Below are 69,873 nucleotides of genomic sequence, written 5' to 3' on the forward strand. Positions count from 1 at the left end.
CATGTTCTGTATGTAGTTTACCATCTATGAAGTATTTTGAAACCCTCTCAGATAAGTGTAATATCAGCCTCTCCCCCTATTACCCTGAGGACAAGGTCAGGCACTTGAACAGATTTCAGTGAAGATACCAGTTCAGATTTCTTTGTAACACCTCCATTTAATAGAAAAAAAAAATCAAACTGCCTTTCAGACAGTAAAGTACAAATATGGCACCAGTCTTCAGCAGCATAAGCAGCACACTAGAGTGGAAACACTGGGGAAGCCAGAAAAGCCATTTTAAGCAAGTTGATTAAAAAAAAAAAAAAAAAAAAAAAAAAAAAGACATACAGTGCTATGTAATGAATGCTAAGCCTCAAGAAATATATTAGTTTTAACCCAGAAATTTTTTCAATACTCAAACTTTTGAAGTAGTTCTGAGGATGACTGAGTACAAGAGCCTGTTAACTTTATTTAAAGTTCTGTACAATAACTAAAAGAACCATCGTGAATGTAAAAAGATATATACAGAATGTACAAAAAAGCTCAACTCAAGTACAGGAAATGCACAGTCAGCAAGTACTAGACGCACAATAGAGTCATATTTGCTCATCTTCTGAGGATGCACCATCTTCTGTGGGGTCTGGAGTCAGAGGACGAGCTCTGCAGGGAAAGGAAAATTTTAAACTTTCAAAGCAAACCAAATGTAACTGACAAATATGCTGGTTAAGAGTGCACTTCAGGGAGCCTATATGCATAAGACTAATGTAGGCCACTAGAATTAGTGGCCCTTAACACCTCAGTTTCCTTTTGTACGCTAGTGAGACATAATAAGGAACCCTCAAAATCATCACATAGTAACCAACTTACTCTTTAGCAAATCATCAGTTGAAGGTAAAAGCAGTTTTAACTAACCCAGATAGAGTTCCAAAGAAATCTCTTCCCTTTGTGGTTGCTGCACCTAGTCAAGTTCCTCTGGATCTCCAACAGGAAATAAAAGAATCCCCCCTGAGAGTTAAGCTTCACATAACCTCTTATTTTAGCAAGCCTAAAAATAAAAATTCTGTAGTCAGCTGAAATATGAACTAGTTAGACTAGAGAAACCACAATTCAGGTTCTGAAATATAAAATATGCAGTATCCACAGCTTCTCCAGACTACACATCACAGTTACACCAAGTTAGAACAGCATAAGACACAACTATGAAGTATGTTCATAGTAAAGACTTTACTTGAGCACCTAATTGTTAGCTCACCTGTCTTCAGCTGCCTCTGGAACAGTCAGTAAGCTCAAAAGGGTCACATTTGATCACAAGGGACTATTTGCCTTTATAGATTAAGTCACAAAGATTTGGATGCACTCAAAAGGTACCATGGACTGCTGGACTTCACTTTCTGGAAGCTATGATCATATCCCTTCAGTGTCTATTTTCACCTTATGAAACGTGAATGTACTGTAGATAACAGAATATAGATAGTTGCCCTTCTTGTGCTCTACAGATGCACATCTCCCAAATGAGAGGGGAAATGGGTCAGTTGCCATTTACAGTAGAACTTCAGAAATGCAAACTGACCCACTTTGTTTGGAAGTGGAAGTACACAATTAGCAGCAGAAACAAATGCAATACAATACTGTGTTAAATGTATACTACTAAAAAAAATAAAGGGAAAGCAGCATTCTTCTTCCATAGTCAAGTTTCAAAGCTTAGTTAGTTTCCACTTGTACATTTTTCAGTCATAATGCTTTGTTCAAAGTTACAACCTCCATTCGCAAGGTGTGCGTAATGCAGAGTTTGTATTGTACTGCTGAAGAGAGCAGTATGAGCAAAAGCAGAGGCAGTGCACAATTCTGTAAGATAAGGTAAGTAATCATTTACACACAAGGGTGCTATGTCTAAAATACAGCGATCTGTCAACAGAAGTTACTGTCCAAACATAACTTCTGACAAAACGTCAGTCAACAGATCATGGCCACCCACACTCAGGAAAGCGGATCCCTCTGTCAATCCACTCTGTCGACAGAGCAGCCAGACTACCCAGCCATTCTCTCAATAGAATGGCCAACCAGAAGCACAGCAGAGAGAGCTGCCCACTGACCCGGATGTCCTGCCTGTCGATAGAGGGCCCCCCGCCCAGAGCGCCCACACAGCTTTTTTGTTCACCGATTCTGCAGTGAAAGTCGTTCTGCCTCATGCATGAGAGGCAGCAGGTTGTAGACAAAAGTGCTGAGTTCTGTCAACAGAATGCATTTTTAGCGTGGATGCTCCAGGAGTTGTCGTCAAAACTCTGTAGTGTAGGTGCAGCTAAGGAAAATGACTGGCTTCTCAAGAAGCATATGCTACTCCAAACCCTGCACTTTACTTGATGATAAGATTTTTTCCAATGAAAACACTTACTCCAAAGACTGCAGGAACATTTGTCAGACATCCACTCTCTAGAGAGGTTAAAGATACCAGTTCGGGTATTTTATCCAGCTACAATGTACCCAGCCACTAAGGTTCAAAGAGGACACAATATTGCCACTGAGGTTCAAACAGGGCAAAATATTGTTCATCAAAAAGAAATGCAATTCTAACGACTATGATACTCAAAGCTACCCCAACTTCCTTACCGTGGACCTAAATGATGCACAAGAGTTGCCCAACTATTTCAGGACTGTAATCTTCCAGCCAGTGAGCTACTTGCAAGAAGAAGAGTTCCTGTACACACCATACCTTTTCTTCCCAACTTACTTCCCTTCCATCCATTTGAGACCGTTGCTGCAATCTCCCATTAAGTTCTTCTTTGAGGCTATACTGCATTTTATGGAAGTTTCTTATCTAGGTGTTCTACTCTATCCCACCACTGAACCTACTCCAGTCATGTCTCATCCGCTTCTTTCACAGGCAACCTCAGACCACTTCCTGTTCTGTCCCCTATACTTTGACATATTTAATGCCTTTCCAGTCCCAGTGCAAGGCAACTAAGGAAGTCACTAAAGAAAGCTACTACAGTGAACTGTTTTATCCAGCATTCAAACTGGAATTCTCAATTAACCAGCATTCCATGCCACCCCAACGATCCTCATCTTACTTTGACAGCCTCCGAGTGTGCGTGCAGCCAGCAGCTCCTCCACTCCCCTGCTTAGTGCTCACAGCCCAGAGAGGTTCCCTGCCTTGTGCCTGCTTTGTTATCTGGTATATTTAGATATCTAGCATCTTTCCTGGTCTCAGGGCTGTCAAAAAATGGAGAAACAGTTGATACAGGAGAATTACCTGCTTACTTTCAAAACAAGCTAGCCTGCACACTGTCTTCATGTTTTGAGCCAAGGAGCAACAACTAAGATCCAAGTTCAGAGGCTTGTTTTGTTGTTTACTCTAAGCCTGTAACAGAATTAGACCCACTGGATCAATCTGTAGAATATTTCAATACATTAGGAATACAGGAGCAACAGAATGGCTAACTTCAGTGATCTTTGCCTGTGACAACAGATCATTGACAAGAGTACGTGGAACCTCCACCCTTCTCCATCAGAAGAGAGATTGTTTCAAGCTGGCAGAAGCATTGGGCCCAACAGAAAGAAGAGTACTTATGTATTTCTCTCAGCGAGATAAAGGTTTGTTGCTTCTGGAAGTTTTCAGATTTGCAAGTTCACACCACATACAGAGACGGGTTAGAGTATGGAGAAAAGTCATGCCCTTCATGCTGATCATTGACGCCTAAAGGCTCAGTTTAAGAACCAGAGATATGAGTTGATCTGTTCTTACTCCCCCCTAACGAACGTATCAGAAACAAATGCTTACTTCTTAGTAGCTCTTCCTATTCCACTGCTTCCTGCCTCTTCATCATCCGGCCTCTGGTTCTCTTTCTCCCCATGTCTGGATGACTGTGGGAAAAATTCGCCAATCCCTTTCTGCCAGGCCGGCGTTGGTCTCACGCACACGGGGTTTCCACCAGCATACTTGCTTTCAGCTGCAAAGGAAACCAGCTTACAGAGCGAGCCCTGGAGACAGAGTAGGCTCGGCTACCCGGGACACATCTACTAGTTCAATGAGAAAACAGGAAACCCACTGACAAATAAGGTCAGTAATTAGGATTTGTAGCTATGGGAACAGCAGCTCCACGACCCCCCCCCCGCCCACTGCAGCTCGGCAGCCGCCTGTTCGGAGCGGTGACCAGCGCTTGCAGGCAGGGCGCTCGGTGGCGGTGGCCGCCCCACGGGCGTCGGACAGCGGCTGCCCGTTCTCGGGCCCGGCAGGACAGGGGTAGGGGAGAGCCCCGCGGCGGGAGGGCGGGCACGCAGGCGCCCGGCACTCACCTTTCTTGGCGGGCGGCGAAGGGCCCGCGTTGGCGCTGCTGGAGCCCAGCGCTTTCCGGGGAGCCCGGGCGGCGACCACTGCAAGGGGAGGGAGCGGTTAGCGCGGCAGAGGAGCACGCCCCCCCCTTCCCAGGGGCTGGCTGACCCCCGCCCGCACCTGCCCCCCCGCACCTTTCCGGTAGGTCCCGCCGGCCCCGCAGTCCGCCTTGGTCCGCACCATGCTGAGGGGGAGCCCGGGCGCGCGCTGCCTGCCACCGAGAGCGCGGGAAAGAGCCCGCGCTTGTCCTCTCCTCAGACACCGCACAGCATTTCCCGCGCGCGCCCTGCGCCGCGCGCCAATTGGCCGGGGGCGGGGCCCGAGGCAGCCAATCAGCGGGTCTCTGCCGCCGGCGTGGGCGGTAACTCGCCCTAGCTCCGCCTCCTCGCCCGTCCTCGGGCGGGAGCCGCGCTCGCTGGGGTGTGTCGGTGGTCGCCCCGCCCTGGCAGAGAGTAAAAGCGATCAACGCCTGGCACGTGGCTGGCAGCGGGGTGCGGTCCCGCCGCAGCACGGCCCGCGGGCAGAGAGGAACGTGATCACAAGCAGTCCCCAGGGGTATGTCCCGTCCCGCCAGTCTGATTCGCTTCTGTGACGAGGTCACAGGCTCTGTGGACATGGGGGAGTCAGCGGGTGTGATATCCCTTCACTTCAGCAAAGCTTTTGATACGGTCTCCCACAGCGTTCCTGCCCATAAGTTAATATGGACCGGATCCCTGGACTGTAAGGTGGCTAGAAAGCTGGCTTGACGGGCAGGCCCGACGGGTAGTGATCATGGCTCAATACCTGGATGGGGGATCAGGTTCAAGCCAAGTGCTGCAAAGCTCGGTTCTGGGGCTGGTGTTGTTCAACTTCTTTATTAATGACCTGGATGAGGGACTGGGTTGCACCCTCAGCAAGTTTGCGGACGACACAAAACTAGGGGGAGAGGTAGAGACGTTGGAGGGTAGAGAGAGAATGCAGAATGACCTGGATAAATTGGAAGACTGGGCCAAAAGAAATCTGATGCGGTTCAACAAGGATATGTGTAGAGTCCTGCACCTGGGGCGGAAGAATCCCAAGCATTGTTATAGGCTGGGGATTGACTGGCTAAGCAGCCATATGATGGAAAGGGATCTGGTTATGGTGGATGAAAAGCTGGATATGAGTAAACAGTGTGCCTTTGTAGCCAAAAAGGCTAATGGCATGCGAGGGTGCATTAAGAGGACAATTTCAAGAAGATCTAGAAAACTGGTTGTTCCCCTTTATTCGGCATGGGTGAGGCCACATCTGGAATATTGTGTCCAGTTCTGGGCCCCCCAGTATAAAAAGGATGTGGATTTGCTGGAGCGGGTTCAGCGGAGGGCAACAAAAATGATGAAGGGGCTGGCGCACAAGACCTATGAGGACAGGCTGAGGGATTTGGGCTTGTTTAGTTTACAGAAGAGAAGGCTGAGGGGTGATTTAATAGCAGCCTTCAACTTCCTGCAGGGGAGCTCTAAAAAGGAGGGTGAGAAACTGTTCTCAGTGGTGTCAGATGGCAGAAGAAGGAGGAATGGTCTCAAGTTGAAGAGGGAGAGGTGTAGGTTAGATATTAGGAAAAACTACTTCACCAGGAGGGTGGTGAAACATTGGAACGCGTTGCCTAGAGAAGTGGTGGATTCTCCATCCCTTGAGGTTTTTAAATCCTGGCTTGACAAGGTCCTGGCTAGGATGACTTAGTGGGGGTTGATCCTGCTTGAAGCAGGGGGCTGGACTAGATGACCTCGTGAGGTCCCTTCCAGGCCTATGATTCTATGAGACAGAGCTGAGCTGCTCCTAGGGGTATGGAGGAGGGGCGGTGGTCTTTGCCCACGAAAGCGTATGCTCCAAAATATCTGTGAGTCTGTAAGGTGCCACAGGACTTCTCGTTGTTTTTTGAAGATACAGACTAACTCCTTTACTGTTTTGATAGCGTACAATAGTTCCCCCACCCCCACAGAGACTCTTCCAACATAATTTGTGCCAGTATAACTAGTACGCTTTTAACTGGAGTAATTATTCTCTAGGGGGGAAAAAATTGTATTGCCAAGCAGGAAGTCCGCAAAGGGAGGCATCTGGGAACAGCTGCTACCAAACGGCTCATTCTGCAATAACTATTCTGATTCATTTCCCCCAGACAGACAAACCCTAGCATATATGCAGACTGGGCAAAGGAAACCTGAATCTGAGCTGGAGATAAATCAATTGATTTACATCCTGCTGAATCTCATAAACTGCCTTGAATAATAGAGTTAAAGAGGTGTGGTGGATCTGCAGCTGCCCAGTAATAACTTGATATTGCACATTAGTCTAACTAGGAGGATGATTACTGTCATAGTACATTGAGTTAGCTCAATAGAGAGCTGGCTGAGGACTCTTGCTGTTAGGCCTACATGGGCTAGTTTTCACTGCGACGGACTAAGGCGCACCAGACAGAACTCAAATTGGGCTCAAAGTGGAGCACTCAGGAAGAGGGGAAAACGAGGGGAGAAGGGAATGTGCTTTATACAGTCCTTTGAATGATCTACACTCTATTACTGGTTCTGGTCCCTCACTTCCTGAATCACCAGGGAAACCCTACCAGTTTTCTCCATTGCATCCAAAGGGCCCTAGGCCTAGTGGGTATGGTTCACCGTCCCACGTAAGGGCATTTAGCCCACTTACGGAGAGGGAAAAAATGAGTTTCCTCTACAGCCTTAGCTGAGAGCCAGCCGGGTTTTAGCTCAAACTGTAGAGGCTCCTGCACTAAGCTCCAGAGGGAGAGTACCTGTTGGCAGCTACAGCGGTACTCATGTTTCTGGCCAGAGAGACCTGGATGGGCCTTTCTTTGATGGATCAAGCTGTTGCTCAGTGAGATTTTTTTTTTTCTCTCTCAAACACCGCCTGTCCCACCCAGCACTGCCAGAGCTTCACCTCCTCTTCGCCTCAGTTTTATGGCATGGGTAAGGTACAGAGTTCAGGGGAGTTATCTTGAGTTACACCTATGTGAGAAGAGAACTGGGCCCTTAGTCAATGATTAACAATGACTGTTAAGAGATAGGTCCTGAGCTCCAGAAGTGGATCCCTGGCACAGGACTGGTACCATTGCCTCTTGTTGCAAGGCTCAAAGAGGTGGCGGTTATGGGATTCGGAGACAAAGAGCCTGGTTTCTGTTTTACTGAAGAAAGCAGTAGCTTTTTCCTCAGCAGTCCTGGCATAATGGAGGAAGATGGAGGGCTGCATGCAATTCAAAAGCTATGACCAGACACACTGGTGCTGGCAGCACAACCAAGAAACTGGATCTGCTAACAGGCGATATGTGAGGCAGGCAGCCTAGAGCTAGGCCCTTCACTTAACTCGTCACACATATATTGTAAGTTGGGTGTCATCCCAGGCACCCAATCAGTTCCCTCTCTGCACCAACCATCCTGATTACCCTGGTGCACCTGCAGAACCATTGCCTGCCTTGTGGCCATTTCCCTGTTAGAGAAGGTTAGAAAGTAAGACCTCAGTCCTGATCTGTCATCCCTCCCACCATGGCCACCTGGATAAGAATTCTGGTCTTCCTGAAGATGCTGAACCAGCTCTCTGATTTCCTCCTCCTTCCCACCTAATTGATCTGTTACCAAAGTTAAAGCATTTCTACTTTACCTTCTTTGTACTATCTAGAACAGAGTTTCCCAACCTATGGGTTGAGACCCAAACATGGGTCATGATTACATTTCAGAAGGGTCACCAGCTGGGCTGGGCTGGGCAGTTCCATAGGTGGCTATTAAGAAGCCATTCACACTCCTGAAGTGGTTCTCAACTTCTTAATTGGATTAACAGCCATCAGGCAGTGAAACCAATCAATTAAACTGAGAATCATTTCAGCTGCAGGACAGAGAACTGCATTCCTGAGTCCCAGGTTGGGAAGGAGGGAGACTGGGCAGAGCTGATCAGCTGCCTGGCTTCTAGCCTCTGCTGGAGATGGGGTCCCTGCAACTGGTGCTGCCAGCAGGGCTCTGTGCCACAGCTGGCTTCAGCTGCAGGGGTCTCAGTGTTTTCTCTAGCTCCCTCCAGCCTATGAGTGACTCCTAGCCCCTCCTCAGCCCCTGAGTGTGACTCCTAGGTGAGTGTGACTCTCCTAGCCCGCTCTAGACCCCTCCATCCTCTGACTGTGACTCCCCTAGCTTCCTGCAGCCTGAGTGACTCCTAGCATGTGTGTCTCCCCTAGCTTCCTGCAGCCTGAGTGACTCCTAGCATGTGTGTCTCCCCTAGCCCCTTCTGCCCAAGTGACCCTTAGCCCCCTGCAGCCCCTGAGTGATTCCTAGCCCCTGAGTTTGACTACCCTAGCCCCCTTCTTCCCTGAGCGTGACTCTCCTGGCCCCTGCGTGTGATTCCTCTAGCCCCCTCCAGCCCCTGAGTGTGACTTCCCAAGCCCCTGATTGTGGGGTTTAAGTGGGGGGGAGCAGTTTGGGGATGAGTCTTTCCACTACCACAACTCTGACTAACCATAGTAAATATGGTGTTATTTTATTAATATATTCCCCTTTTCTATGAAATAACTTATGAATATATAAACATGAGGGAGCACAACTTTATATTCTTGCCTCAGGTGCAAAATTAGCTAGTTACAGCTCTGCTCTCTTCCTTCTCCTCCCCCCCTGCAGTTTTGAATTGCTGTGGGTCACCATGTCTTCCTAAATTGTCAAAATGGGTCTCCATCTGGAAAAGTTTGGGAACCACTGATCTAGAGCCCACATACAAAACTCAGTGCCCTGCCTGTTGTCTGGAGAAGACACTGTGCTCCCCTAGTCTTAGGTTTAGCTGCCGCTGGCAAGTTTTGTGTGTTGTTAAAATTCATTCTGACTGTAGATGGTTGTCTACAGAGAGAATGCTCAGAGCTAACACTGGTATTCAAATTTGACACGTTAACACATGGTTTGAGCAGGGGCAGTAATTACCTGACCCATTATAAGAACTCTTTTAGATACTTCCATGTTTTATCTAACTCATCTCCCCCCCCCGCTCATTACTTTTTTGCTAATAATTTCTTTCATGTTAGTATGTACATTATTGTCAAGAAATTATTTCAACTGATCAACAAAAAACACAGCAAATGAAACAAGGAGTCCTTTGGCACCCTAGGGACAAACAGATTTACCCTCCAAATAGATTTACATCAGGACTACTCAGGCATGAATAGTAACAGAGAGGGAGCCGTGCTAGTCTATATACTATCACAACAAAAAGCAGTCAAGTAGCATTTTAAAGTATTGAAAACCTACTGGCCTGTTCAGACAGCTGCCAGACAACTCTCCAACACCACATCTTATAGACCTCTCTCCGCTGATCCCACTTTGGAATTCCAAAGGAAATTAAAACAACTACTGAAGGAACTCCCTGTTGCTACTCAGGACCTCATTAACTCAGACGCACCATCTGAGCCGCAGCCTGGATTATTCTATTTACTTCCCAAAATCCACAAACCTGGAAACCCTGGACGCCCTATCATTTCAGGTATTGGCACCCTTACCACCGGACTATCCAGTTACGTGGACTCCCTCCTCAAACCCTATGCCACCAACACTCCCAGCTATATCCGAGATACCACCGACTTCCTGAGGAAATTACAAAACATTGGAAAAGTTCCTGATAACGCCATCCTTGCCACAATGGATGTAGAGGCTCTGTACGCTAATATTCCACATAAAGATGGATTACAAGCAATCAGGAATACCATCCCTGATGCCACCACAGCCAATCTGGTGTCTGACCTCTGTAACTTTGTTCTCACACACAATCATTTCCGTTTTGGGGACAATTTATACCTCCAGATTAGTGGAACTGCTATGGGCACCCGCATGGCCCCACAATATGCTAATATATTTATGGCTGACCTGGAACAATGATTCCTCAGCTCTCGTCCCCTATTACTACTCCTCTACTTAAGATACATTGATGACATCTTTATGATTTGGACCCATGGTACAGAGGCTCTAGAGGAATTCCACAGAGACTTCAACAATCTACACCCCACCATCAACTTATGCCTCGATTACAACATGCAAGAGATACATTTGCTGGATGCTACAGTACTAATCAAGGATGGCCTGATCAGTACCACACTGTACCGAAAACCTACTGATCGCTATACTTATCTACACTCTTCTAGTTTCCATCCTGCACACGTGACTGGGTCCATTGTTTGCAGTCAAGCTCTTAGGTACAATCGCATTTGCTCTGATCCAACTGACAGAGACCAAAAACGACAAGAACTTTACTAAATATTCATAAACCTGAATTACCCACCAGGAGAAGTAAAAAAACAAATCGACAGGGCCAGACAAATACCCAGAGACCAGCTACTCCAAGATCAACCCAAAAAAGCCAAGAACAGAACACCACTGGTCATCACCTACAGCCCCCAACTCAGACCACTGCAACGAATTATTAAAGACCTACAACCTATCCTTAATCAGGATGCCACACTCCAGAAGGCCCTGGGTGACATTCCTGTTCTCTCCTACAGACAACCTCCCAACCTCATGAGGATCCTCACTAACAGCCACAGTCTATACCCCAGGAATACCAGTCCTGGAACCTTTCCCTGCAACAAAGCCCGCTGCCAGTTTTGTCCACATATCATCTTCTCTGGAAATACCGTCACTGGACCTAACCAGGTTACTCACAGAATCACGGGCACTTTCTCATGCTCCTCTGCTAACATCATATATGCCATCATGTGCCAACAATGCCCAGATGCTCTGTATATTGGACAGACTTCTAACTCCTTTAGACAAAGGGTCAGTGGGCACAAAACAGACATCAAAACACTCCAAATCCACAAACCAGTTAGTCAACATTTTAATGGAATGGGGCATTCTGTCAATGACCTAAAGGTATGTGTGTTACTGAAGAGAAATGATCGCACATTTTTGGAAAGAGAAACAGCCGAGCTGGCTTTTATATTCAAATTCGGCACATTAACACATGGTTTAAATCGTGATGGGAACTTTCTGAGTCACTATAGGGGCTTGTCTGCATACTTGGCTCAGTCTAATTCTTGACCTCCTCCCACCCCTCCACTCTCTGATTTGCTCACCTTGATTATCTTTTTCTGATTTGTCCTCCTTCCCTACTATTTTTCGTACTCTGTGCCTTAAATATTGAGTCTGTTCTGGTCTGGCTATGGTCTGAAGAAGTGGGTCTGTCCCGTGAAAACTCACCTAATAAACCATTTTGCTAGTCTTTAAAGTGCTACTTGACTGCTTTTTGTTTTCATATATGCCATCATGTGCCAACAATGCCCAGATGCTTTGTATATTGGACAGACTTCTAACTCCCTTAGACAAAGGATTAATGGGCACAAAACAGACATCAAAACACTCCAGATCCACAAACCAGTTAGTCAACATTTTAATGGAATGGGCCATTCTGTTAATGACTTAAGAGTATGCATGTTACTGAAAAAAGAATTTCGTACCGCTATTCAAAGGGAAACAGCCGAGCTGTCTTTTATATTCAAATTTGGCACATTAACATGTGGTTTGAACCGTGATGGGAATTTTCTGAGTCACTGTAGGGGCTTGTCTGCATACTTGGCTTAATCCAATTCTTGATCTTCCCCCCCACCCCTCTGCTCTCTGAGTTGCTCACCTTGATCATTTTTTTTCCTGATTTGTCCTCCTTGATTACTGTTTTTGGTTCTCTGTGCCTTAAATATTGAGTCTGTTCTGGTATGGCTATGATCTGAAGAAGTGGGTCTGTCCCACGACTCACCTAATAAATTATTTTCCTTGTCTTTAAAGTGCTACTTGACTGCTGTTTGTTTTGATACTACTCAGGTATGTGTAGACGGCCCATTAAGGATATTTAATTCTCACAGTAGGGCACGGGAGGAACTTATCCCCTAAGTAAGCCTTTCCTTGGGAGGCAGGCCTGTCCTTGCCTTCAGACAGCCTGCCAACCATAAACATATTCTCACCAGCAACTATAGACCACAACACAGTAACTCAAAACCTGGAACCAATCCCTGCAACAAACCTTGCTGCCAACTGTGCTCACATATCTACACCAGCGATATCATCACAGGACCTAACATCAAGCATACCATCAGGGACTCTTTCACCTGCGCATCTACTAATGTAATATGTGCCAGCAATGCCCCACTGCAATTTAAAAGAATAAATGGACATAAATCAGACGTCAGGAATGGTAACATACAAAAACCTGTAGGAGAACACTTCAATCTCCCTGGACACTCAGTAACAGATTTAAAAGTAGCAGTCCTACAACAAAAAAAACTCAAAAATAAAATGGAGAGAGAAATCTCTGAGCTGCAATTCGTTTGCAAATTTGACTCCATCAACCAAGGATTAAACAGAGCCTGGGAGTGGCTGGACCATTAGAAATGCCGTTTCTCTGCTATTGATGTTCACATTTCCACATTCGAATCTGACAATGGGCCACATTCCCTCTGCCCCCAACTGATCTGACTTGTTTCCTCCATAGTGGGCCATTTCCACCCTGACAGAATAGACCTTGTCAGCTCTGGCCCTCCCTTTTACTGGGACTCCACTCTTCAAATCCTCCTTTGAACCCCGCCCCCCACATGCATCTGGCAAAGTGGGTCTTTGCCCACGAAAGCTTATGCTCCAAAATATCGGTTAGTCTATAAGGTACCACAGGACTTCTTCTTGTTTGCAAAGATATAGACTAACATGGCTACCCATCTGATAACTTTTTCGTTTTGCTTCTCATTTGCCGGTAACCCCCGACTGATATTTGTGAAAGTCACTAGCTACTGACCGCCCCCAACCCAAATGGTTCCCCGCTCCTACCACACAGGCACCTTTAATTTTCAGCTTCATTCCTTTCTACAGGTACAACCTGCTCTTCCCAGCCCAACTTCATCTTCTGGTGGCTTTACTGAGCCCTGTGTCTCCTCCAGCTGCCCCAGTGCAGGAACCCTCCAGTGCAAACCACCCCCACCAGTGCCACCTCCCTCTGCTAGAGCAACCCCCCCACCTGTCCCCACCCCCACCAGTGCCACCTCCCCCTGGCAGAGCAACCCCCCACCTGTCCCCACCCCTACCAGTGCCACCTCCCTCTGGCAGAGCAACCCCCCACCTGTCCTCACCCCCACCCGTGCCACCTCCCTCTGCTAGAGCAACCCCCCCACCTGTCCTCACCCCCACCAGTGCCACCTCCCTCTGCTAGAGCAACACCCCCACCTGTCCCCACCCCCACCAGTGCCACCTCCCTCTGCTAGAGCAACCCCCCCACCTGTCCTCACCTCCACCAGTGCCACCTCCCTCTGCTAGAGCAACGCCCCCAACTCTCCCCACCCCCACCAGTGCCACCTCCCCCTGCTAGAGCAACCCCCCCACCTGTCCTCACCCCCACCAGTGCCACCTCCCTCTGCTAGAGCAACCCCCCCACCTGTCCTCACCCCCACCAGTGCCACCTCCCTCTGCTAGAGCAACCCCCCACCTGTCCTCACCCCCACCAGTGCCACCTCCCCCTGCTAGAGCAACCCCCCCACCTGTCCTCACCCCCACCAGTGCCACCTCCCTCTGCTAGAGCAACCCCCCACCTGTCCCCACCCCCAACAGTGCCACCTCCCCCTGCTAGAGCAACGCCCCCACCTCTCCCCACCCCCACCAGTGCCACCTCCCTCTGCTAGAGCAACCCCCGACCTGTCCTCACCCCCACCAGTGCCACCTCCCTCTGCTAGAGCAACGCCCCCACCTCTCCCCACCCCCACCAGTGCCACCTCCCCCTGCTAGAGCAACCCCCCACCTGTCCTCACCCCCACCAGTGCCACCTCCCCCTGCTAGAGCAACGCCCCCACCTCTCCCCACCCCCACCAGTGCCACCTCCCTCTGCTAGAGCAACCCCCCACCTGTCCTCACCCCCACCAGTGCCACCTCCCTCTGCTAGAGCAACCCCCCACCTGCCCTCACCCCCACCAGTGCCACCTCCCTCTGCTAGAGCAACCCCCCCACCTGTCCTCACCCCCACCAGTGCCACCTCCCTCTGCTAGAGCAACCCCCCCACCTGTCCTCACCCCCACCAGTGCCACCTCCCTCTGCTAGAGCAACCCCCCACCTGTCCCCACGCCCAACAGTGCCACCTCCCTCTGCTAGAGCAACGCCCCCACCTCTCCCCACCCCCACCAGTGCCACCTCCCCCTGCTAGAGCAACCCCCCACCTGTCCTCACCCCCACCAGTGCCACCTCCCTCTGCTAGAGCAACGCCCCCACCTGTCCCCGCCCCCACCAGTGCCACCTCCCCCTGCTAGAGCAACGCCCCCACCTCTCCCCGCCCCCACCAGTGCCACCTCCCTCTGCTAGAGCAACGCCCCCACCTCTCCCCGCCCCCACCAGTGCCACCTCCCCCTGCTAGAGCAACGCCCCCACCTCTCCCCGCCCCCACCAGTGCCACCTCCCTCTGCTAGAGCAACCCCCCCACCTGTCCTCACCCCCACCAGTGCCACCTCCCTCTGCTAGAGCAACGCCGCCACCTCTCCCCACCCCCACCAGTGCCACCTCCCTCTGCTAGAGCAACGCCCCCACCTCTCCCCGCCCCCACCAGTGCCACCTCCCTCTGCTAGAGCAACGCCCCCACCTCTCCCCGCCCCCACCAGTGCCACCTCCCTCTGCTAGAGCAACGCCCCCACCTCTCCCCGCCCCCACCAGTGCCACCTCCCTCTGCTAGAGCAACCCCCCCACCTCTCCCCACCCCCACCAGTGCCACCTCCCCCTGCTAGAGCAACGCCCCCACCTCTCCCCACCCCCACCAGTGCCACCTCCCCCTGCTAGAGCAACCCCCCACCTGTCCTCACCCCCACCAGTGCCACCTCCCTCTGCTAGAGCAACGCCCCCACCTGTCCCCACCCCCACCAGTGCCACCTCCCCCTGCTAGAGCAACGCCCCCACCTCTCCCCGCCCCCACCAGTGCCACCTCCCTCTGCTAGAGCAACGCCCCCACCTCTCCCCGCCCCCACCAGTGCCACCTCCCCCTGCTAGAGCAACGCCCCCACCTCTCCCCGCCCCCACCAGTGCCACCTCCCTCTGCTAGAGCAACCCCCCCACCTGTCCTCACCCCCACCAGTGCCACCTCCCTCTGCTAGAGCAACGCCGCCACCTCTCCCCACCCCCACCAGTGCCACCTCCCTCTGCTAGAGCAACGCCCCCACCTCTCCCCGCCCCCACTAGTGCCACCTCCCTCTGCTAGAGCAACGCCCCCACCTCTCCCCGCCCCCACCAGTGCCACCTCCCTCTGCTAGAGCAACGCCCCCACCTCTCCCCGCCCCCACCAGTGCCACCTCCCTCTGCTAGAGCAACCCCCCCACCTCTCCCCACCCCCACCAGTGCCACCTCCCCCTGCTAGAGCAACGCCCCCACCTCTCCCCACCCCCACCAGTGCCACCTCCCTCTGCTAGAGCAACGCCCCCACCTCTCCCCACCCCCACCAGTGCCACCTCCCTCTGCTAGAGCAACCCCCCCACCTGTCCTCACCCCCACCAGTGCCACCTCCCTCTGCTAGAGCAACCCCCCACCTGCCCTCACCCCCACCAGTGCCACCTCCCTCTGCTAGAGCAACCCCCCCACCTGTCCTCACCCCCACCAGTGCCACCTCCCTCTGCTAGAGCAACCCCCCCACCTGTCCTCACCCCCACCAGTGCCACCTCCCCCTGGCAGAGCAACCCCCCCACCTCTCCCCACCCCCACCAGTGCCACCTCCCTCTGCTAGAGCAACCCCCGACCTGTCCTCACCCCCACCAGTGCCACCTCCCTCTGCTAGAGCAACCCCCCACCTGTCCTCACCCCCACCAGTGCCACCTCCCTCTGCTAGAGCAACCCCCCACCTGTCCTCACCCCCACCAGTGCCACCTCCCTCTGCTAGAGCAACCCCCCCACCTGTCCTCACCCCCACCAGTGCCACCTCCCTCTGCTAGAGCAACCCCCCACCTGTCCTCACCCCCACCAGTGCCACCTCCCCCTGCTAGAGCAACGCCCCCACCTCTCCCCACCCCCACCAGTGCCACCTCCCCCTGCTAGAGCAACCCCCCCACCTGTCCCCACCCCCACCAGTGCCACCTCCCCCTGCTAGAGCAACCCCCCCACCTGTCCCCACCCCTACCAGTGCCACCTCCCTCTGCTAGAGCAACCCCCCACCTGCCCTCACCCCCACCAGTGCCACCTCCCTCTGCTAGAGCAACCCCCCCACCTGTCCTCACCCCCACCAGTGCCACCTCCCTCTGCTAGAGCAACCCCCCCACCTGTCCTCACCCCCACCAGTGCCACCTCCCTCTGCTAGAGCAACCCCCCACCTGTCCCCACGCCCAACAGTGCCACCTCCCTCTGCTAGAGCAACGCCCCCACCTCTCCCCACCCCCACCAGTGCCACCTCCCCCTGCTAGAGCAACCCCCCACCTGTCCTCACCCCCACCAGTGCCACCTCCCTCTGCTAGAGCAACCCCCCCACCTGTCCTCACCCCCACCAGTGCCACCTCCCTCTGCTAGAGCAACCCCCCACCTGTCCCCACCCCCACCAGTGCCACCTCCCCCTGCTAGAGCAACCCCCCACCTGTCCTCACCTCCACCAGTGCCACCTCCCTCTGCTAGAGCAACCCCCCACCTGTCCCCACCCCCAACAGTGCCACCTCCCTCTGCTAGAGCAACCCCCCACCTCTCCCCACCCCCACCAGTGCCACCTCCCCCTGCTAGAGCAACGCCCCCACCTCTCCCCCCCCCACCAGTGCCACCTCCCCCTGCTAGAGCAACCCCCCCACCTGTCCCCACCCCCACCAGTGCCACCTCCCCCTGCTAGAGCAACCCCCCACCTGTCCTCACCCCCACCAGTGCCACCTCCCTCTGCTAGAGCAACGCCGCCACCTCTCCCCACCCCCACCAGTGCCACCTCCCTCTGCTAGAGCAACGCCCCCACCTCTGCCCGCCCCCACCAGTGCCACCTCCCTCTGCTAGAGCAACGCCCCCACCTCTGCCCGCCCCCACTAGTGCCACCTCCCCCTGCTAGAGCAACCCCCCACCTGTCCTCACCCCCACCAGTGCCACCTCCCTCTGCTAGAGCAACCCCCCCACCTGTCCTCACCCCCACCAGTGCCACCTCCCTCTGCTAGAGCAACCCCCCACCTGTCCTCACCCCCACCAGTGCCACCTCCCTCTGCTAGAGCAACCCCCCACCTGTCCTCACCCCCACCAGTGCCACCTCCCTCTGCTAGAGCAACGCCCCCACCTCTCCCCGCCCCCACCAGTGCCACCTCCCTCTGCTAGAGCAACGCCCCCACCTCTCCCCGCCCCCACCAGTGCCACCTCCCCCTGCTAGAGCAACCCCCCACCTGTCCTCACCCCCACCAGTGCCACCTCCCCCTGCTAGAGCAACCCCCCACCTGTCCTCACCCCCACCAGTGCCACCTCCCTCTGCTAGAGCAACCCCCCCACCTGTCCTCACCCCCACCAGTGCCACCTCCCCCTGCTAGAGCAACCCCCCCACATGTCCTCACCCCCACCAGTGCCACCTCCCCCTGCTAGAGCAACCCCCCACCTCTCCCCACCCCCACCAGTGCCACCTCCCCCTGCTAGAGCAACCCCCCACCTCTCCCCACCCCCACCAGTGCCACCTCCCTCTGCTAGAGCAACCCCCCCACCTGTCCTCACCCCCACCAGTGCCACCTCCCCCTGCTAGAGCAACCCCCCCACCTGTCCTCACCCCCACCAGTGCCACCTCCCCCTGCTAGAGCAACCCCCCACCTGTCCTCACCCCCACCAGTGCCACCTCCCTCTGCTAGAGCAACCCCCCCACCTGTCCCCACCCCCACCAGTGCCACCTCCCCCTGCTAGAGCAACCCCCCCACCTGTCCTCACCCCCACCAGTGCCACCTCCCCCTGCTAGAGCAACCCCCCCACCTGTCCTCACCCCCACCAGTGCCACCTCCCTCTGCTAGAGCAACCCCCCACCTGTCCTCACCCCCACCAGTGCCACCTCCCCCTGCTAGAGCAACGCCCCCACCTCTCCCCACCCCCACCAGTGCCACCTCCCCCTGCTAGAGCAACCCCCCCACCTGTCCCCACCCCCACCAGTGCCACCTCCCCCTGCTAGAGCAACCCCCCCACCTGTCCTCACCCCCACCAGTGCCACCTCCCCCTGCTAGAGCAACCCCCCCACCTGTCCTCACCCCCACCAGTGCCACCTCCCCCTGCTAGAGCAACCCCCCCACCTCTCCCCACCCCCACCAGTGCCACCTCCCCCTGCTAGAGCAACCCCCCCACCTGTCCCCACCCCCACCAGTGCCACCTCCCCCTGCTAGAGCAACCCCCCCACCTGTCCCCACCCCCACCAGTGCCACCTCCCTCTGCTAGAGCAACGCCCCCACCTGTCCCCACCCCCACCAGTGCCACCTCCCTCTGCTAGAGCAACCCCCCCACCTGTCCCCACCCCCACCAGTGCCACCTCCCCCTGCTAGAGCAACCCCCCCACCTGTCCCCACCCCCACCAGTGCCACCTCCCTCTGCTAGAGCAACGCCCCCACCTGTCCCCACCCCCACCAGTGCCACCTCCCCCTGCTAGAGCAACCCCCCCACCTGTCCCCACCTCCCCCAAGCCAGTACAAGGCCAGTGCAAACCCCCCACAGGCGGAGCGGCTGCCGGGCCCGGCTTCTGAAGCGCCGCCGGCCGGCGCCGACTCGGGGCCGGGCGGAACCCAGCGGCGCGGGCCGCGTGGCCCGGCGGGCCGGAAGTGCTGCACCGAGCCGGCGGTGCGCCGGGTCTCCCTTCCCCGGCACAGATGGCCGCCGCCGGGGCGCTCCTGGCGTGGTGTGTCCAGCGGCTGCGCGGCGACTTCGGGCTGGACGCCGGCGAGGAGATCGTGCGGTGCGCATGGGGAGGGGCCGGGGGCCGGCGGAGGGGGCCGGGGGTTGCAGGGCAGAGCGAGGCTCGGGTGTGTTTAATGGCGAGGCCTCGGGCCCTGTGCAGTTTGCTGTTCGCACGGGTTGGGATGAGTCCTGGAAGGGGGGGGGGCCTGTGCCCATCTCCCGGCTAAAGATCGCCTGAAAGTGCCCCCCCGCCCCGCACCCGCTCCAGCTGCTGCCGTCTGCGTTCACGTGGTTTGTGGTTGCCGGAGCAGGATGCGAGCGCTTTGAGAAGTGGTGGGCTTGTGGCGCCGCGGATGCCAAGCAGGTGCCCCTGGATTTGCCGGGGGCAGCTGATTCACGTTGTTGAATTTTCATTTTTTGTTGTCCAACGCCTGTTTAACCCAAACGCTGCAGTACGCACAGGTGAAAGAAAACCCGGGACCTTAAGGGCTGAGTAGCTCTCGGGGTTCCTTATTGGGTTCTCAGGGAATTCTCCAGTCTATGTAAGATGTTTTGGACCTTTGTTTTGGATCATAAGGAAACAAGCTTGGGCACAACCTTTCCCCCCCCGCATCAGTTTTGTCAGTCACTTTCAAAGTGAAAGCTCAGTCTTGCTCTATGTGCCTCTGTGTGTTCTGCTGCTTTGTTTCGTTGGAGTACGGACTAACACAGCTACCTCCCTGTTATTGTTCTAGGTGGGCATTCTGTGTGTGTGTGTGTGTGTGTGTGTACATGTACATGTTATGAAGTAAAAACAATGAGAAGTCCTGTGGCACCTTGTAGACTAGCAGTTATTTTGGAACATAACCATCTGATGAAGCGGGTCTTTGCCCACAAAAGCTATGCTCCAAAATATCTGTTAGTCTACAAGCTGCCACAGGACTTCTCATAGTCTGTATCCAATAAAACAAACACGGCTGCCCCTCAGATACCTGTTTATGAAGTAGTTTAGGTCAGGGCTGTGAGGTGTTAGTACTTTTTTTGTTTTTGTTATTTATTATAATTTATTCCTGGCTCTGACACAGATTTCCTGCATCCCCTTGAGCAAATCCTCTATCTTCTGTGCATGTGGTAAGGGGGTGTTGAAAATTGGTGTTTGTGAAGTGCATTGATAGTCTTCTAGTCCAAGGTGAAACAGAAGGACAAAGGATTTTGATACTTAAAGACAAGTAGAAGGAAGAAATATTTATTTCAGTAATATTAAATCCTGTAGGCTTATCTATGACTCCATTTGTGGTTATATATTAGGGAGTATGGAGTGAGCATGAATCCTAACCTGGTTTTAATTTTAATTTCTTTTCGTAGTAGAGCAAGTGCAGTGATCACTGTGTTGGTGGGGAGAGGGCAGGTTGGAAAGGTAGCTGACTCTCCCCCTTTTCTGCTAGTCCACAAACAGCAAGGGATTCTCATAGTATCTCTTCCTCAGATATGTGCCCTTCTCTAGGGCCTTTTTGCTAATCTGCTCTCTCTCGTGTTTGCAGTAACTTGATTCAAAGAATGTGCAGGGGAAATTAAGGTTAGCTTTGTGTTGCCCAGCTCTTGGGAAATACACTCATGTTATCTCTCTCCTTCTTTTTGTCCCCTTCTAGGTACATCTTGTCAATTGAAAATGAGGAGGAGATCCGAGAGTATGTAATTGACCTTCTCCAGGGGACTGATGGAAAAAAGAGTGGGTTCATAGAAGAGCTGGTAACACGATGGAGAAAGTCGTCTCAGATGGCCTCTGATCCTTTGCCAATGTATAAAAAAAAAGATGGTGAGTCAAAGTAGAGGGTAAGTGGTAAGATGAAAGTAACCAAAACTTGTTTGAATTACTTGATCAGCAGATGCTTTTAGGGCCACCAGGCGTCTCCTATAGCTGGTCCTGGATGTCACTTTGTGCCCATTTTGAAGGTTTAAAGCCAAGTGATTTCTCTTCCCAAAACTTAATCAATAGTCACTGCTGCTAGTTCACACACCTTCTTCCCTGTTTGTACAACCCTGTAGAGATTTCAGATATGCACCGGACTGGAGACCAAGGCAAGAGGGGGAGACGCAAAGGAAGGAACAAGCAAGAACCCTCTCAGTATGCTGAGCCCAACCTGCCTGCGGAGGAAGTAAAAACCCCTCTTGATCTGGCCAAGGTGAGTGTGCCTGGCAGTCAGGGCAGAGTGGCAACTGTGGAATGCAGAGCAAATGGATCTCACGGAGGAGCAGTAGGAAACAGATGGCTTTGTGCAAGCCACAGTGGACTTCCAGAAATAGGAGCTAACTGTGTGAACAGATGGGACTGTCCTGGGGACTCATTGGCACTGCTAGCAGGGGGCATTCTTTGCTAAACGGCGGCTTGTAATGTGGCCTGGAGCAATACTGCTTCGAGCTAGGGTAGCAGATCTCACAGACCTGCAGGGCTGATCACCAGGAAGTTTTAGAGTAAATGTGAATGATGAGCACTCCTGTAGCACCTAAAGACTGACACATGTATTGATTAGGTAGTGAGCATTTGTGGGTAAGACCCACTTCCTCAGATTGCTGAGGAAATCTCATTACCTAACAAAGGAGTGAGCAAACTTTTTAGGTTGGGCCTCACTCTTTGCCCCTGCAACTGGCAGGACCCCCCACCTTTCTAATGTAATCGAAACCGATGGACATGTCTCTCTGATGTTTGTGTTCCAGTGAGAATGCACATTGTAGTCATTGTTTGCTCTTTTTAAATTAGGCACAAGAGGTAGCCAGCGCTGGCAGCGTCTGCAGTTCCTCCAAGAAAAAGGCCAAATTTGTCAACCTGTATACCAAGGAGGGCCAGGACAAACTGGCAGTTCTGATCCCTGGGCGCCATGCCTGTGAGTGCTTGGGCCAGAAGCACAAACTCATCAATAACTGTTTGACCTGCGGCCGTATTGTCTGTGAACAGGAGGGCTCTGGTCCCTGCTTATTTTGTAATACCTTGGTATGTAGCACCTTGCTTTTTGCTATCCACCATACTTAAATGTTGTGTATAGTGCTTGGGTGACCCACAAGGTTGATGTAAATTCTAGTTTGAACAGCTGACATGGATGATTTTCCGTTCCTCTTCTCTGCCGCCTGGATTGTGGGTTCTCTTTCTCACAACACAACTGAGCTAAATAGGGTAATAAAAGCAAAGAAAATCAAGGCATTTTAAAGATCCCTTGGGAAAAATAGGGTTCTGACCTTTTCCCTCCCCACAGTGTTACAATAGATTTTGTTTTTAAAAAATAAATAAAAGCCCTTGCATGTTTTTTTTTTCTTCCTGGGACAGTGTAGTATCAGTGCAGTTGCCTCCATGAGAGAGTGACAGTTGAATAGGTGAAAGAAAAGAGAAGTTTTAAATATCTATTGAACTCCAGTCCCTGGTGACCATCCAAGAGAGAGGATGCCCTTTCTAAATGCCACCTACCTCTAATGAAATTGTCAGAGCACTATAGATCCCTGAAATCCTCCAGCAAAAACCTGGGGAGATCAGTCATGGTACTGCTGAGACATCTAAGGTGAAAAACAAGCAGAGAACAAGTGTTTGTCGTCTTTCTGCAGAAGAGACCGGCTCTGGTGGAGTCCTGTAGCCCCATTCTTCAGCATCCTTGTCAGCTCATTCTTACGTCTTTGATGTTGTCAGGTGCTAAGTGCTGCCCTTAGGTCCATCTTCCTATTGCCTCTTAGGTAAAGTAGCACTTTAAAGACTAGCAAAATAGTTTATTAGGTGAGCTTTCATGGGACAGACCAGAACAGACTCAATATTTAAGACACAGAGAACCAAAAACAGTAAGCAAGGAGGACAAATCAGAAAAAGATAATCAAGGTGAGCAAATCAGAGAGTGGAGGGGTGGGGGGGGGAGGTCAAGAATCAGACTGAGCCGAGTATGCAGACGAGCCCCTGTAGTGACTCAAAGTTCCCATCACGATTTAAACCATGTGTTAATGTGCCGAATTTGAATATAAAAGCCAGCTCGGCTGCTTCTCTTTCTAGAACTGTGCGATCATTTCTCTTCAGTAACACACATACCTTGAGGTCATTGACAGAATGCCCCGTTCCATTAAAATGTTGACTAACTGATTTGTGGATCTGGAGTGTTTTGATGTCTGTTTTGTGCCTGTTGACCCTTTGTCTAAGGGAGTTAGAAGTCTGTTCAATATACAAAGCATCTGGGAATTATTGCACCGTTCTGGAAAGAGAAGCAGCCGAGCTGGCTTTTATATTCAAATTCGACACATTAACACATGGTTTAAATCGTGATGAGAACTTTGTGAGTCACTATAGGGGCTCGTCTACATACTTGGCTCAATCTGATTCTTGACCTTCCCCCCCCACCCCTCCACTCTCTGATTTGCTCACCTTGATTATCTTTTTCTGATATGTCCTCCTTGCTTACTGTTTATGGTTCTCCGTGTCTTAAATTTTGAGTCTGGTCTGGTCTGGCTCTGGTCTGAAGAAGTGGGTCTGTCCCACGAAAGCTCACCTAATAAACTATTTTGCTAGTCTTTAAAGTGCTACTTGACTGCTGTTTGTTTTGATAGTGTATAGGCTAGCACGGCTCCCTCTCCGTTACTATTGCCTCCTAGGTGTGCACAAAGGAGGAGCAGGACATCCTGCAGCGTGACTCCAACAAGAGCCAGAAGCTGCTGAAGAAGCTCATGGCAGGTTGGTAGCAATCATCTGTCGTGCAGTTAATCCAGTAAATTATACAGCTGCTTCAGCCCTGCTGCACTATCACATTACTATTGCTATACTTCTGTTTTCACCAGAGTCATGTAGTGGGCAGGGCCTACGTCTTTTTGACCCTTAGCAGTGTAGATCTATTTCTTCTGGCTATAGGAACATACTGTCTTGTGGGGCAGAGTCAGGGATTCCCTGTAGACACTCTCTAGCGTTAAACTCCCTGAAAAAGATGACCAAAGCGCTTCAAAATCTTTCCAAGTCACCCTAGCCCAGTGGCAGCATTCTTTGGTCTTGAATTGCTGGATAAGAATCTGATTGGAGCTTACCAGTCCCATTTGTTTCCGCTTCTGCATGGTTCCCAGAAACTTAGTTGGAGGAGGCCAGGTCTGCATGTTTCTTGAGCATAGTCAGTATGTTATGTATCACCAAGGCTGACCAGTAGGCACCCTGGCATTATTTGTGGAAATGAGGAACTTGCAACAGGCCAGCTGCCCTTAATAATAAGAATAAAACTCTCACATAGAGTATCTGCTGCAGGGCTCTGGGTTTATTGCAGTGGGAATTGTTCTGGGAAGCAGTTGCTATTAACATTTCAGAATGACTCTTTGTGTCTGACACTTTTCTTCAGTGGTAAATGTAGGAGCAGGACCTAGAGGTGAAGCAACGTTAACACTTAACCCTCCCACTCCATGGTGAAATCCTACGGATTCTGGGTCTGTCTACGTTCATTTTGCTGAAACATGTGAATTACCAGTGCGCTGAGTTAGAGCTTGGAATCTAGTCTGCTCTGTTCTGAGTGTGAGCTTCTCTTCCTTGGGACTGAGGTGCAGGAGCACCTCACGGTGCATGCATGCGTGTCACCAAATGAGATTAACAGGTTGCAGATGTACAACAACCAAAAGGAAGTGTTTCTTCACACGACACATAGTCGGCCTGTGGAACTTCTTGCCAGAGGACATTGTGAAGACTGGGATTTTAACGGGATTCAAAAAGAACTAGAGAAACTCGTGGTTGTTAGGTCCATCAGTGGCCATTAGGATGAGTAGAAGTGGGGTCCCTAGCCGCTGTCTGTCAGAAGCTGGGGAGGGGTGATGGGGTGGGATCACTTGATGGTTCCCCATTCTGTTCACTCCATCTGAGACATCTGGCATTGGCCACTCTTGGAGGACAGTATTCTGGGGTAGGACCTTTGGTCTGACCCAGCATCGCTGTTGTTACAAGCTGGTTTTCTTGCTGCTGTGCTCTTTGACAATTACAACTGTGTAATCTACAGCAGGTAATGAAGCCAGGCTGCTGATAGTAGCTCTGCAGAGACCTTAATGTTTTAAGCGTGCAACTCACCAGCCTTCTTCATCTTGCCTTCTAAGAGGCACAAGTTCTTCTTTATCTCTTTTAGCTAGTGCTGGAACATGGTTAGCTGGCCTTCTCTGCGAGGAGGTCTTCTGGCTCAGTGGCAGTGGGGAAATACAGAACCTTTTACTTCTCTGAATCTCCAGCCCATGTCACTAGTATGCTGTTTCCTGTGTAAAAAAACCAATGAGCGGTCTCATTGGCGCTGTGATGTGAACAACTTTCCCATCAATTTTGGGTCCCGTTTTTTTTCTTGGCAAGAAGCCAGGGTTTGAACCAAATTCCCCTCCTTCCTCCAAAGCTGGTTCCCCTGTCACGGGGAGGTGGGTTGGTGGGGCAGTGTGCAAGGGAAGCTTGTGCAGCGGGCTGAAGTCCGACCTGCTGTGACTAAAAGGAGCCCTCAGATTATGGGAGCTGGACCCTGGGGGAGGGAACCATGGCCTTGTCGCTTTTTACTGGCCGTAAGGGTGAGCAATGGGGGAAGGAAGCAGAGAGGAGTGAGTGGGAGGGCAGAGCTTTGTCGTGGGGGTCAGGGGAAAGGAAGCACGTCATGGTAGGGGCTGGGAGAGAGGGGGTGTTGCAGGGGCAGGGCTTCCGGAAGAGGTGGCGTGGGAGCAGAATTATTTCCTGTAGGAATTAACCAACTAATTTCCTGGGGAAGTAGTGAGGGTAAAGACTCTCAGTCTAGATTTTTATCCCATGCCCATCACCGTGGTATCTCAGCACTTCATTACTTGCTGGAGAAAGGAGGATGGAGGTCTGGAGGGGGCAGGGGAAGCAGGACCAGGGAGGTGCGGGTTAGGACAATTTCAGAAGTGCTGGATTTTGGGACATGTGACCTCTTCCATTTCCTAGTATGTTGCATGTTCTTGGGGATATACCTATGGCCAGCTGCCTAATAGCTCAAGAATCAACTCGTGATTTGTGTCTGTCTCTCCCAGGTGCTGAGAGTGCTGGGCAGATGGACGCCCTCAGCAAGGACCTGCTGCCCTGTCAGGAAGCTCGGCTTAAGGCAGGGCTAGAGATGGCCGTGAAACACAAGGACAAGCTGCTGGAATTTGATAGAACAAGGTCCGGTGCTGTCTGAGATCGCATAGCTCTTCCTGCCAATTGGAGTCCCTGTTGGTTTAAGTAGCAGCAACATTCCAAACTGCCTTCTCTGCAAATCTGTTCCACCCGAACGTGTGGGTGGGTTCACAATCACAGATAAAATATCCCAAGAAGAGAGTGGTGCAGGCAGCGGTAAGGCAAGCTTGTGCCTCCTGCCCCTGTGCTGGATGGAGGCCCTTTAGTGGGGAGCGGGGTGTAATCTGAGACTCATCCAGGCCTAAGCACTCAGGTGAGGCTTCCAGCAAGTGTGCACGTTGTGGTGCAATTTCTACTGCCCAAAATGACTAAGTGCAGCCGTGCATGTCATATCAGCCCCTGGGCAGCTGGTAGGTGGTCACTCCAGGACTGTTACTGCGGAGAACGACATTTCTGCTGGAAAACCTGGTTGTTGTGCGGCTGTCGGACTCAGGTTTGATGGGAAAGTGGTAGATACGTCAGCTGCCTGGTTCAGTCATATGAAATATGCCTGGATTTCCTGGTTCTCACGGGAGTTTCTTTGGCCCACTGATGGCTCCTATGTCGCTCTGCAGTCTTTTCCGTAGTGCTGCGTTTTGTGCATATCCATCGTCCTCTTTGCCGGGTGGCGTTCTCCTCTGAAGAGTAGTCATGTGGGTCTGCAGCTTCACAACTAACGAGCAGTCCCATAGCACCTTTAAGACTAACGCATTCATTTATCAGGTTGGGAGCTTTTGTTGTAAGTGGAGAAAGTCATTTTAAGGACATTTTTCAAAATGACATGTCAGCAGAGGACACTTAAAATGAACTGGCAACTGGTGAAGAATGATGCAGCCCCCTTCCCGCCAGCCACGTGACCACTCAGGGGAGGGCCAGGACAAGGCCCTTTCTTCTCCCTACTATACCTCTGCCCCTTCTCTTTCCCCAAGCTCCCTCTGCCAGTGATGTGGCCTGTGGACTAGGAGGAGCCCAGCCCCCTGCACTTGCTGTCATTGGTGAGGGAAGTGGAGTGACACCGCTCCACTTCCTGGCTGCCAGCTGCATCGCTCCCCTTCCCTCTGGTGAGTGGAGGGGCAGTCTCTCCCCTCCCCTTTAGTGATGTGGCAGTAGCTGGGGAATGGAGTTACATGACTCCATTGCCCCACAGCCGCCAGTGAGTCCAGGGTGATCTAACCTCTGCTGTGGGCACCATGCTCCTCTGCCCCACTCCCCCACTAGTCCCTGGGGCTGCTCACAGGTTCTGTTTTTAAGTAGGTTTTTTCCCACTGCCTTGCAATGATCAGAAATGTCAAAGGTTGCTGCTTTCGTGAGGGCTGGGTGGGTTCGTTTTCTTTGCTTCTCTCTTTTATGTGACCCCACCCAGCTGACTTTTCAGAGGCCCCTAACCCAAAAAAGGTCCCCCACCTGAAATGGTACCACCACTGAATCCAGAAAGGAAAGGGGTTACAGTCAGGCAGTAGAGCTTCCAAAGTCTCACATGGTCAGCGAAACAGCTGGTGTCAGCGGTGCCTTTTACCAGTGATAGAGCCAGGCAAATAGATGAGGGGAGTTTTTGGTTCCCCGGCAGTTCTGAAAAACAAAAAAACAAACAAAAAAAATCAAGTTGGGTCGATTCAAATCTTAAAAAATTGCAGGTCGAATGAAACCTTCCGAGTGTTGTTGGTTGTCATGCGTAATGTGCAGCAATAGCCAGTGTGCTGTGGAAAGACTGTTTAGGCTAAGGGAGAGCCAGGTTCAAGTCCCTGTTCTAATGACTTTTTCATTATTTGTTGAGAAAGTGGAACAGCTTCAGCGGGAGAGACAAAGTTCTGCTCTCCAGCCCCCCTCAGCAGGTGCGAAATTCCCAGCTCATTTTGGGCTGACTGAAACTACGTTTGGCACCAAATGAACTTCGCTCTCGTTGCCCTTCCTGACATGTTGACAGCTGCCAGGTGGAAGCAGCCGCGCACTCTGTGAATTTTTGTGTTGAGGCCAAGGGCCAGCCTGGTAGTCTGTTAGCAGGGCTCTGCGGGGGCCTTGGGTTTAATTCCTGGTCTGGAGTCTCATCCCCTGCTAGGTTTGTGAGGTTTGGCAGTGCTATGGTCTCGCTGCTCTCTGTCATGGGGTGGGAGAGGGGCCGGGAGCACAGTTCAGTCTCCTTCAGCCAGAAGAATGGGGCTTAATAGGAGAGGGAGTCTTAATTTAGGAAAGGCAGGTATGGCAACAGACCCTGCGGATCTGTAAAGGGCATGGAGACACCCTCTGTCGGGAATCAATCGGACGCTGCTACGCCTGTACTGCAGCAATGTGCAGACCATGGGCTCAGGGCAGCCTGCGCCTAACCTGGTTGTTATAGAGCCTGCCGCGGCCTCAACACGATGGCCTGTCTCAAGCCATGTGTACCCCCTCCAGGGCCTGCTGTTGCATGTTCTGTCCACTGGCTTCTGCCCCACGTTTAAGAGGGGGCAGTATTTAGACAGTGTTCTCTTTCCCCTTTTCTGTTTTGTTCCCTCCACTTCCTGGCGGGTTGTCAGCAAGGCCTCCAAATGTCATGCCTCTGGCAGAATGCTATTGACAGTCCCGCAGGGGAGGCTTGGGAGCAGCTGGTGGTGTGGCTGCGTGACTGACATGAGGTTCCCAGTTACGTCGGGGGCGTTTGCTGCTGTGCCTGGTGCCAATCCGTTGTCTCTCTGTGGCTCTGTCCCCAGCGTGCGCCGTACCCAAGTCATCGACGACGAGTCAGATTACTTTGCCACAGACTCCAACCAGTGGCTGTCCCAACAGGAGCGCAAGGCGCTGCAGAAGAGAGAGGAGGAGCTGCGGGAGCTGCGGCACGCCTCTCGGCTCGCCAGAAAAATCACCATCGACTTCGCTGGCAGGCAGATCCTGGAGGAGCGGGACAGCCTGGCTGAATATCACAGCAAGTGAGTAGGTGGCACCAGGCGCCGAGCTGGCAGGGAGCAGAGAACACTCTGTAGAACAGGGAGAGGAGAAACACTCTCTGTGATTGTTAGTGCAGCAGCTGAGCTACTGTCAACATCAACAGATGACAAATTGTGCATCCTGTTCTCCTGAGAGGCGGCCCTCCCCCTCAGTTAGAACATTCTGTGCTGCTCCCTCTGTCTCCCTGTTCAGGACAAACAGGATCCTGAGCTCTTAGGAACCTATTTGCTCTTCTGCTTGTTTCCCCATTTGCAACCTCATCCCTCCATCTGTGGTGTTGCAGACATCGGCCCCTGGTTGTGAGAGCACAAGGCTGGATGTATACTTCAGGAGCCGATGACATGCTGAAGAGCAAAAATCTGTCTGCATGCAAATATGTCTAGTAACAAAGAGGCGGCAAAAAAGGAAGCAACAGTATACTCACTCGATGTTCTCTAGAGCTTTGCATCTTCCAGACTCTCTGTAATGGGATCACTTCCCCACAGATGAAATTCAGTGTCCTCTGGGGTGGAAATTGGCAGCCCTGGTCTACACTGGGCTGGTTGGTTTGTTTGTTTTTTAGTAGAAAAACTCCTTTCTCCCAGGGGAGGGGGTGAGGTGGGTGGGAAACCCTTGCGTCCACACTGCAAATCCTGTTGTTCTGGAATAATAGGGCATTTAACTCAAAACAGTAACTCCATCAAAACAAACGACTTTTCTATTTCAAAATTGACTCTGTGCATTAAGCAGAGGCAATGACAACTCCGTTGGCCTCCAGGGAAACCTCCCCTCATTTCTCTTATTTCAAAATTGGGCTCTAATGTGAAGGCTGTTTCGAAGTGCTCCTGCAGTGTGAACGCTCTTGTGAGAAATAACTTATTCCAGCGTTAGAACATCGAAACACGTTATTTCTGGGGTGGGGGGGGAACCTGCAGTGTAAACCTTGCCTCAGTGTGTGCACTACTGCCCCCCAGCTGTTAGGAGGGGGAGCAAAGAGTACCACATTGCTACTGGAGTTGCCCACCTTGGGGTTTGGTCAGGCTCCTGTGACTCTCAGAAAGCTGGTCTAGTGGCTCGGACACCATCCTGGAAGTAAGTCTGCTTAGCCACGGACTTCTAGTGGGACCGTGGGCAAGTCATTTAGCGTGTCCGTACCTCGGTTTTCTATCTGTAAAATGGGAGTGTGCCATCATTGCCATCTAACGGGGCTGTTGAGGACACTGAGGCTCAGATACTGGGGTGCCAGAGAAACACCTTAGATAGAGGCTTTTTTTTGTGACGAGTGTCCTGGGATCGTTACTGAACAGGATGATGTGGAGAATGGTTTTGCAGTGCTCCCCTGCTCTCTGCTGGACCGTGCTCTCAGTACTGACTGACCCTGCTGAGGGACATTGTCTATCACTTATGGGCAGAGCTGCCCTTAGCTGGCATGTTTGTCAGTGTTCTGGATCAGTAGCTCCCAGATTCCTACAATAGTCGTGCATTGAGTGTCTGCAGGAGCCCGAGTGAGGGAGGTAGCTGGGGAGCAGCCTGCCTGGGAGAGATGGCAGGGAGTGCTTCGGGGACCGGGGAGGCGAGGAGGTATTAATGCGGTTTGTGTGTCCTTGCAGGCTGGACGAAACAGTCGATGCCATTAACTGTGGCACGTTGAGCAAGCCGTCAAAGAGGCCTGAGGGGAAGTTTGAAGAGAGCTCTGGGCTTCTGGTGAATCCCCACCTCCTCCAGCCTGCCCCCTTGGTCAGTGCCGATTTCTGATTCATCCCTGAGTGGTGGCTGCTTAAAGAGATGGGTCCCAGTATCACATCTTCCAATGTATTGATGGCATCTCTTCTCTGCCCCTAGCCTCCTCAGCGAGACTTGGATCATCTGAGTGAGAGAGGGGCAAGGCCAGCTAGGTGCGCTAGTCCATCCCAAACTCCCGGCCTGGGCAGTGTTCTTGTAATATTTTTCCATCCATGAGCGGAATAAATTTTTTGATGTTCACCGAGGCATATACAGATGTGTACCACCATAGAAACACGTGGTGGCGGTTGTGTGCGCTTTGCTGATCAGCTGGGCATCACCTGAATCTCTCCTGGGCAGCTGCCCAAGCATTCAGCGTAAAGGGAGCCCTGGTTGTGGGATCTCGAGCAATAGCTGATTGGTTTCTCTCATCCCATCCCCAGAGAAAAAGGCATGTGATCAGAGTCCCTGTGTACTGCTTGTGCACTAGAGAGGGGTCTGTGGTTGCACCAGATGGCTGGCTCTGAATGCCAGTATCCCACAGGGCAATCCATGTGGAGGGGAGGATGCAGCATCAACTGACTGAACAATCCTTTGGGCTCCCTTTAGCTCTTCCCAGTTGAAGTGCTGCCAGTTGGGTGCTGATCAGCTGCGCTCATGCTGTGAATGTGCTTTGGGTCAATCACCACTGGCTGATAGTTCTACTCCTTAACTCTCCCATTTAGTTCAAGGGCGGTGAAGGTGAGGGTAAAGTAAAGGAAAGAAAAAGCTTAATGTGTCTTGGACCTTTAAATACCTGCTTGCCTGAGAAGAAGAGGTAATCTTCTGCTATGTGTTTATTTTGAACATGCCAAAGTGGGTAGACCAGACGGGCTCACTCCTGCACCGAAAACCTGCCCATCCCGCAGCAACTGGGCACGAATTGGCCTCTGAAAGGAACAAGCTACGGATTCAGGATCGAGAATTACAGGAGATCGCAGATGATGGCTGGTGTCTCAGCATGCACCAGCCTTGGGCTTCCCTGCTGGTAAAAGGAATCAAAAGGTACGAAAAGAAAAAAGGGCATGGAACTGTGATAGGTCCTGACCGCTATGTGGTCATCCCAACAGCTTAGAAATCCTCCCTCCTGCCCCATAGTACCTGCAGTGAGAACAATTCCAAAACTCATACAGTGAGGACAAGGGAAGGCATGTGCCACTGAGGCCTTCTGAGAATTCAGCTGCTCTGCACTGATGTTCTGGTATGTGCTGTGGAAGTTAGCAGCCCTAAATTATTGCCTGGTACTGTCCCATTGGCACATCCCATCTATCTCTCTGATCACACACGCAGTCTGGTTCCCTGGGGGATGCTTGCGTGGGAGGTCCATGAACAGGAAGCTGTACTTCATCTGAGCATGCTGGCGGGTTTGGAACTCAGCAGGCTGGAGGGAGCCAGCTGCTTTATGATGATGATTAACGAAGGCCTGAAAACACTCCAGTATTTTGTGATTTTTGTACAGATGCTGTGGCAATTTATTTCCTCTTCTCAAGTTTCTGAGCAGATGACATTTAGTTCTGAAGCTGGCCCCTTAGTAACTTGGTGATTGCATTCTTTTCTGTCCGCTCTAGGGTGGAGGGCAGGACCTGGTACACTTCCCATAGAGGCCGGCTGTGGATAGCAGCTACTGCTAGAAGACCATCCCCTCAGGAAGTCTCGGAGCTAGAAGCCACCTACAGAATCCTGGTCCAGGCAGGTGAGCCACACCTTGCCTCTCTGGATTTGGTACCTCAAGTAGTGGAATGAGCAGAGACAGGAAGCAGGCAGTGCTGGGCCATTTCTGCTGCGTTTCTCTTTTGCCTTCCTTTCTCCATCTCTTCTGCCAGAAGGGTATCCCAGAGGAGCTCAGTTCTGTCCTCTTGCCTGTCCAGAAGCTGTGAGCACTGGTGAATCACATCTGACTTTGACAACCCTTTTCGGCAGCTGTGCCTCTTAGTTCTGGGTTCAGGCAAGAGGAGTTGCTAGTGGGTGGAGCACTGAACTGGGATTCGGGGGACCTGGGTTCTAGTCCTGACTCTGGCCTGCTGGGTAACCTTGGGTAAGTTACTTACCTCCTCTCTGCCTCAGTTTCCCCATCTGGAACATGGAGAGGGGATAATGATACCTCCTCCATCAAGAGCTTTGAGATCTACAAATCGAAGGGGCTATACAAGAGCTAGATACTGTTCTTATTAAGGTTACTTTGGCTCAGCTAGGTTCAATAGACAAGTTGCCGCCATCTCCACAGCACCATGTGATCTCAGTCACTGCAGTGTAGTCGGTTTCTGCTGAAGGGCTGGCTCAGGTTAGCGGTAATGGTGGGTGGTAGATATTAGGATCAAAATGCACTGACCGAGTGTATTGGGAGCCTAGGTCCCTTTCAGCTGAGGTGTAGCAGGGCGGGAAGGAGATGTATTGGCAGATCCATGCTTAGTCTTTTGCTTTACCACCATATGTCTGGCTTAAGCCAGTTCTCGGAGATCATGTTTCCTGAGCATTGCACTATTTGACCTAACATATGAAAGGAATTACAGAAAATAAGCCCTAAATTGTCTTGTGCCTCCAGCAGTCTGAGCAGGGGAGATGTGCAGCTGAGCGTGTGTTTCCAATTAAAAGCATCCTGAGAAATGGGAGAGTCACAGAGTGCGTGTGTTCAGTCCTTTTCTTTCTCTTGGTGCAGATGTGGAATTTCCCAGGGATTATCCTTCTGGGTGCCTCCTGGGCTGTGTGGACTTGACCGACTGTGTGTCGCAAGAGCAGTTCAAGGAGCAGGTGAGTAAGGAGAGCAGCCTCTCTGAGCTGATTTTTAACTGTTGACGTACAGACCTTCAAACTCGCCTCCCTTGTGGCTGTAGACCGATCCAGGGGAAAAGAAGGAGGCTATGGAAGAGGGGATATAAATAAAATGAGGAGTCAGCTACTCTTGTGTGCACTGGGAAGAAAACACATTTTAAGCAGGAGTTTCCCTGGACCAGTGAGGTAACTGGTCTGGCACAGACCAGACAACACAGTACTGCTGGAAGCCGTTTGCTGATATGGCTTTGGGAGTGGTTTTGGCAAGTCTGCATTGTTTTTGTTGCATCTGTTTCATCCAGTGTGTGCCGGTTCCAGGGAACCACTGCTGAAAGGCATCTTCTTGGCTTTCCTAGTGCCAGCAAGGCTGGCCGCATGCCTCGTGGCACTTTGCAGACTACTATAGGAGCTGTATTCTTGCCTTGCCTTTCAGTGCTACATTGCCTTTACAGGTGCAGCCCAAAATCTAACTGTCTTTTCACTGTCCTAGATAAAAGCTGTACTCACTGCATTTCACTTTGGTACCAGCTGAATTAAGACCTTTGAGTTTAAATTTCACAGCACTGTGACACCCGACTAAGCGCCATTTAGTTCCTTGACTTGGTCCCATTAAACAGAATCTATGTGGGCAGTATCCCAGCCAAGCAGCCATCCCTGCGAATGCCTATCCATAGATTAAGTTGATTCTTTGGGGAGAGGGGCTGATAAAGTGGTACTCAGTGAAGAATGCTCTGGCTAAAACAGCGAGTTTCCTTTGGGCTGCAAAGAAGCAGCTGATCACAGTGTGAGATCATTTCACATGAGAGAGAGAGAGAGAGAGAGTGCCTCTCCCCCACCCGCCCCTTGCGAAGCGTGGAGAGTGGTGGTTGGGGACTAGAGAGAAATGGTTAGGATGGGATTTCTCTTTTCCCTTCATCTGTTTGGCTTTCAGAGTTGGGACAGGCCTGTTAGAACGTGAACAGCAGAGGGCGCCCCGGGACTGAGGTACCAGAAAGGCCATTTGAATGCCACGAACATGCAGCCCGCTTCGAGAGAACTCTAAGAAGTGAAGAAGGGAGTAGACTAATTAGATCATCACCTTCATACCCTGCGGGTCCCTCCACAAGACTGGTCCCTACACTCTTAGCCAATGGCCTTTGTAGTCAAGTTTCCAATGAGGACCAGTTTCCTCTCCTAGCTGTCCTAGGGCAACCTTTCCCTGTCTAATCAGGGGTACTGATAGGAAGTATGTCCTGATGTCCAGCTGAATCCCATCACTCCTGGTTTCACCCCATGGAAACGCCCTGGAAAATTCCTCCTCTTTCTTGGTGGTTGTTCCCTATAGGTATGTATAGACACTTGTCATGGGACTTTGCTAGTTATTGGTGATGCAAGCGGCATGTGATTAGTCTTTGCTCTCTCCTCAAAGATCAAGCCCTTCGGACTCTTAGTTCTGGTACTGTCTCCAGCGGTGTCGACAGCCTCCATGGGCCCTGAGGCAAGGTGGGAGGGGGCCCCAGATCTGGGCCCTGGAAGGGGCAGGGCCAAGGGCGGTCAGCCGTCAGTGCTACCCACTCTGACGCTGTGGCTCCCCACTCCCAAAGTAGCTGCAGTGGTGGCTGGAAGTCCGAGCCTCTTTGAAACACCAGACCAGGCAACTGCCCCTTTTGCCACCCCCCGTCAGCGGGCTTGACCGTCGCACAGTTCCCACCTGTTTGCTGACATCCTTCTGTTTCGCTGAGGCACCAGAACGGACATACTGTTCCTGGAACAGTCTCACCAGAGCTGTATCGTTTCCTTGCCTGGCTTCTCGGAGCTGTGTTGCCTTTACATGTGCAGCCCAGAAGCACACCGTTCTCATATTGCACTGTCAATGTATATAGTCTCTAATTGTTGCCTTTTTTTAGCATTAAGGCTATGCCAGAGTCTCTTTCTCGGTCCTATTTGTGGGTTTGGTATTACTTTTTCCCACGTGTATTGACCTGAGTTTGATATGAAGACCTGCGTGTGCTTCCATTGAAGTTCGTGGTCTGCATGTCTACGCTTTGTTACTACCAATAATGAGTACAGCTGAACCAGAGTGAAAACAGTTAAACGATGCGTGTATGTAGACAAGACCAACGCACATTCTGCACCGGTTCAGAAACAAGTTCAATCCTACTGTGCTGAGCAAATACATAGGTAGAACAGGGCCGGGCAATAAGCGACTTGTGAGCTGGACATGGTTCACCAGGGTAATTTATATTCGTCTCTGCATATATGGCTGCCTGCAGCTCCCAATGGCTGCCGTTCACCATTCCCAGCCAATGGGAGCTGCGGGAAGCAGTGTCATGGCCCATGCCACTTCCCAGAGCTCCTGTTGTCCAGGAACAGCGAACCACAGCCCACAGGAGCTGCAAGCAGCCATATCTCCAGGCTCTCAGATAAATAAAGTGCTGGGCAGTCAGCCAAGAGCTAATCCCAATAAACTGCCTCCAGCCTGTGGGCGGGTTACTGGCCAGCTTGGAGGCAGAGAGTCTGCCAGCCTCAGAGAACTCAGTTTGATTTGTGTATATACTGTGAATTTGTATGTTTGGATCGCTGCTGTGGGCCCAGTCCATCAGCCTTTATTAAGGTGCTGTTTTGCAGGACTGATCACGTTGATTTCAGTGCAGCATTTTCCTTGATGAAGGACTAACTGTGTGAGGCGAAGTGGCAGGATCGGGCCTTATATTAATGGCATGCCTGAGGAGGTGTTTGAGAAAAATAGTCTTGAGGCTAAAATCACCCTAGACCGGCAGTTGGGTGACCTGGGCACTGAGCCCAGCTGTGCCACTGACTAGCTGTGTGAACATGGGCAAGTCATTTCACTTCACTTCCCTGTGCCTCTTCCTCCATCTGTAAGACGGAGTACTGCTCCTCTGTCAGAGTGTTGTGAGGCAGGCGCTGTTCCTTGTGAGCCTTGAGCGGAGGTATAAAGCATTATTTGGTACAACATCCCTGCTGTGAATTGGTTGCACTGACAGCTGCAGAGGGAAGCTAAAACCCCTCCCGTCACTCAGCCTGCTTTCTGCTGTTCTCTCCTGCTCAGACAGCCCAAGATGTGGCAGGCTTCGTTCCGAATGTCTGCGCTGACAGAGTTCCCATCTTCCTGGAGTGTGTTCTGGGGTTACTAGCCTTCATTAATGGGAGCCTCAAATGGAAATTCAATACCCAGTGGTCCCTTTGTTACACTTAACTTTGCTAATGGTGACCAGAAAACCAAGAGCTGAAGTGAGGGGCAGCTTTTCCCTGCTTCAGACTGACTTCAGCAGCACCTCCAGCAGAGCAGAGGGCTGCCTTCCTTTTCCTGCATGAGCTCATCAGCTGGATCTGGGGAAACCCGGAATGCTACAGGCAGGCCTTGGCAGAGACCTAAGAAACCAGGTGATTTACAGTTCTTCTTTAAAATGCACCGAGAGCTACTCTCAGTTTGTGGATGATCTGAGATGTAGAACAGCTTTTATTTTAATAACCAAAAAGATTTTCATCTTAGATATTCAACAATTTCTAAATGGTTTTGAAAGCAGCAGGCATATCTGTGTCAATAAGTAGATCAGACCTTGGATTTAAATTCCAGATAATGATGGTGGAAAGATATAAGGAATTTATTTTTCACGAGTGAAAAATCACCTCACATTAAATCTGTGCTGGGGAGCATGGAGAGGTGCTACTAAATTTTTGTGCCTGAAGGTCAAGTGCGCCTTTCAGCTTCACTTTTCCCACTCCGCTGAATCTGAATCCGGTGCTCCAAAAATATTAGTGTACCAAGCCAAGTTCCCATTAAGTGCACAGCCACATGGCAGAATACTGCTGGAGCTGGAGAGAGAGGGCTGTGGGGAGTCCATTCTCCCTGCTGCAGCGCCAGGGCAGCCTGCACATCAGACCTTCATCCCTGGCCACAGCCATCACCCTCCCACATCCCAACCCGCTGCCCCAGCCCTGAGGCCCTGGACTCCCTCTGGACCCCTAGGCCTCACCCCCACCATGTGTTACTTCCATATTGGTGCACATAACAAAGCTCTTTTGGCCCTTGGATGTAAAAATGTAGAGGGGATTTTGCCAGGAATACAAGAAACAAATGACTGTCCTGTGCAAGAATACAGCAAATAGGTCTTGCTAAACTCAGGACCCAGAAGTCTTCGGAACGTTTACAGGTGAGAGACAAAGGGCAAGTCTACACTGGAGCTGGTGCAGCTGCATTGATCCAGCTGTGCTCCTGTAGCTGTCAGGTGAAGGTGTGCTATGCCGACCATAGAGCGTTCTCTTGTTGGTATAATTACTTCCACCTCTGTGAGAAGTAGAAGCTGTATTGGCAGGAGAACATCTCCCGCCAGCATAGAGTCCATGTGGACGGTGCTCAGGTCACAGTAACTTGTAACGCCCAGCTGGCATCTTTTTCACACCCCTGAGTAACATAAGCAAGGTCAGTTGAAGCGCTAGTGTTGACCAGTCCCAATGCATGCTAATCAGCTCTGGAACGAGAAATGAAAGAGGAAAACACGTCTTCGGAGGATAGTAACTGAAGTACACAATATAAAGTAGTGAAACGATAGAGAGGGGTAAAGATGTAAATAATATATGGTATAAACCATCTCCTGAACATGTGAATGTACAATGAGCACTAGTTCTGAGTGCTTAATTGTAAAAGTCCAAAGTAAAAGTGACACCGATATAGTGCTGCCAGTCCCAAATGGTCAGAATCATCAGATTAAAAACAAAAACAAAAACAAACCACCCACAATACACTAAGAATTTTTATTTGCCTTCGGGGTTTTGAGACTTTAGATATACTCGTGTTTCAAGCCTTTTTCAATAGCCATGAATGTCATTCTCACTCTTCCCCCTCCTCCCCCCCCGCCCTTAAGAAAACCAAGACTGTCATTCAGTTATCTGACTCCAAGAGCTAAGTCTTTAAGAAGACCAGATATTGTGGGACTCATGGTAAAATTATGAGGGTGACAACAATTTGGAGGCGTTACGTTGGGAGATCTGCAAAGACCTCTCGTATTTCAGCTTCCAGCTCTAAAACTTTCCTGATGCAGGGTTCGAGCAAGAAGGTTGTGGGGGGGAGAGGCAGTAGCAACCCACATGTCTGTTGGTGTCAGTGTGACTTCTGTGGGGGCTGGGAATTCCATCTCAGCTCTGGGGTGATCTGTGTTTTGAAAATAGCGTAATGATGTCATTTCTCAGGTGGGGTCTACGCTGCATGTGTTTTTGATGGTATTTTCTTCAGTGTTGTAAAGTCGCAAGAAGTAAAGTTGAAAAATTGTATTCACATGGCCACAGCATTGCAAAATGGAGCTTTCCTATTTACAGCCACAGCATTGCAAAAGGAGCGTTCACATAAGCCAATAATAACTGCGGTTTGTTCACACGCGTCCATTTTTAACCTTGAAAGAGGAAGGTGAACGAAAGTCATTTGCAGAGCTGGAGTTGTTATTTCTACAGAAAAGCCCTCTTATCTTGACTTTCCGTGCATGGCAGTGTGAATACACTGCACTGTTTTTCTTTTTTTTGGTGGTGGGTTTTTTTTCTTTTTTATTATTTGCCGGGGGGGGCCGTGTTCCAGGGAAAAAAAAAAAAAAAGACCCGAAAGTGCAGACAAGCCCTTACTGTGGCCGTTAACACCTTCTGCTTCCTGATGAGAGTCTGCCAAGTTGTACACACATCTGCCATTGAAACAGTCTCCAGCAGGGTTTGAAAGGTGCTTGGTACTTGGCTAGCATGGTGCAGAAAGTTGTGTGTCTGTGCCACAGTTCATGACTGTAGGCAGCATTCGTGCCCTTCTGAGTCAGGGGCCCACGGAATTAGCAGTGGAAGCTGTATTCATCACATGTAGTCTAATTACACATCAGCTTGTCTTAGGTCTAATTCTGGCTTGCAGAGCCCTAGGGATGTTGCAAAGAACACGTTTTTAGCAACCCTCCTGTTGGCGTTTTCTCAGTGTGCTTTTCGAGGCAGGAGAGTCCTTCTCCAGGGTATTGCTTATCTGTGACAAAGCAGAACAAATCTGGAATATGGTTAATTTGGATTTTTAGTTCTCTTGAACCTTTAGATTTTTTCCTTACCGAAATATCTCTAGTTTTCAGAAGAGCCTGTTCTGATACCCTCATTGTGTAGCATAAGCCAGCAGATATAAAACATTTACTGCTCAGTCTGTTAAGATGCAGGAGAAGTTGCCAATTGATGATTAATTTAGGAGCACATTAACATGCCAAAAGGAACTGAATGTTGGTTTTGCAGCATTTGACAGAGGCTAGTGTGCTCTCTTCTTTGGTTTCAGAGAGCCTCAGGGGAGAACTGAGGCTAAGGCTGAAGCAGATGACTTAATTAATGGTGATTGTAGATTTAGCCTCTGCTACTCTTTCAGCAAGTGAGTCAGTTTTTCAGGACTTAACTTTGCTCTCAAACACAGTCCGCACTCTGTGAAGAGTCAAAACTCATCTCCATCTTAGTATTTGATTTTTATTAATGCTGAAGGTAAAAATAAGGTAACAGAATTGAACATGACCCTTCCCAGGCTTGGGGAGTCCTAGAGCTCACCCTCCAGACTACTTAGCCCTCACCCTAGATCAGAAGCAGACAGCTCTCCGTGTTACTCTGTATTCGAACAGAACAAACCAGCAGTCATGTGGCACTTTAAAGACTAAAAATCATTTTTGTTAGTCTTCAAAGTGCTACATCACCCTAGATCAACGATACTTAAAAAGTTGGGGTGTAGTGGGGTTGCCCATTGACTTGCTAAAGCCTGAGCCCCGGGCTCAGGTGACAGGAAAGGGCTTCAGTTTTGCAGCAAGGCTCAGGTGGGCTCAGGCTTCAGTCCCCCTTCCGTGGTCAGAAGGGGGTTGCAGTGCAATGAAGGTTAACAGGTCTTCAATTTCTAGAGAGCCAGTCTCAGCTCCTTTATTTCAGGGGGGGAGTCTTGGACCATCTGCTCTAGCAAATCATTAACCTTACAAAGTGTGTGGCCAGTCCGAAACTGGGCAGGGTTGCAAAGGCTTCGGAGGGTAGGATGGAAATTAAAAGTGATCTGGACAAATGGTGTGAAGGCAATAGGATGAAATTCAATAAGGACTAAAGCTGACTACTCTACTTAGGAGGGAACAAGCAGTTGCACGCACAGGCCACTTTCTTTGAAAGTGGCATGGTAATACACGGCCCAAAATATGCTAATGAGGCACGGATGCAAATTCCACATGCCTCATTAGCATATGGTCACATGATTTGGACTCTGGAAGACCATTCTTCTGGACTCCACCGTTTAGAAGCGCGGCCCCTGGGGGGTCTTCTGGAAGGAAGGCCTCCTTCCCGAGGTCCCTTCTTCCCAAAAATTTTCGGAAAGAAGGGGCTTCCGGAAGAAGGACTTCCTTCCGGAAGCTTCCCTGGTGCTGCACTTCTAAACGGTGTTTTGGAAGAACGGTCTTCTGGAGTCCAAATCACGTGACTGTATGCTAATGAGGCGCAGGGAATCTGCATCTGCGCCTCATTAGCATATTTCGGGCTCTGTATTACCATGCCACTTTCGAAGAAAGTGGCCCGTGTAGAAACGGCCATACAAAATGGGAAGCGACAGCCAAGGAAGAAGTATTGAGGAAAGGGATCTGGGGTTATGGTGGGTCTCAAGCTAAATACAAATAACAGGCCCACCGACGGCAGGGGCAAAGGGGGCAGTTGCCTCAGTGCCTGGTGTTTCAGAGGAGTCTGTTGCTCTGGTCATTGCCACTGCTACTTCAGCAGTAATGGTGGCTGGAGTTCCAGGCTCCTTCGAAATGCTGCGGCAGTGCTGTGCCTCGGGGCTCTGAAGGAGATGAGGGGGGCAGTGTTGTGTTCTGAGCAGTGCTAAGGGCTAACGGCCCTGGGCCCTGCCCCTTCCAGGACATGGAGCTGGGCCCCCTCTCGCCTTGCCCTGGGACTCACAGTGGCTATTGGCCCTATCTTATACATGAACACTGTAATACTTGCAAATAAAAGAAAAAACAAGAAGAAAAAGCGATCATCATTCTGATCTGTATTAGTGAGAGTTGTAATCAGGACTCAAGAAGTAATTCTTCCACTGCACTGGCACAGCCTTCACTGGAGCATTGTGTCCGGATCAGGAAATATGCAGACGCTCTGGAGGAGAGTTGCAGAAATGATTAATGGTCTGGAAAACATGACCTAAGAGGGAAGACTGAGAAAATTGGGTTTGTTTAGTGCGTGGAAGGCTGGGGCTGGGGGTGGGGGTGGGGGGGGCATCTGATAACAGTTTTCAAGCACGTTACAAGGAGGAAGAAGAAAAATTATTAATTTTGACCTCTGAGGATAGGACAAGAAGCTGCCATGGGGGTGGTTTAGGTTGGACATTAGGAAAAACTTCATAACTATCAGAGTTGTTAAACACTAGAACAAACTGCCTGAGGAGGCTGTGGAAGCTCCATCATTGGGAGTTGTAAGAGCAGGTTAGTCTTGTCAAGAATGGTGTAGTTATTAGGTAGCCCTGCCTTTAGTGCAGGGGACTGAGCTAGATAACTTCTCGCAGCCGACCCTTCCAGTTGTACGCGTCTATGATTAGAACCCTTGCAGCAGCCCCAGCAAGTGAGACGTGGGGTTGCGTCAGGCAAGCGCTGCTACAGGGTCCCTCTAAAGAGTATGGGCCCAAAAAGTAAACTGACCACTTCTGTGGTTTTAAAAGTCTAGGCAGCTACCCACAATGAGAAACTATCATATATATGAGAAAGAGAAACTCTTCAGCTGTTGCTCAGCAGAGTGATAATGGAAGGCCTGCAAGGACTGGCATATATTTACCTCTGCCTTTATGACCATGTAATGCTTTTCATAAGCCCAAACCAGTCAGTCATTCCAAAGCCATTGATAAAAATATCTAGATTCCACCAGTACATCCCACTATGAGAATGCGTGGAACCCAGGTACCATTTAATCAACCATGTCCAAAACAAACAGCATGCAATGTGCTTTCATTACAGAGCAACACTAGAAGTCAAGGCTTGAGACTAGCTGGGCAGAATGGTAGTGAGATGGAGTTTACCAGAGCAGGGAGTTGGCTGGGTATATTAATTGTTAGTTTCTAAACAAAGCTCTTTTTCTGTAGGTGCAGAATTTTTGCAAGTAATGGGTAGGATTGTTTCTGGGGTTAGCTGGACTCTGCCAAATTGCTTTCTCCTTAGCTCTTTGCTCTTGGTACGTGAATTATTCATTCATCGCTGATCATTTACAAAATGACTTGACTTTGCTGGCAGAGTACTTTGCTCCCTGAGTTGCGAAGGCAGCAGCAGGTTTTTCCCACCACACCCTGATGGCAGCCCGTGCTGCTGATTTTGGCCCCACTCCCCAATAAGAACAGCCATACTGGGTCAGATCAAAGGTCCGTCCGGCCCTTGGAAGGAGAAATGGTGGGAAATGTGCTGTTCAGCTGAATCCATTATACTGGTGATTCCACCCAGTTTCTCCCATTGGTCATCAGTCCTCCTAGAAATGTGCCATACCCGTCCGATCTCGGCCTCCTTGGCTTACCGCAAGCAGGTGTTTTTCCAGGTAGGGATTAGAAGGCCTGAGTGGCACTTGGTTACTTGGCAGTAGTGAGCGGAGCTGCCCCAAAGGGGGTGTGAGGCCTGCAGCAGCTCCCCCCTTTTCCCAAGCTCACGTGCCTGGTTTGCCGGCCTGGCAGACTTGACTCCTCCCAGCCTTCTGACAACTGGGCAGCTTGGGATTGTTCTGCTCTGTAAAATCCAACCCCGTTCCATGAGTTTAAAAGCTCATGTACATTCTGGAGCCCCACTGCTATTAACTGCCCTCTGCACGTTCCATGGCAAAGGTGCAGCCTTTCCAGCCAAGCCGCAGCCCGTCATATATGGCCGGGCTGGGGGCTTGGCTGCTGAGAGCACCCCTGGAAAAGGCCACTCTGGAGAGAAGCCAGCCTTCCCCTCCTGCACGGGGAGTGGGCTGTGTTCTGGAAGAGTGGCACCGTGCACAAGCAGGCACAGCAAAAAGCAACATCCCAGGGGCATAGTTGTGGGAAGAAGGGGAAATGAAGGCAGCCTAGCAAAGCTCCATGTGCAGCCCCATGAAAAGAACCAGAACCGCTTGCCAGGGTCTGATCCGGCAGCAGCAGATGTAAGCTCTCAGAAACAGCAGAGAGGATGCTGGCTGCAGCAGTGTATCGGGGCTGTGGTTTGTAACCTCAGTGGTAAGGCAGTTAACTTTGTTTTAACAAAGACATTTGTAGTGCCAAATCCCTAACCATGAGCAGCTGCAGCTCGGAGCTGGTCCTTCCCCATATGCTGCAGTCTAGACCTAACAGGCTTTCAAACCAAACTTTGGCTTGCAGCATTTGTTGTTGTTTTGTTAGCTTCCCTTTCCTTCTGCCAGCCCTGTCAAACCAAGTGGAATATTGTTGATTTGCTGCTTCCTACAACCCACCCAGTACCGCACTGAGGCAGTCCCCCTCCTGGCAGCCATATGGCTAATGTGGTGGTTTTGGACAGTTATCTGGGTTCTCAGTCCCAAGGAGGTGGTGAACAGGGCATCAACAATCACAGTCCAGATTTCTGGCAGGAATGCTGGATGCTTTGTTTCTAGGCTAATCAATATAGCAGTGAAGTTTGGCTTCCTCTTCTGCCCCTCAGGTAAGCCCTCTATTAATCACAATCAAGAAACTTTCTGGGGAAGTGAGGCATTGAAGATAGCGATGGCTGAACATCTCTGACCATTCCACATGCCAGTGTCCTGCAGCGGACGGCTGTGTTGTGAGAGAAACCAGGATTTCAGGTGTAACGGTTTCCACTCGGTGCTGTCAATCCAGTATTTTACAAAAGTGGGAAACTGAGGCAGTGAATGGTGATGCACCTAGCCCAGGGTGTCGTGGGTAGTGACTAAAAATGGTGCCACCCGCTTTGACAGACCCGCAGTGTTCAGTACTGGGGATGGTAGCTTTGAGTCAGAGTTTTCCCGTTGGTTTAATTACACTTTGAAAGTCTGAAGTGCCCTGTCTGGCCCAGGTGCCATGAACAGAATAGTTCATGGAGTTCAGCTGCAGAGTCAAATTCTGCCTGCCATTACCCCTGAACAACCCTGCGGAAGACTGGGTGTGGCTGAGGAGACAATCTGGCCGTGCTGCTTAGGCCTGAGCCTGAAAGATCCCAGCACTTCTCTGAATCCAGGCAGACATAACAGCACTTGGAAATCGGAGAAACAACTTCTGCTTGGCAAAACCAAGCACATTTCCTCCCTGAGGCCTTTGAGGTGGGAATGGACCCCCAAGGGGCCATCCTTAGCTTTGCTTTCCTATAGCCTCTCAAAGACTGTATCAAGGCTGAGGATCTTCCAGATCCCAGAGAGAAGCAGTGTTGGAAAACACTGAGACCAGGAACAGGATGTTCCATTCGCATGCAATTGGCAAGTTCTCTCATGCTGTGTAGGGGTTGTTTGGGGTAAGAAGCCTCTGGTGCCCTTTCTCTGCTTCCAGGCACTGCAGCTAACAGAGCTAGAGAGGATTATTGTGCTTTCAAGTTGAAGCATGATCAGGCAAAGAGAATATTGACATATGCCGAATGGGAGTATCGTAGTCAGGGTTGTATCCTGTTTGTCCTGCTCTTGTTACAGCACCATTGTTGTGTGTGGTGTGACCTTTGCCCTGGAGAGAAATGGTCAATGCCAGAAGAATAAAGAACATACCAATAATGTTTCTCATTTAAAACTGGGCATTTCCAAGTTCAGATCCCTTTCCTGGAATGGCCCACAGAAGCCAAGCTGATCTGACTACATCAGCCTTTTGGCTTTCTCTTTAATTCCTCAGATGCTCTCAAAGTGCCTTATTGTCACGTGACTGGATTTTTTATATTGGATATGAAAGCCATTTCATGCACCCAGTGTATCCATTGACCCCTCTCCCCCAATATTGTGATGCGGAACCAAGTAAGGTGTCTAATGAAAGCTGAGGATGTCCTGAATTTGTGTATGCTACTTATATGTCTGATTCATTTTTGTAGGTGGAGTTATGCCTTTTAGCTCTCTAGTTGTATTAACAATGCTTTAGTGCTAAACTTCACAGTAGGAGGTGTGAATTCAGCCCCAGCCAGGATATTGGGCTAAACAATGGAATGGAAACCAGGTGCTCAGACAGCTGCATCTACGTCTCAGAAAGGTGGGACTTGTCAGTGGAATGCAGCCCACTGGTCAGGTGACCTGGGCTGAGCAAAGGAATTTAAATCAGATGCCCAGACATCCATTCCACCTGCTGTGTAGGTGAGTGGGGGATGCTAGCAAAACCAGCAACCAACGGCATTTTGGCACAGAGGCTCACCTGGGTCAGATGACATTGACCCTCAAGGGCCTATGGGAAGGAAAAAAGGGCGTTGTCCCTACTCAAGGAGGAACCATGAGGTAGACCCAGCAGTGTCCACCTTGGACTTTTGTTCTTTGTTTGGTTCCTGTTCCAAGGATCCATGTTACCACATGCTGATCCCAGCTGGCCAGATCTACAATTCTACAGTAACTAAGACTTGTAACCTGGAATGTGCTTTCAGAGACTTTCAGAAATTGGCAAGTAAAACCACTGGCTGCATTAAGAGTATGTATGTAAAGTGTCGCTTTAACAATTTTTCTCTCTAACCCTGTTCTTTCTTGCATTGTGTGTAAATCTGTAGAGGTTTAGGTCTGAAGGATGGTAAAAGCATGTTTTGGGTAAGATCCAAGTGTATATCCACTTATTTTGGGTAAGATCCAGCTGACAAGGGACTGTGGCTGGACGCTTTGGGGCCTGGAAGAATCTGTGTGGAGTTAGTGAAATGGATTTAACAACCTCTCACTTGAATTTGGGGGTGGTTGTCCTGGTCTGGTGCAGCAGCTAGGAAGTCTGTGGGTTTGCTTGTGTGGCTTCTGGGTGGCCAGTGGGGCTCGCAAAGTTACTTCTGTGGCTGACTGGATTTGCCTCAGTGAAAAGGAAATCCCAGCCTGGGCTGCAAGTAGCCTAGTTTTAAGCAAAGATATCCTAGATTGATTTATCTAGCTGTGCCCAGAAACCCCATCAGATTACGCTTGTGAGCACTGACAGATGACTCCGGGCTCACACGTGGGGACAGTTGCACAGTGGCACAGCTAGGAATAGAACTGGGTTCTCCAATGCTGTTGGACCAGGCATCTGCAACCTGCAGCCTCCAGCGTCCCTTGCAGCTCTCTAAGGACTTCTTTGTGGCTCCCGCCTCTATAATTGCAAAGTAAAAAAAAAAAAATAAAACCTCCTGATTATCTTCTATAAATGGTGAACACCTAAAACCCCAAAGAAGGGCTCTTATCTAAATAGCAAACAATCTCGAAACATTGGATAACTCCCCTGAGCATGCTCCAAAGAGAGAGAAGGTTGGGGAGTGAAAGTCAGGAAGACAGTAATACAAACACGCATGTAAAGTGTGAGGAAATAGAATATGTAAAACATTTGTGAACAGCCTGCAGTGAACATGTATTGCATTACAAATCGTGTGCGCGCTGGTCTTAAAACGGGTTACAAAAAGTACGGTTTGAGGTTACTTATTAAGGACTGCCTCATAGTCATGCGGTGCATCTTAAAGTACTGAGGCCTTTTTTTTTTTTTTTTTTTTTTTTTTTTTTTTTTTTTTAAACCAATTGGAACAAATGGTTCTTCGTGCTGTTTTGGCTGCTGACCCCTGGGCTACACTGTGCTGAAATTGTTGCTCGCCGCCTGTGTGGTTTTGCCCAAGGCCTGGCCTTCCGGAGTATAAACAGCCCCGGGATCCAGATAAGTGTAATTATACCCGTCTCTAGTTCCCTGGGCCAGCTGTCAGCTGTTGGCCTCGTCCGTGTCGGGGTTGGAGGGCAGGTTACAAGGGCTGGCATGAATGCGTTGTTTGGCTGCAGCTCCTGTGCCGTTTGCCAGGAACTGCTGACATTTTTTTTTCCCTCTCTCTCTCTTTTGGAAACTGCTACAGCAACGTTTTCTAGCTGGCTGGTGAGCAATTTCCCTCCGGAGAGGAGGGGAAGATGGCTGGTTAGTAGTTAATTACCTGTTATGTTAGTCTGACAGCAGTGAAGCTTATGAGGCGTGACAGAAGAGTGGCTCCGCCTTTCCCCACAAATCACACCAAAAACTGGGTGAAGTCACTTGCCTGGCGGCCAAGCACGCTCCCAGACCTCCCCCGGCCGTCCTCCCCCACAAGCGCGCCATTCAGCCTTGCAGAGAGCGCTTTGCTCCCCAGCCCCCGACCTGGGGACAGCCAAGCCGCTTCTTGTAGACCTTGGATCAGGCAGCACAGAGCAAGGAGTGTCCCTGCCTGCTACAGACAGCAGATTTATTGACACACAGGCCCTGCCACGCCAGCCCTGTGCTCTCGCTCAGCATCTGCCAAGATGGTTTTTGAACTAGATTTCACGGTGAGAAATAACCTGGCTCTGATGTCCGCCCAAGAGCTGTCCTGGCTCTCATTCCTTCCAGCCCGCCTGCTTTCCAGTGCAGCCTCTCTTATTCTGAAGGGAGGTGCAGCACAGGCCCCAAGATGGCTACTTGGACCAGCCGCGGGTGCTTGTTCAGTTTTGTTTCCTGTTCTGGGCCCTGGTGAGGGAAGATGTCAGCACCACTCAGCTGCTTCCATCAGTAGCTCCTATTCCCTCTGCAGGCCCGCCTTTCTTTGCCATGCCAAGGCACTCCAACGGGTGCTTTGGCATCTTGCCAGCAGCCCGAGGACCCCCACAACATTCAGGGGATAGAACGGATGGCATCTGATCTTGGAGACCGCAGGTCCCAGCATCTAATTCTCCATCTTGGCTCGTTCAGTGTGAGTCCTGTTCCTCTCTGCAGGCTGTGGCATTCTAGCCAAGATGTCAGGGTTCAAGGCAGAGCTCTGTAAGCCCGCTTTGCTTTGAGGCGGGGCGGGAGCCCTTGGGCTTTTCTGGAGCATTTGTTGATTTCCTTGTGCTGTCTTGTCTGGAGACCTCAGTCGGATCAAAAGAATAGCCTGGGAGGTTAAACCTGCTTGGGAAAGGTTTTGCTCCCTGCTTTTTTCTCTGATAGGATTCAGCCACACCAGGTCTCTCAGGCTTTGTTTACACATCTAAAATTAAAGCGCAGCTGCGGCAGCATTTTAAAGTGAAAGTGTGGCCACAGTGGGTACGTTGAGAGCTCTCCCAGCGCTCTGGGTAAACCACCTCCAGGAAGGGAGGCACCAACAGTGCCAGGAGCCTGTTCACACTGGTGCTTGGCAGTGCTGTAACTTCCTGCGCACCCCGAGCCAGAGAGTTGTAGGGCAGTACAGTGGCTGTGTAGACTTAGCCTCAGTGAGGGCTGTTCTCCTAGCACTTCTCTCTCCTGGATTGTCTCCGATCCACCCTCCTTCCTGGATGACACCTTTTAGATCGGAGCTAGAGGCACTTGGTGATGGGGGTGGGGAAGCCCCATTCAACCTACCACTGGTTTAGAGGAAGCTGTGTCCAACCCCTTAGCTGGAAGGGTAATCTGGTGGGGGTGGCGGGAGCAACAAATTGAGGTGGGATGAGGCCGGAGGCAGGTGAAGTATTATGAAAATCCAAATATTCCAGTATGAGCGTGGATGGGAAAAAAATCTGCCTGGGCCGGCCACAGCCCCCAGAGAAGAGGTCCCAATGGTGTGCGGTTTGTGCTGGGTGCAGCAGAGAGAGGGAGGTGTGAGTGGTTACTGTCAACTCTCCCAGTTCATAATGCCCCGCGGGGCTCACTCTGCAGCTGGAGCACAGTGTGCACCATTGGGACCTCTTCTTTGGGGGCTGTGGGAAGAGTAGCAAAGGCGCCAGTGGCATCAGTCTAAGCTTGCTGGCACTTCCCCTGGCCAGGATCAAGTGCCACAGTCAGCCTTTGCTTCCTTCACGCAGCTGAACTGCCCGGGAGTGTCTCATCCAGTGTTTGTTGCCAAATGAGTTCTGTCCAGGCGTCTCTGGGGTAGCCTGTACAAGCCCTAGCAACAGCTGGTGTTCTCAGTTCCCCCTTTCCTGGCTCTTCCAGGATTCCCACTGCTCCCCGAACTCAGGCAGAGTACTGAAAATTGTCACTTAGCCAAGTTTGAAGGGGATTAAAATGACCTCTGCGCAACAGGACCCGGAGGGTCCAACTTCCTGAGCATCTCTCCCTGCTAACTCAGGCCACGTCTGCACTAGACCTGAAAGTCGATCCTGGATATGCAGTTCCAGCGACGACGGTGCGTAGCTGAAATGAGGTTGATCCTCGATACGTTATCTGGTCAATCTCCCTTACTTCTCGCGGCAATGAGGAGTAGAGGGGTTGACTGCCGACCCTAGATCGTTAGATTTTGCGCGTCCCCTCTAGGGACTGGCACCACGGCCATTTCGACAAACTTCCTGCCCCTGCTGAAGCACATTTCTAAATTGCCATTTCTGTCGTGGGTGTCTCTCTAGCCAGTCTGACTGGTCTCCTAGTTGGGTTGAAATCTAAAATATCCAGTGAGAATCAGGGCCCTTAGGTAACTTATTAGCTTTCCTAGCTCTCCCATTACAAACTGAATCGGTGTACAGTAGAATGCCCACAAACTTTGCACAACAGGGGCGGCGGCAGCGGCGGGGTTAGGCTGCACTGGCACTTTGCTCAGAGTGTCAGGTTTGCCCACTGTCTTGGCATAAATCAAAGGAGTAATTGGGCCCAATACGCAACTCTCCCAAATGCATTCAGCCTTGGGAAGCCTTGTGCATCGTCCCTGCCTACTGCTTCATACTGGGCTGCTTGCTGGCATGGCCTGAGCACCTCTTATTCCACCCAGAGGGCATGTGAACAGCCCAGCGCAACTGTGTGTGTCTAATGGGACGTTGGCAAGGTGGAGAGAAAAGCGCATCATAGCGAAAAAGTTGATAATGCTGGACTAGCTAATGGACCTTGGAATTCGAAGGAGTGGGGAGGAGCTGGAACTGATCGGATGAGAAGGAAGCTTTGCCTATGTTCTCATGCCTGCAAAAAGTCCCCTTGGCAAAAGATTCTGCTTAAACAGAATGCAGCAGCAAAGGGTCCTGTGGCACCTTATAGACTAACAGAAAAGTTTAGAGCGTGAGCTTTCGTGAGGTAACTCACTTCTTCAGATGCTGGTCCTGGAAATCTGCAAGGCCAGGTATAAATAGGCCAGAGCAAGGCTGGGGATAACGAGGGTAGCTCAGTCAGGAAGGCTGAGTTGTATTGTCATCAGTAGATCTGGAGGTGTGAACCCCAAGAGAGGGGAAGCTGCTTTTGTATTTAGCCAGCCATTCACAGTCTTTGTTTAATCCTGAGCTGAGGGTATTGAATTTGCAGATGAATTGTAGCTCAGCAATTTCTCTTTGGAGTCTGGTCTTGAAATTTCTTTGCTGCAGGATAGCTACTTTTAAATCTGCTACTGTGTGTCCTGGGAGATTGAAGTGCCCTCCTATGGATTTTTGTATATTGCCATTTCTGATGTCTGATTTGTGTGCATTTATTCTTTTACGTAGAGACTGTCCAGTTTGTCCGACGTATATGGCAGAGGGGCATTGCTGGCACATGATGGCATAAATTACATTGGTAGATGTGCAGCTGAATGAACCCACGATGGTGTGGCTGATCCGGTTAGGTCCTGTAATGATGTTGCTGGTGTGTATATGTGGGCAGAGTTGGCAACGAGGTTTGTTGCATGGATGGGTCCCTGAGCTAGAGTGACTGTGGTGCAGTGTATAGTTGCTTGTTAGGATTTGTTTTAGGTTGGCAGGTTGTCTGTGAGCAATGATAGGTCTGCCTCCCAAGGCCTGTGAAAGTGGGGGATCATTGTCCAGGATGGGTTGTAGATCCCTGATGATGCGCTGTAGAGGTTTTAGCTGAGGACTGATGCACACAAATCAGACATCAGAAATGGCAATATACAAAAACCCATAGGAGGGCACTTCAATCTCCCAGGACACACAGTAGCAGATTTAAAAGTAGCTATCCTGCAGCAAAGAAATTTCAAGACCAGACTCCAAAGAGAAATTGCTGAGCTACAATTCATCTGCAAATTCAATACCCTCAGCTCAGGATTAAACAAAGACTGTGAATGGCTGGCTAAATACAAAAGCAGCTTCCCCTCTCTTGGAGTTCACACCTCCAGATCTACTGATGACAATACAACTCAGCCTTCCTGACTGAGCTACCCTCGTTATCCCCAGCCTTGCTCTGGCCTATTTATACCTGGCCTTGCAGATTTCCAGGACCAGCATCTGAAGAAGTGAGTTACCGCACGAAAGCTCACGCTCTAAACTTTTCTGTTAGTCTATAAGGTGCCACAGGACCCTTCGTTGCTGCTACAGATCCAGACTAACACGGCTACCCCTCTGATACTTAAACAGAATGGTGCCCTTTGCAGAGCCAGGCCAGGGAAAACCCAAAGCTTGTGAGCCAGTGAATTCTCAAGTGTGTCGGCTCATGCCTCTGACTTTTGTAACCTCCACGCTGCTATAACAACCCTCTGCCCTGATAGGGGAAGTGAGCGCTCCAGGGGAAGCCTGGGCACCGGTTACCATTGGAATGCTGTGTGTGCCCAGCTACAGGTACAGTTATAGAAGCCTGTATGTGTGCCCTGTTATCAGACTGTACTTGCACCAGCAGTAGAGAAGGTGTTGATGTGCCCACTAGTGGAATGCCAGGTCCAGTCCTGGTGTCCACGGGTCAGGGGGATGTGGATAAATTGGAAACGAGTCAGAGAGAGCCACAAAAATGATTAAAGGGTTAGAAAACCTGCTGGATAGATTCAAGGAGCTCAGTCTATTTAATTTGCCAGACAAGTAACTTTTAGGCACACTCCGTAAGTACCCACATAGGAAATAAGTATTTGATGATGGGCTTTTCAGTCATTGCAATCCTGAAGCATAAGGATCGGTGCCCCTTGAGACTTGTAACTGCAGATGTCCTGGTATTTGTGTGGGGGGAGGGGGAGGGGGAAGGGGAGGAGGGTGTTTGGTCTATGTTCTCTTACTAATCTAGATATTAAACAATGTTTTTTCCCAAGAGCTTTGCTGTTCACCTTCTAAACATCAGTGCCAAAGAGCCCTTCAGGGCATTCCCATACTTGGTGGAGTCTTCCTTTTCAGCTAGCGAGCATGCTGACAGTTTTTCCCGTACAAGTGCCCCAAACGTTTTCATTGCAGTGAAATCACTTTACATAACCTCCTTCCAGAAGGTGCCCTGGATTTCAAAAGGAAGCCCATTCTCCTCATCAACTGCATGTGGGTGCTGTTCTGGCTTCTCTTTAAATGGCAGACCTGCTCCTACTGTCACACCAATCTGAGCGTTCATCTGCATCTCAGTCAGAGGGCCTGCTGCCGCATGTGTAAACATACCTGAGATAGGTTTGATCTAGCCGGCTCCAGTAAAGATAGCAGTGAGGCGGTGGGAACATGGGCTGCACAAGTCCCACCCCCAGACTGTGGGCATGGCAGAAGCAGCTAAGACCTACCGCCCTGGCTGTCGAGATCAAAGCTGACTGCATACGTCTACACATTTGGCAATCACACCACTGATTACCATGTTCACTCAGCCTTAGACTAAGCTGCCTGGAGCAGAGATCTTGTCATTTTGACGGGTTCAGCAAACCACTGCATGTATCTCCAAGATTCGGCCAAGATCCCCTCCAAAGCACAAGTTTTCTCAGGACAGATCCATTCGACAGCAAGAACAGGCCTGCGTGAATAGTTGTGCTTGAAAAATGAATCAGTTTAGCAGGTTAAACTTGGTGTGTGATTCAACCCTTACCTGCTAACCCTGGCATATATCAGGTGTAAGCCCAATGCCATGCATGGGTTAGCACCAAAGGTGGTTTATAAACTGAGTGGCTGTAGCAACTTTAATGTGTGTAGAAGAGTCCTCAGAGTCTGGGATATGTCTACATTACGCAGAAGATCAACCTGGTCAGGGCTGATCTTCTGGAGTTTGATTTTGTGCGCTTGGTAGAGATCCATGAACTCAAACTATCTGGGTCAGCAGCGAACCCCCATACTCCTCCCTGTTGCAAGGACCAAGGGAGGTGAACAGGAAAAATGCTCCCGTCAACCTTCCTCTGTGAGGACAGCCAGGTAAGTCAATTGCAGATGCATCAATTCTAGCTGTGCAATTGCCAGAGCTAGAATTGCGTGTCTGCAATTGACTTACCGGTCCAGCGTAGACCCAGCCTGATTTACCATCTCGTGGCCTATGAATGGTCCTGCTCACTATGAATGGTCCTGCTCATTGAATTAGAGCTGCTCTCACACCTGCTGTGGTTTTGCTAAGGCAGTTTGTGTTTGTGCTTTGCAGTATCCGGAGCTGAGCCAGGAGTCGGGGTCTCCATTCGTCTTTATCTGCACTAACCCCCAGGAAATGATTGTGAAGTTCCCCATCAAAGGAAAACCCAAAATCTGTAAGTCCTGGCACCCCACAGACATTCCCCTCTTTCCCTTTCTGGCAGAGCATTGCTGGCTTTTATCCCTCCGGCTCTGCTGGCCTTCTGTGTAGCTGTTCACACGCTTTCATCCACGGATGTTTGTTTAATAATGCAAACACATCTGTAGTAGCTTTCTCCTCAGTTTCCATTTCCCAAATGTTGCTTCCTGGAAGACACATGACTTCTCCCTGGCTAATGCTCCTAGAGTCATGCAGCCCATTACCTGCGGGGAGGAAACATGCATTGGTAGCTGATCTGTTTCTAGCATTAGCACATGGAGAATGGGTGAGGATGGCAGGTTGTTTGATTCAAGGATAAACCTTTGTCACCAAGAGCATCCCTTCAAGTTCAGCGAATAGCAAACCTACGAACCCTGCCACGTTAGCTGCGTGTGTGAAGGGGGTGTTGTCTCACTGGTACTGGGGTAAAGGCACTCCTCTGCCGCCTTCACACACCTGGGTGTGAGACTCAGGTTGCCGTCACACGAGAACTCAGCTTAGATATGTCTTGGGCAAGAGAATATTTGCATTACCAAATTGCCACCCAGTTTGGTTTGACGGCCTGTCAGTGTGGGTGACCCAGGAGTGGAATAGCAAAGGGGCTGCGGGTCTAGACAGAGCTGCTGCGGCAGAGCTGCCAGGAGACACCACAGTGCATCTGTCCACACCCTGCCTGCCAGGGGCTGTGAGCCTCCCCCAGCTTCTGGCGATTGCTGCCTGTGCTCATAAAGAGAACAGAAAAGGGATGCATCCCTGGGGGCTCCTGCAGTTCGCTCCGGCCTTGCTAGCAGCTTCTTCGCCTCCCGGTTCTGGGAAGGGACCATGTGCGGGATGTCAAATGTTCATTTGACAATCTCGGGTTGGTGTAAGCAAAAGAGATTCTGGGGTTCACTTCTCTGCATTGATACTGGGGCTTTTGAGCGGTCACAGTGTTTGGCTGGGAGCAGTCAGGCTCTGGTGGGACAGGAGCAGCAATGTTTCAAGGGGTTTGTTAGCAACCGTCAGTGAAGTACAGCCTGGAGTCTTTTCTCTCCATGGCTGGAGCGGATGGTTCCCCTCCACGTGGATTTGGCCTGCCTTTCGCCAGCCCCCACTCTTGCACCTCCCTGGGACGGAGGCTGTGGGACGCAGTAGCTGAGTAAAAGCTGATACGCTCCATGCAGTGCAAGCGTAGGGTGGCAGCCTCCTTGTGTGCCTGCCTGTCTCTGCACTCAGGCTGGCTGCCACCCCATGTCCTTTGTGCTGTGGCGTTTCCTGCTTGAAGAGGAATCAGTGTAACAGACCGGAAAGGAGCTGGCTGGGCTGAAAGCTGCCAGAGCGTCCCACTCCCACCACTGCCTTTGCCTTGCCTGGCTCTTTCTGGACGGATGTGTCACCAGCGTAAAGCAAAGCAGCGGCAGCGGTATGCGTTTCCCTGCAGGGGGATGAGTCGTTCCAGGCCAAGCAGACATTACTGGGGTGGAAGGAGCAGAAAGCCTTTGACCCTTCTCGCAGTGATACGCTGCCGTACCGGGCACGCTTGAGATCAGTGTGTCAGCTTCAAAAGCGGAATGCCCCGAGCCTTATAGCACAGCCCTGCGTACAAGTTCCTTTGGCATCCCATGGGTTTGCTACAGGGCCTCTTGTAAAAGGCTCTCAGCCAGCGACCACAATGCCCTTTTGTCCCCGTGTTGGAAAACGAGGCTCTCGTTTGATTGAACAGAAATGGGCTTGTGATGGAAAGGCTCCATCTCCTCTGTGCAGGGATCTGGTCCTGACCACCCCGGTGTCTGAGCGCCTCCCGAGGATACATAAATAACCATACAATCTGTCTGTCTTCCTCTCCCGACTGGAGGGGAAATGGCCCCATTGCTTGTGCGTGTGTGGGCACAACTCACTGAGCTGGAGAAATACATTTTCTCTTAGTTAGGAGTGTAGGAGGCCTGTGCTTGTCCTTAGCTCTTGTGGCAGTGAGTTCCACGGTCAAGGCCCAACTCCTGCGGAAGTCCCGAGCCTCCGCTTACTCTGGTAGAACACGGCAGTCTGTGGAGCTCTGGGGTTCAGACAAGCAGAGGCCACACTTGAGCAGTTGTGAATGTGAAGTGGAAGGGTGATTAAAGGCGTGATCAAGCGTTGAGAGAATGGGACGTCTGGTGCCTGGTTTTGGCTCTTTCAGCACTTTTGTCTTGTGCTGAAATCTGTCCTTGCCCAGGCTCCCCGTTGGCCAATAGCTTTGTAACAAGCCAACAGAGCTGGCTGCTTCCTTGTCAGACTGCTTTCCGGGGATGAGGAGAAGCAGATGCACTTGAGAGCGGTAAATGAAGTTGGTGCCAAATGGGAAACTAAGGTCTCCGCGGCTTCACAGAGCTCTTGGTCACACAAAATGGAAACGTGTATCTGAGTTTGTAGATCCATGGCCCTTCTTCCTCTGTGAAGAAGCCTGCGTTCTGTAACACGCTAGCCTGACAGGCTGGGCTCTCCAGCAGTCTGGCTGCTTTGGGGATGCACAGGCTGAAACTTTGGAGGTTCAGTCACACGTTCCGTTCAGCTAGAGAGGACTCAGGCTGGGAAAGCCCTCTTGGATGTGGCCTGTCACCAGGAGAAGGAGGGCACTGCACATTCCCTGCAGCGATAGATTCTCCAGGGCCGTTGCCACCCCAGTTAACCGATCGTGGGTTTTCCTGGCTCTCCAGCTCCTGTGCTGGCCAGAAACCCCAGGCAGAGGTGACCTGCATGCTGCTTACTGCGGTCAGCTGCTGACACCGATTTGCAAATCCCTTTTGCAGAAGTCTGGGCATCCATTTTCCTGTGCTTCGGAAGCTTCTGCTGAGGGTGTAGACCACTGTTACCCAGATGGTGTTCTGTGCCACCCAGGGCTCCGTGAAGAGGGAATAAGGGTTCCCCAAGAAAACGATCAGGGGCCGGCAGGCTGAGAGGGGTTAAGCCATGTGTAAGACTACTCTTAGGGGTTCTTTAAAATTCTTTCAAGTGTCAAAGGGTTCCGTGGCCAAACAAAATTGGTGTAGACTGTAGCAAAGGACCAACCAGCCAGGCTTAACCCAGAACCTAGGCCAAAGCAGGGAAGTCCAATTTCAGGGACGATTGGGAGACCTGAGAGAGAGGCGGGGGAGGAAGAGACCCTGGGACTTGATTCTTCCTATTGTCCAGTAGGAGGTTCTGAGCAAGCTGCCTGGTGTGAGCAAGAAGCCCTCATAGCAGCAATGCTAGGTCCTTGCTGCTTCAGCACTGGAATTAGCAGGCCAGTTAGCCCAAGACACCATTGTTCCTTGGGCAGGGCCAGTGCCCAGCAAGGGGCACTGCTACTGCCACACTGGCACAAACCCAACAGCTTGCTGTGTTTGCAGCCAGCCCTGATATGTCTGTGGCTAAACGTGCGGCAGTCCATGCAGCTGCCCCAGCCCCCGGCGGCCCCCCTGCTGAGGGGTCACTTAGCTGCAGTGGCACAGCTCTTCTAGCCGCTGGACACATGTGGTCCTTTTTCCCAGTGGACATGCCCTGGCTGCCTGGGCCAATGGCCTTGGTGCTGGGCTGGTACCTTGGTTAATCCCCAGAAGGGAGGTGGAGTCACCTGAGAGCAGAGTGCATGCAGGCTCTGGCTCTCAGACCTGTTCTCCTGCCTGTTTCCCCATGCAGTTCCTTGTCTCATGTTCCTTGCACACCACCCAGGGCTCGTTCCTTTGCTCTGAAGGGTGTGCACGCCTGCAGGACACAGTTGCTCTTTGCCCAGGGAACTACCCTTTCCCTGCCAGTCTTCAACAGCACCTGTGTGTGCCGGAAGCTGTAGTTGCTCCCAGATAGGCTGCTAGAACTGCCAGGCATCTCTAGGCTGCTTGGAGCACTGCCTTCAGGCAGCCGCGAGTACCTGGTAACTCCTGCACCTGGGCGCAGCACCTCTGACTGGGCGAGGACGGGGTCAGAAGGGGCTGACTCAGGATGGAGCGAGCGAGTCACTGCTGATTATGGATGAGTGTGTTTAAAGGCGGCTCGGGTCTGGCAGAGCTGAGACCAGTGCGGCAGCCTGAGGAATGGGCCTGCAAGTAGTGATGGATGGGGGGCGGCTCTGCAGCCCATCGATTAAGGAGCACAGATGGCAGCGGGAAATGGCTCCAGCCAGCATGCTGGGGGAAGCGGGGCGTGAGATGAATGGGAGAGCGAGAGGTGGTGCAGTTTGCCCAGGGACGGCCCGGAGCGGGGCCTGAGGCAGGCGGCCGCACAGCCTTGTTGGGTGGAGCTGCTGTCTCCATCTCCAGGGCTGAAGAGGCAGTGCTCTTTGGGAGGAGCCAGCAGTGCTGGGAGGCGAGAGAGCGATCTCAGTTCAGGCTGGGCTGATGTGTCATGCGCTTTGTCATCCTCCATCAATCTGACAGGGATCAAAGCACACCCGTCGAGCCAGCAGCCCCAGGGCCCCTGTGCAGTGAGCACGGCAGCTTGGGAGGGCTCCTTGCTTCTCTCCCCGGTATGTGTCGGGCAGGCAGGCTAAGCTGAGCCGAGCTGAGTGCGCCTCCCCCAGCACCACAAGACTGAGATTGAAACCATATGGGATTTGCCTGGCAGGCAGTGGTCCCCCAGTCTGTGGAAGGGGCTTCCCAGCACAGGGTGTGGCAAGGTCCCAGGCCTCCAGGTCTGGGTTTGTGTCCTAACGTCACTCAGGAGATGGTGGCTGCAGTCCAGGGGAGATGTGGCGTGAGAGGCAGATACTGGCCCCCACATGCTTGTCTCCTGTTTCTGAGCAGAGCTTGTGCTTTGGTTATGAGACCAGGTTTGTTGCTGGCCTATCCCGGCCTCCGGGCTGGGGAAGAGAAGCAGGAAGCAAAGTGCCTGGCAAGCTGGGAACCTGGCAGAGGCTGCAAAGCCCAAGCAAGGCGGTCTTGGCTCTGGGGCCCGTGGCTGCCAGCGGGGTGCAGTGCGCAGTGGGCCTGCTTGTGCTCAGTTGCTGACAACACCATTCCCAGGAGGCGGTCGGGATGCCAGAGCTGTGATTCCTGTTAGTCTGTTCTGGCTGCTGCCCAGAGAGGCCCCTGGGCTGCAGAGTCTGACCTCTCCCACATGTCAGTAGGGCAGTCGTGCGGGGCTCCAGCTGGCGCTGTCCACTTCCTCAGGTCACTGCCCTCCTTCAGCGGGGCCCTGCTCTGACCTGGCACACTGGAGACAGCACCCGCTGCACATGCGTGTCCTTAGAGCATGTGCTGTCACACTCGTGAGCTGTCTTCCCACAGCAGCAGGAGCAGTGGATGTTAATTTCCTCTCCTCTCTTCCCCATTGTGCACGGTGCCCCCCTGTGTGGCGCCCGGCAGGAAAGGCCTGGCTCCTGAAGCAGGATAATCAAATGTGACAGAAACACCCCAGCTAGGAGACCTGGCTGCTTCCAGCTGATTTGCTTTGCAAATGATGTCTCAAAGAAAGTGATGAGAATTTTTTTGCTCTTTCTCCTCCTTCTACAGGGAAACTGGATTCAAAGATTCACCAGGGGGCAAAGAAGGGGTTAATGAAGCAGAAGGCGACTGTTTGAGTTCCCTCCCTAGGAGCCCAGCCCAGCTGCTCTCCCTGGCCCTTGGCACGGAGCGAAGGCGGAAGGTTTGAACTGCAGGCGCGCCCATGGGGACCATCAAAATCTCTGATGTTGTATTAAATGGGAAGAGCTTTGTGCCTCGCCCTCTGAGTGCGCACGGCCCTGCCCAGTCTGACCACTTGGAGTCTCCAGGGGCATTCGTGCATCGTAAAAGACTACGGATGCTTTGGCTGCAGAGGCCGGTCTGACGGCAGGCTCAGGGGAGTGCTGGCACCTGCTCTCTCTGCTGGTCCAAGCAAGCGCTGGACTGGGTCAGAGGATTCAGAAGCAGTGCTCAGGTGTGAGCCCCCAGCAGCTCTGAGCTGGCTCAGTCCTGGTGGGGTCGGTGTCTTCTCCCTGGGCTGTTGGGGAAGAGAGAGATTGTGACTCCAGTCTGCAGGCTGGAGCGGAGCAGCTGCGTCCTGGCATCCGCCTGGGGAGTTCGCTGCTGCAGCTGCTCACGGAGATGCTTTGGCAGCGGTGCGTGCTGGAGCTGCCCACGCCGCCTTGGCACGCAGTGCGGGGCTCAGCGGGCTGAAGATCTGCCCGTCAGGAGGGGGCGGAACATCGGGAAGCCGTGCTGGGCCCCTCCACGAGCCCCGTCCCTGCCTCTGCCGAGCGCAGGCGGGAGGAAGAGGGACGGCAGGGAAAGGGGAACCGATGCCCTGCCCCTCTTGGTCAGGGGGCTTTGTTTGTGAGGCTGCTCCCGGGAGCACTGAGCAGCTCTTGGCATCTGCAGCAGCTAGGCAGCCTTTGGTCTCCGCTCGGCTTCCCTCCAACCCCTGGGAGAGCTGGCTCCCTTCCAGCGGCTGCGCGCGTGACTTGGGAAACACCGCCCCCTGGGTTAGCAGTAAGATTGATTCCCCTGTCTTTAAGCCTTCACATTCAGCATCTCTGCAGGGAGAGGCCGTGCGTGTGGTGTGCTGGTTCTTGCTGGGCCTTGTGCCGGCCGTGCTGCTTCGCTCCAGGCGCCTGTTCGACACAGCCTGAGCATTACTGATTCCCTGCTGCTCCAACGACAATGGCTCTCACTGAGCAGCATCGCCTCATGCCGCCAGGCTGGGCACAGCGGCTGGCCCCTGAGAGCGACGCCACGGCCCTAAGGCTGGATGCTCTCGGTTCTCTGCTGCCCCGTTTGTCTCTTGCCACAGCGCAGCGAGAGCCGGGGAGCTTGGAGCACTCTTGGCAGGAGCCCCAGCGCTTCGCAGGAGTGTTCTGGAGGTGAGCAGCCAGAGCCACGGGCACTCTCAGGCAGAGGGAGATGCAAACGCCACCCCTGGCTGGGAAGCTGTCTCCCAGCTTGTCCCCTGCTGGGTGTCTCTCACACCTGTCTCTGGTCAATGTGGATTCACACAGGGAGAGAGCTCAGCCAGGGTGGCCCAGCTCTGAAGTTACAGCAGGGAAGGTGCCTGTCCCCTAGCCCGGGAGAAATCCGAGAGTTTCTTCCACCCTGCCCAGCCTCTGAAATCCCCGTTTCCTGCCCTGGCCTTACCCATTGGAGATGGCCATCGGCCCAGTCCCTTCTCCCCCAAGCAGCAGCCCTACACCCTCTATGCTTCCTTGGTAAATGTTTCTCCTCCAGGGAGCCTGTTACCTACAGTCTGATCCAGTCCCTAGAACCGCCCCCCACTGCCTCTCCCAACGCATCTGCTCACTCAGGTAGATCTTGGTCACCACAGAGCAGAGATCAGAGGGGGAGTGGGGCTGGGATGGGGTAAGGGGCAGGTGCTCTGTAGTGACTGGGGGTAGATAGCTGATGGGACAGGGAAAGGAGGAGGGACGGGCATGCACCAGAGGCAGGAGAGTGGGGGTCCTTCAGCTCCTGGCACTGGTTTGGTGGGTGTATGTGGGTTTCCTCCATTGCCAGACTGAGGCCAGCCCCTGGTGCAGGATGGACTCCCCACTGGCTGCGCTGTGGTATCTAGGCCGCAGCCTGGGCTGTAAGTCAGCCATGTCATAAGGTTACTAGGTGCCTCTGCTTCCCTGTGTGTGAAGTGGGCAGCGGCGGGGGCCAGCCAGATATTGCACAAACCACATGGAACCCCTCCCCTTCCCCCCTAGGGCAGCGTGTGCTCCATAAAGCCTTGGACTTTCCGGGGCGCTTGTCAGGAGTCAACTTGTGCCCACAGTAGGCATGAGGCCCCTGCCTTGGGCCTCAGTCTGTGCTGTCCTTGGCTGGGCTGATGCGGCCGCTGTGTTCGAGATTGGCCCTGAGGCTTGGCCTGGCCCCTGCTCACCCATTGTCTGGTTCTGCAGGGTTGACCCAGTTATACCCTCAGCAGCGATCTGACTTGCCCCTGCCCTGTGATAGCCCTGCAGGACTGAGCAAACTCCTCCCAGGGCAGTGCTCTGCTCTGGTTCCCCCAGCTGGAGAGACACTTGCTCCCAGCTGTGCTTCACTGGCCTCCCCAACAACCCCACCAGCCAGCCTGACACAGCCAGCAAGCTCCTTCTCAAGAAGGGTGGACAGGAAGCCATGGTTAGCAGGGGCTTTAGCCTGGGGGCCCTGGCCTCTCATCCACCATCCAGGCAACTCCCCCTGTTCTCCCAGCTGCTCTTGTAGCTTCTGGGGGCTCTGCCTGGGGTGTGGGTGCTGCTCATGGGTCTCCCATGCAAGCAGCATAGGCTCTTGCTGCCCTCCCAGGCCCTCTGCTGCACAATGCAGCCAGGCGTCTGAGTGGTGGCTGCGTTCGGGGGCCGAAGCCTTGTCCAGGTGGGTGCTGCACATGCTGTGCCAGGCAACCAACCCAGTTCCAGAAGTTGGCGCAGAGTTGGCTGCTGTGACAGCAAAGCCCTGTGCACTGAGCCAGCTGTCCCCAGCAGCCTGTTCTCACACAGCTCCTCAGGCTCATTGGGAGACCCAGGGCAGGGTCACCTCCTTGGGCTGGCTCCTGCTCTGACCTCTCATGTGCCCCAGCTGGAGCTGGCACAGGCACAGGCACGATCTCTTCCTCGATTTGCTCTCGAGTCACAGCCCTCCACTGCCCCCACGGCACTGGGCTGCTGGGGCGTCAGATTTTCCATCTCCCAGAGACTGAATTCTCCCTGTCTCCCTCCTGCACCCAACTCACCTGCCTCACGCTCCTGTTACGCAGCTGTGCCCCAAGCACCCCGTTTAGCCAAACGCAAAGAACGAAGGCATCACCCGTGCAGGCCCGGCAGCAGCTGCTGCTGAGGGTGCTGTCCCAACAGGACCTTGCCCTGGCATGCCCACTCTATAGACTGCAGCCATTGGCATCGCAGGTGGCCAGTCCAGCCAGCTGCCAGGGAGATGGGTCCAAAGCGCCAGGAATGCAGTTGGCTCAGGAGAAGCTGAAGTGTCGAGTCCAGCGGTGAATGCAGCCAGTTCCAGGAGCGCCCTGCATGTAGGGGGTTACGTAGGGCTCAGTGCGAACAGGCAGCCCTGTCTGCTGCTATCGGCGTCACTGTCTCCCAGCTCCAGCCTGCAGGGCAGCTCCGTGGAAGGTGGCTTTACAAGAGCAGAGCCCCACACAGCAGCTCTCACGGCTCGCCTGGGTACCAGCTGCAGCAGAGCCGGAGGGGTCCGTGTCAGCCTGTGTGTCTGCCCTCCTGCGTGGCCCTAACTCCTCAGAGCCCACCAGCCATCCAGGGTACAGCCGAGTCTCTGGGGAAAGGCTATGGAGTGCGTCACACGGGTCAGCACACTGTGGCCGCTGGAGTCAGGCGGATGTGGCTCTGGTGCTTTGGCCACCTTGTGAGAGGCCAAAGGCATTTCCCACCAGGAGGGGAGAGACGGCACGGCCGTGCCCAGCACACAACGGTGGCAAAGGCGGCTGCCCTCTGCTCCAGCAATGACTGGGGGGCAGTTCTCTGGCAGGTGGCAGAGCACAAGGGAGCTGGGAAGCTGCTGCTTAGGCTGGAGAAGGGGTTGCCCCTGGTGTGTCTGCTGGTGGGCGTCGGTCTGCTTCCCACGAGCCTGCCCCCACAAGTGCGTCTCTGCCGCGGCCGGGCCCCTCTCGTCTGGCGTGTCACTGGCTGAGGGGGTGCAGAGGGACTGGTTTAACTCCAGGCCACTGGTCCACAGAGCACAGCCAGGGTCCTGACTGGCTCAGGCCTGAGGTGGGTGCTACATTCAGGGCCATGGAGGGCCTGTCCCTGGGCTTTATTAGGGCTGTGGCTGGAGCTGCTGATGGAGCTGGAGAGGGACCAGCCTAGGAGCCTGTGCAGTGTGCCCTGACCCAGCCTATCTGCTGGCCCAGTGCTGGCTCCCCCCACTCCTGCTCAGGGACCCGGTGCTGCTGGGAGAGAGCGTGAGCAGCCCACTGCCACCACCGCCTGGGAGAACCCTGTGGAGCGTGTGGGGGGGGCAGATTGCAGGCACTCAGCCTACAAACGACTCCTGCTGTGCACATGGCTGCTAGGTGCTTGCTAATCACACTGGGATCCCCCCTTCTCTCCCACTGGGTCACCTCACCCCATTGCCCGCACTGACACCGAGCCATTGTCCTCAGCCCCACTGCCTTGGTTGGAGCCGGAGCCTGCCAGGCAGCTCCCTCCCCAGCAGCAGCTCCCCTGCTCCTGACAGCCAGACCCGAGCTGCTCTCCCCACCCTCTGCCAGCAGTGTCAGCACCAAGCTGATTGCTCCTTGCCCCAGCAACAGGCGCAGCACAGGGGTGGGCGGTGGCTGGCAGAGCCCGGGGCTTTGCCTGGGAAGGCAGGATGCTCTGGGTTAGAAGGAGAGTTAGCTCAGGGGGAGTGTCCATCACCAGCCATAGCCCACAGGCTCTGTACCAATAGCCTGTTAGAAACCTGGTTTGGGGTCTGGGCTGACGCTCTGTGTCATGCCCGAAGTGTGGGGTGTGGGGGCAGGGAGTGGAAACGGGACACTTTGCATCTCAGCCCCACGTCCCTGCTGAGCGGCTGTCCCCCTAGCAGCCTGCGCAGATGTCATGGGCAGCATTCCCCCTGTTTTCTGTCCACATGCAGAATAAATTTTGTGTGCACTGAGGCATGTGCAGAGGAGCACCACCAGTAGGAACACATGCTGCCAGCTGCAAGCACTGTGCCGAGCAGCACCTAAATCTCTCCTGGGTGTCTACTCAAATGCTCCACTGACGGCTACCACCGGTCGCAGGGGAACTCCATTGTCTTGGGAGCCCCTTTTGGTCCCTTGCCACACCCTGCTTTGCGCTTCATCTGTGTGACGGGCTGGTGCAGCGGTGGGGTCAGAATGTTAACCATGATCTGTCCCGAAAGGGGCAGCATTGCCTTTTCAGTGCCGCCCTGTAGATTTCTGAGCTAACGTGCCCCTGAGATGGTGCCACCGGTTCAGGCTCGCTGCAGACTCAGGCAGCCGCTGGTGTGTTACAGTGTTTTTGTGACTGAGAGGGCTAGAAGCACAATGTTTTAGAGAGAGCTGAGGGGCTTTTACGAGGCCCCTGCAGGACACCCAGCCACCCAGGAACGGGACAATCCTCAGGTGTGAATTCTCCATGTGAAGTTAGAGTGAGACCGACAGCCTTGGGCAGGGAGCTCTGCACCCCAGGACACGCATGCTCTCAGTCCTTGTGATTTTACCACCGGGCCCATGAGCATGGGTCCCAGCTTCTGGAGTCACAAGAGGCCATGAGAAGCCCTGCTTTCTAGGTTCTCCTCTGCTGGTGGTTGTGGAAAGAGGCTGGAAACATGACCTGAAGGCTTAAAAATCAGTAGCCAAGAAATGAGAAGCCAGCACTGATTGTTTACACAACAAATTGCCTGGCTTTTAAGGCTGGGTGAAGATTTTTGAGTGCTTGGAGCAGGCCTATCCTGGCCATGGCAGTGCCAGTTTCCCAGGCTGAGACCCAACAAGTCATTTCAGCTCTACTGCCAAAAAGTCCTCAAAGGAAAGCAACGTTCAGTCCCTTATTCCCTGAGTGAGACTCTAGTGGGACGCCAGAGCTGTCCACCTCCCTCAGCAATGCATTTAAGGCTTCTGGGAATTTTACAAGCAGGTCAGGCCTGGTTCACATGCAACCATAGGCGTTGTGAGGACACCAGTGTAGGTAAAGCCCCTGGTTTGGTTGCGGTTCTGCTGGCGTAACACTGCATCTTGCTCACTCCTATAAGGGAAGCGGGGAGCAAGCTGTGGCCACTTCAAAGTAACTGCAACGAAGGGTCCTGTGGCACCTTATAGACTAACAGAAAAGTTTTGAGCATGAGCTTTCGTGAGCACAGACTCACTTCATCAGATGCATCTGATGAAGTGAGTCTGTGCTCACGAAAGCTCATGCTCAAAACTTTTCTGTTAGTCTATAAGGTGCCACAGGACCCTTCGTTGCTGTTAGAGATCCAGACTAACACGGCTACCCCTCCGATACTTCAAAGTAACTGGCCATGCTAGGGGCTGAACCAAGGTAGCTCTCAGAGATAAAACCAATCGCCTTGTAACAGACATAGGTACATTGGTGGGACAGCAGTGGGCAGGCCTGGGTGTTCCCTGGCTAGCAGAGGATAGGGACGAGGAACCTGATGGAGGCCAAGTAGGAGGGAGCCGGGGAACTGCAGCCAGGTTTGGGGCAGTGAAGACCAGGGCTGCTCGGGGTTGGGGACCTAGGCTGGCACCTGGAGTAGTGGTGTTCCCTACCAGTCACAGGGTGAATGGTGCACATCAAGCAGTGGACAGACAGTCTTCCAGTAGGACTCTGCTACTGTGGAAGGGGTGAGCTGGAGGGAGGGCCCAGCCCCAAAGAGCATACGCCCTGAGGGCCAGCCAGAGGGACGACAGGTTGAGTTAACGAGCAGAAGCCTGAGGTGTTGGATGTGAGAGGAGCCAGCCCCTAGAGCTTCCAGGAGGAGGGGCCCTGGTGGGGCATGGGATCTTTGGTACCTTCCAACAAGCATTCATGTGACACTTCATGCGGTCTTCTGGGATGCAGCACAGTCCAAGCCTGATGCTTCAGAGCAGCACTGAACCAAAGCTACCAGCCTTCACTGGGGATGTATCCTTCCTTTGCCCCTCTCTAACAAAATACTGACGCCTTTGCAGCTCCCCACAGAGGGGCGGGGGGGCGAGTGTTATCCCCTGTTACCGATGGGGAAACTGAGGCACTGGGGTAAAAGTGCCTCCAGTTGTCCTGGCTCCACGGTCTAACCCATCACCACCTCTCATGGACTTCTCCAGGTGGATCTGTTTGCTGGTGTTATCCCCCTTCTTAGCTAGCAAAGACAGCAAGCTTAGAAAATGCAACTCTTCTGCCCGGCCTACTGTCTTCTGGGCCAGGCTTCACCTGCTAGCAAGTGTCCCTGGGGGTTTAACCTGCCAGCCTTATCCCACACAGCTTTTAGCCATTTGGCTGTGTCGACAAAGGCCATGTAAACGCTGTTTGTCCACATGTTTGCCAACAAAAGACTTCCACCCCTGGGACATCAGTTCGCGGTGTTGGCCCAAAGCACTCGTACTTGCCTGGCAAAAATGTTCTCTCTCAGGGCTGGGATTTTTTTAAGCCCCTGTGAACAACATGAGCTTTGCTGCTCAATTCACCGGTGTAGACCAAGCAATTGCTGACAAAGCTCTGGTCATTCACGGTGGTTTTACCTGCCTCCTCTGCCAAGGAGAAAAGCTTTACCATAGCAAGTACCAGGGTAAACAGTGGTGCCACTCCTGAGGGGTGGCAAAAATGGCACAGACAGTGCTTACGTGGCCAGACTTTTAGCTGCAGCATTGTCCCTAAAAGTTGTGTAGTATCAACATACCTGTAGTCTACCTCCATGGCTTTGCCCTAGACTTACCACAGACAGGGAACTCACTTAGGTGTCGCACACCTCAGCCAGAGGGCAGCAGTGGATTACCTGTTGGCAGCTGAATCTCGCCAGCACAGCCGTGGCTCTCTACAATCCCTGGAGAAAGCTCTGGGGCTTTCTTTTCCACCCACCCCTAACTGGTCTGCATACTGGGCGTTCTTGTTTGCTGCTGGGTCCTCCCGAGGTTTCCGTGGGACCGTAAAGGGAGGCATAGGCCTGAAAACCCCAACATTGTGCTTTTGCTGGTTACGGGGGTGACCCATCCCCAGCAGCCAAAGTTCAGGAGGTTGTAAATAATAATATGTTTCTGGCCCTTTGTGTTGTCGTGATGGGATCTCGGTCTTCACAGTTCACATTCTGAAGCTTTTCTCTGCAACCATGAGAGCCAGAAACATACTTTTTCCTTCACGGGCAAGTGACGATTCCTGTGGAATCCCATGAATCCAAGAGCTGAGGCTTTAGGAAGCACATATTATGGGACATGATAAAAATCACGAATTGACAACAGCAGGTGTGTGGCTTCTTAGGGCTAGTGCAGTGAAATCCAAGCCAGTTTCTTCTGCAGCAATGAAGCACCAAATCTTGCCTTCCCAAACTCAGCCACAGGATGGATTTTAGAAAGGTTGCAAGAATTATTTTTATCATTGGGGTGACAAAATACCCTTTCTCTTTCTCTTCCCATTCACTAACAGCAGAGCCATTTTTGCTTGAATAATGCATTTCCCGTGGAGCAAAGAGCACACCTGGATGACTGACTCCAAAAGGAGAAAGTTTCAGGAAGTTACGGGGCATGGAAAACAGAGGTTAAAATGGAAGCTACCATGTGACCTTAATTACAGCCACTCAGGTGGTTTTTAACAAATGGAATCTAATTCACAGTTTCCTAGCAGGGAGCAGAAATACCAGTGCTGAGGCTGCACATTCAACTTTAACTCTGCCCCTTATTTGGATGCATTATCTTGCAGTCGAATGACGTGGTTTATTTCCCAAATAACACAATGTAGTGTCACTCCAGCTGTTCCACACCACCCAATCCATATGCCACTTCTTGCAATATCATTCCCATTGTCTTCCAGTGGCTCTCAGTTCACTTGCACTGCTTTTGGCACTTCACGTGGTAAGTCTGTTTCTTCTGTGTGACTGGATATCCCATCATCCAATCATCCTCTCCCAGGGCGGGAGAGCAGAGGCCTTGGCTGCAGCAGAGGGTGGATTGCAGGCCTTTCCACCCAGCTGCTTGTACAAATGCACTGTCTGGGTGTCATGCATAACAAGCAGTTATGCCCATGAACGCGCATGACCTAAAACGTGCTCGTCTCTGAGGTGCTACAGGAGTGCTTGTTATTTGTGGCACTTCAGAGTAACACAGCCACCCCTCTGAGTCTATGAGCTATCAGCTCTGTGCAAATGGTAACCACTCTGTCCCGCACATCCGGCTCTTTGGCTGCACTGCCGGCATTTCACAGCCGTGATGTCCACTGATCTGCGCGGAGCAGGCGGGACATAGCCCGATGGGAGCGAAGTAGTTGCAGGTTCAGTCTTGGAGCCCGTTTGTCGGATTTGTACAGAGTCAGGACAGTGGCCAAGGTTAGGTCGAGGTGAGTTACAACATGCTAAATAAACCTGACCTTCTCCCTAGTAAAGACAGATTATGGCTTGTGGCTGAATAGTTCACTCCTTTGGCAGGGTATCAACACAGGGACAAATAGTCATAGAACTCCACTGCAGACAGGCGAGTCCTGGCCAGGAGCCCACAGCTCCCTGGGACCAGTGATCCCACTTTCATATACTGTGCCTCTTGCGCTGCCTATGCTATGCTTAATCCCTGGGGCCCAAACCTCTCCTTGTATTATCCCAGATTGGTCCCTGGCTGAGAGACCAGTCCTGGCTCGTGGGGTGAGGATTTACAGGCCTGAGTTCTGACGAGCTTGGTCTGTCCAATTACATAATAAATAAAACTCCCTAAGCCACAGGGGACAGTGCTAACCCGCAGCAGCATGAGCTCTTTAGAGCCACTTTCTATCCAGGGGCGATTTATAGCCTTTCCAGAACTTCATCAGCCTGACATAAATTAGCCCAGCATTCATGCTGTTGTACCTCCTTCCCTGTTGTTTGGGTGAGCTCTGCCATGACTCACGCCCCGGGTAATAGCACTGCACTTGTACTTGGGAGGATGTTTATGGCTGTAGCTCTGCTGAGCTCTATTCCTCTGGATAATCAGTATGTCATTCTAGGCCATGCCTGCCCTGAGAGGCTGGGCAAGCCCTGTCATCACCCTACACTTGTAACACCAGCTTGGCCAAAGCCAGGAGCCTCAGGAATGCCACAGGGTGCCTGGCCCTCTGAGGCGGGATGGCTCTGAGCCCTGCCTGTGACGTATTTAACTTGCCTACCCAGGTGAGGAAAAGGGGTCCTCGGACTGGCGCAGGAAGGGCACTGAGGGGTGAGATCCCAGGAAAAGAGACGTAGCAGTGCCCGGCTGGAGGTGGCAGTGGAGGACAGCAGGGAGACAGGTGTAGGAAACCCGGATGCAGAACCACTAGGGACAA

At 52.1% G+C, this 69,873-nt stretch overlaps 2 protein-coding genes across 2 annotated transcripts; one reads left to right on the forward strand and one right to left on the reverse strand.

Annotated features, from left to right (window-relative positions):
- Nucleotides 1-301: 301 nt before the first annotated feature.
- On the reverse strand, nucleotides 302-4,883 carry PCLAF (PCNA clamp associated factor). The gene is made up of 4 exons (XM_075006880.1): nucleotides 4,444-4,883; nucleotides 4,273-4,350; nucleotides 3,758-3,926; nucleotides 302-639 (listed from the first exon to the last, which is right to left on the reverse strand). Exons 1-4 carry the CDS (start codon nucleotides 4,490-4,492, stop codon nucleotides 576-578), a joined length of 360 nt encoding a protein of 119 aa, XP_074862981.1. The 5' UTR covers nucleotides 4,493-4,883; the 3' UTR covers nucleotides 302-575.
- A 14,171-nt stretch (nucleotides 4,884-19,054) lies between these two features.
- Nucleotides 19,055-59,676, forward strand: TRIP4 (thyroid hormone receptor interactor 4). The gene is made up of 13 exons (XM_075006669.1): nucleotides 19,055-19,168; nucleotides 20,739-20,905; nucleotides 21,136-21,272; nucleotides 21,848-22,078; nucleotides 23,707-23,785; nucleotides 26,095-26,224; nucleotides 28,906-29,121; nucleotides 30,730-30,856; nucleotides 31,698-31,885; nucleotides 32,449-32,573; nucleotides 33,537-33,628; nucleotides 53,907-54,009; nucleotides 59,474-59,676. Exons 1-13 carry the CDS (start codon nucleotides 19,083-19,085, stop codon nucleotides 59,539-59,541), a joined length of 1,749 nt encoding a protein of 582 aa, XP_074862770.1. The 5' UTR covers nucleotides 19,055-19,082; the 3' UTR covers nucleotides 59,542-59,676.
- Nucleotides 59,677-69,873: the final 10,197 nt, after the last annotated feature.

The sequence above is a fragment of the Carettochelys insculpta genome, chromosome 12, assembly GCF_033958435.1.
Source record: "Carettochelys insculpta isolate YL-2023 chromosome 12, ASM3395843v1, whole genome shotgun sequence".
Classification (NCBI taxonomy): domain Eukaryota; kingdom Metazoa; phylum Chordata; order Testudines; family Carettochelyidae; genus Carettochelys; species Carettochelys insculpta.

Bases quoted from the DNA above. Each gene is read 5' to 3' on its own strand.
- PCLAF (XM_075006880.1), bottom strand. From the start codon at position 4,492: ATGGTGCGGACCAAGGCGGACTGCGGGGCCGGCGGGACCTACCGGAAA. The intron at 3,927-4,272 runs GTGAGTGCCGGG...TTTCCTTTGCAG, and splicing joins TTCGCCGCCCGCCAAGAAAG to CTGAAAGCAAGTATGCTGGT. The intron at 640-3,757 runs GTAAGCATTTGT...CTTTCCCTGCAG, and splicing joins ATAGGAAGAGCTACTAAGAA to AGCTCGTCCTCTGACTCCAG.
- TRIP4 (XM_075006669.1), top strand. From the start codon at position 19,083: ATGGCCGCCGCCGGGGCGCTCCTGGCGTGGTGTGTCCAGCGGCTGCGC. The intron at 20,906-21,135 runs GTGAGTCAAAGT...ACAACCCTGTAG, and splicing joins AATGTATAAAAAAAAAGATG to AGATTTCAGATATGCACCGG. The intron at 30,857-31,697 runs GTCAGTGCCGAT...AACATGCCAAAG, and splicing joins TCCTCCAGCCTGCCCCCTTG to TGGGTAGACCAGACGGGCTC.